This window comes from Oncorhynchus masou, chromosome 32 (genome assembly GCF_036934945.1).
Source record: "Oncorhynchus masou masou isolate Uvic2021 chromosome 32, UVic_Omas_1.1, whole genome shotgun sequence".
Classification (NCBI taxonomy): domain Eukaryota; kingdom Metazoa; phylum Chordata; class Actinopteri; order Salmoniformes; family Salmonidae; genus Oncorhynchus; species Oncorhynchus masou.
The window spans coordinates 46090942-46161751 of NC_088243.1; the positions used below are offsets into that span (position 1 = coordinate 46090942).

Here is a 70810-nt window from a genome sequence, read left to right on the forward strand (position 1 = left end):
CTCGTGGGGGAATGAATGATCATGAGGAAGGTGAGGGATCAGCCCAGCACTACACGGCAGGACCTGGTCAATGACCTGAAGAGAGCTGGGACCACAGTCTCAAAGAAAAACATTAACACACTACGCCGTCATGGATTTAAATCCTGCAGCGCACTCAAGGTCCCCCTGCTCAAGCCAGCGCATGTCCAGGCCCATCTGAAGTCTGCCAATGACCATCTGGATGATCCAGAGGAGGAATGGGAGAAGGTCATGTGGTCTGATGAGACGGCTCTGGCGGATCCTGGCTGACTGGCGGCTCTGGCGGCTCCATGCTGACAGGCTGCTGTGGCAGCTCTGGACAGACGGGAGACTCTAGCGGCTCTGGACAGACGGGAGACTCTAGCGGCTCTGGACAGACGGGAGACACTAGCGGCTCTGGACAGACGGGAGACTCTAGCGGCTCTGGACAGACGGGAGACTCTAGCAGCTCTGGACAGACGGGAGACTCTAGCAGCTCTGGACAGACGGGAGACTCTAGCAGCTCTGGACAGACGGGAGACTCTAGCAGCTCTGGACAGACGGGAGAGACTAGCAGCTCTGGACAGACGGGAGACTCTGATGGTGCTGGGCAGACAGGCAGCTCAGGCGGCGCTGGGCAGATGGGCAGCTCAGGTGGCTCTGGGCAGACGGGCAGCTCAGGCGACGCTGGGCAGACTGGAGACTCTGACAGCACTGGAGAGGAGGAAGGCTCTGGCAGCGCTGGACAGAGGAGCTCTGACGCCTCTGGACTGAGGGGCTCTGGCGCCTCTGGACTGAGGGGCGGAAGCTATGGCAGCGCCGGACAGGCGGGAGACTCCGGCAGCACTGGAGAGGAGAAAGGCTCTGGCAGCGCTGGACAGAGGGGCTCTGGCGCCTCTGGATTGAGGGGCTCTGACGCCTCTGGACTGAGGGGAGACTCCGGCAGCGCCAGACAGGCGGGAGACTCCGGCAGCTCTGGAGAGTATGAAGGCTCTAGCAGCGTTGGACAGGCGGGAGCACCTGTAGCCAAAGAACAGAGAGACAGCCTGGTGCGGGGTGCCGGCACTGGTGGTACCGGGCTTGGGACATGCACCTCAGGGCGAATGCCTTGCATCCTACGCCAAATCAACAGCTCTCTCTCTTCACTCTCCTCCAATTCTATTTACAACTCCTCGAGTGTCTCCTCATCTCCCATCCGTTCACTCTCCTCCAATCTGTCCAATAACTCCTCAACCCTCTCAGACTCAGCACTCAGCTTCGCCGACAGCTCTGATACCATCCATGGCTCCTTACGGTAAACAGGGGGAGTTGGCTCAAGTCTGACTCCTGACTCTGCCACACTCTCCCTGTGCCTTCCCTTCCCCCCAATACATTTTTGGGGCTGTCTCTCGGGCGTCCTACCACGCCGCCGTGCTCGTTTCGCCAACCTCATTCTCCTGTTACCCTCCTCACACTGCTTCAGCGACTCCCAGGCGGGCTCCGGCACTCTCCCTGGGTCGACCGGCCACCTGTCTATCTCTTCCCAAGTTGTATAGTCCAGATAATGCTGCCTCTCCTGCTGCTGCTGCTGATGCCTCTTCTGCTGCTGTTACTTCTCCTGCTGCTGCTTTTGCTGCTGCTCCCGCTTCCTCTGCTGCTTCTGTTGCTTCCCGTGCTGCTGCTTTTGCTGCTGCTGCGGTTGCTCCTGCTGCTGCTGCTGTCTGTTCCCACGCCACTTGGTCCTTGGTTGGTGGGTGATTCTGTAATGGTTTTCCTCCTCTTCGTCTGAAGAGGAGAGGCGAGAAGGATCGGAGGACCAAAATGCAGCGTAGTTAGTGTTAAACATCTTTAATATAGACGATAACCGAGAACACTACAAAAATACAAAACAATAAATGTGAAAACCGAAACAGTCCTGTGTGGTGAAACAGACACGGAAACAATCACCCACAAAACAACAGTGAAACCCAGGCTACCTAAGTGTGATTCTCAATCAGAGACAACTAACGACACCTGCCTCTGATTGAGAACCATACTAGGCCGAACACAGAAACACAACCTAGACACACAAAACATAGAATGCCCACCCAACTCACGTCCTGACCAACTAAAACAAACAATTAACACAATAACTAGGGTCAGAACGTGACAGATGAGTACATTACAAAAGACACCTTGAGTAATTTTCCTCAGTGGTCAGGTGAGAGAATGTCTGTTAGCTATATCTAAAGTCATGTCATGTGTAAAGTATATACAAACATTGTCTTTTGAATATGGGACGACAAGACATTATTGTGATCACTTGGGAACATAGAAATGTAATTTTGAAACTTGTTTATTTAAAGAGCAATCATCCATTATAGATGATCAAATTGTTTTAGTCTGTCACCTTAGTATGAAAAGGCATCCTGAAAAGTAGTATATTTTCCCCAAAGGCAGACTGAAAAGTAACTAAGTTGTTGGAGGTGTCTGAAACCAGAATCGTTAACGTTATAAAAGTATCTTGTAACGTGACTCTCCATCCCTAGTCTACAGCAAATCTCTAGGCCAGTTACCCGTACCTATCCATTAGCCGTAGATCATTTTGAGTTGACCCTTATATTCATTTATAAGGCAGATTGTGTATTTCAAGAATTTCACAACAGACAGCTAAATGCAAAGATAGAGCAGCATGTCAACAGAAAAACTATAACAGTTATTAGATTATTTTTACATAATTTTAAGCAAAACTGGAAAATGTAATAATATGAAACAATGTTTTGTAATTACTTAAAAGTAGCTTGTAGGATACAATACACAACAGTAATTGAAATATAAAATCACTTTAAAACCGGAGACAATAACTTCAATCAGTTAATGAATCCACAAAAACACGCAATGTGGATTTCACAGAGCCTAATTCCAATGCTAACGATTGTTTATTTGTTTAAATTAGCTGACTCAATAATCTATTGCTGTCATAGTCTATACTGCACAACCATTGTAGGCTTATATTTTTAATTTGTTTTATAAAACAAAAAGGCCTAAAGAGGAGCAATAAATCTAGCTAGTGGTCTCATTTTTGAATAAGCCCTTTTCAGAGAACGCTTATCAAATCAAACCTTATTTCACACATGGGCCGAATACAAGTGTAGACTTTACCGTGAAATGCTTACTAACAAGCCCTTAACCAACAGTGCAGTTGAAATTGGTAGTTGTCATGTTAATCGTCTGGCAGCTTGCTTGACCAGTTCAACAATATTTATATCGCTAAGCTCTGAAATATTGTGTAAATAAAATGTAAGATGAGTACAATATTGAAATCCATCACTTATAACATTGCACACTTAGTAGCCATGCTATTTTGATTTAAGCAGTTTGTACTGGTGGGGTACCGCAACCAGAGACGGAAGAGAAAAAGTCATTTCACTCCCTCGTTTATCATAATTTCAATTGAAATCAATGAATCTAACGGGTAAGAAGCATTACATTTTACTCACACTGTAAAAACACAGTGGGGTCAAATACTTAGTTGTAAGTCACTCTGGATAAGAGCGTCTGCTAAATGACTTAAATGTAAATGTAAATGTAAGATCTGGTTAACTATAGTGCAAACATAGTTAGGTTTTTGGGTCATTACATATTTATTAACATATTTCCGGCTATATTCCAAACTATCCACAATGTACAATGTACATCAACATCATAGGCTAGGGATCATCAACTAGATTCTGCCATGGGGCAATTTCCTCTTCAGTGATGGATGGTCAAAGGTCAGACCATAATGAAAAATAATTAGTAGACTGCAAATATAATGAAACAAGCACAAAGAGATAGAATCTCTCTCTATTATGCATGGGAATACAGATGTCCAAAATTAAAAACACTTGAAGCTGGTTTGCTAGTGTTTTTACAGCATTTTTTTCAGAGAACTTGGGAATCCAAATGACATCACCTGCGGGCTGCCAGATGGGGAAACCTAATATCTTTGCTACTGAGTTAATATGCTAGTTTAGAAGCTATCTGATGTTGGCTAATGTTTATATTGGATTTTCGTTGAATAATGGTTATTCAATCTTCAATAGGTTTTAAACAAAGAGTGCCATTCAGAATCGGGGGGAGGATAATAGTACCCGCAAAACACCAGTCTCAATGTCAACAGTGAAGAGGCGACTCCAGGATGCTGGCCTTCTAGGCAGAGTTGCAAAGAAAAAGCCATGTCTCAGGCTGGCCAAAAAAGAAAAGATTAAGATGGTCAAAAGTACACAGACACTGGACAGAGGAACCTAGAAGGCCAGCATCCCGGAGTTGCCTCTTCACTGTTGACTTTGAGACTGGTGTTTTGCGGGTACTATTAAATGAAGCTGGCAGTTGAGGACTTGTGAGGCGTCTGTTTCTCAAACTTGACACTCTAATGCACTTGTCCTCTTGCTCAGTTGTGCACCGGGGGCCCCACTCCTCTTTCCAGTTTGCGCTGTCCTGTGAAGGGAGGGAGGACGAGATCTTCAGTTTCTTGGCAATTTCTCGCATGGAATAGTCTTCATTTCTCAGAACAAGAATAGCGTTTCAGAAGAAAGTTCTTTGTTTCTGGACACTTTGAACCTGTAATCAAACCCACAAATGCTGATGCACCAGATACTCAACTGGTTTAAAGAAGGCCAGTTTTATTGCTTCTTTAATCAGGACAACAGTTTTCAGCTGTGCTAACATAATTGCAAAAGGGTTTTCTAATGATGAATTAGCCTTTTAAAATGACAAACTTGGATGAGCTAACACAACGGACCATTGGAACAGGAGTGATGGTTGCTGATAATGGGCCTCTGTATGCCGATGTAGATATTCCATTTAAAAAATCTGCCGTTACCAGCTACAATACTGATTTACAACATTAACAATGTCTACACTGTATTTCTGATCATGTATTTCTGGTTATTTTAATGGACAAAAAAATGTGCTTTTCTTTCAAAAACCAGGACATTCTAAGTGACGCCAAACTTTTGAATGGTAGTGCACATGTCAGCAGGGATGAAAATGAAGGTAGCCCGAGGCTACTACTTTTCAGACTGGACTAGTAGACAATGTGCCAAACTAGCCTGACACAGCAGTGAAATGGCTAGCAGAAAATGTGCCGAACTAGCCTGACACAGGAGTGAAATTTTGCCTTTATAAACATCGTATGCCACAGATTTAGGACCTAATGTTACCCGAGCTAGTAGAAATCGGGGTCTGCTGGCCAGTGCCCAAAATCCTTATATTCCATCCCTGCATGTCAGTCCCTTTCAGCCGAACCCCCCTTGTCAGTGTTGGTCCTCCTCAGTAACCTCACGGCTGAAGGTTTTAACTTTACTCTTGAGAATTAGAATCAGAAGTAAAGTAGTATAACTCATAGCAATACTCCACCTCTTTGGGCAAATAGTACACTAGACTGTCCTGATCATCTAGTTGAGCATTTCAGATGATTCCTCCATCCCAGTAGAAATGTCCAATTGACATATTAGGATTTTAGATGTGCAGATAAACCAAAGCCCAGTCTGTTACCGTTACTATAGACAAGTCTGTGAGTTATGGCATTTGAATATAGATGGTAACGTTTCAGTAATCAACTTAGCTAGCTAGTAAAAGTAACTTTTTTTTGTCTTTCAGACGGGTTGGCCCGGAAACCCAGTGACAACACTTGGGTCTGCAGCTGCTATTTTCTGGTGGGAAAGAGAAATGGCCCTGTATTTACCAGAAAAGGTAGCTCATCCACCATGGCAGAAGAGGAAGAAGAAGAAGGGGAAGAAGAAGAGGAAGAGGAAGAAACAGACTGTTGATTGGGAAACAAGAACAATCAATGAGGCATGAGGATTGGGTGTTGAGGGACCACTTGTCACATTCTCCAAGATGGGTTTGTGTTATGATTAACAATGCACTTACTGTCGGCAGATTGAGCCTTTGGACCGGCAGGTCAGTAACTCATCAAATGTGATACAACAATGAATTTGTTGATATCTGTGCAGTATGTTTGTCACGTTTGTGTATGGTTCTCATCACTTGTCACATTGTCCAAGGTGTGTTTGTGTTATGACAAACAAGGTGTTTTCTTCCAGATAAAGATGTTGATATGGCATTGAAAAAGACCCACCACTGACCAAATGTCTCTTTGTTTTCCAGTCCAACAGGAGTGCATCCCTCAGACCATCTGGTGCATGGACATCCTGTGCCAGTGTGATCCGAGAGCGAGCGTCCAGTTGTGGAGACTACAGCACATCGAGCCTGTGGGCGGACAGGTCAGTAACTCATCAAATATGATACAATATTGTGTAAAACATTAAATTGGTAGTTGCATCGAAATTCTGACTTCATGTCCCCTTTTCCTCATGTTTTAGATATGAGGCGTGACATTGGGAACGTCAGGCTCACCCCACGAGAAGCAGTGCTTGATCAACGCCACCCTCAGCAAGGAGATCTGCTGGAAGTGATGTACTCTCTCTTACACTCTGGGGTAAGACATAATTTTAACATCACAGATATAAATTCCTATTGTGCCCATGATAAACTGCAATGTGAACTCTGTTGTACTACTGAAAGAAACTATGTGGAGATTCACTCAGACCAGTTCTTGTGATTGAACTTGCGTTAACTACCGTACTGCTATTCTGAAAGCCTACTGTGTGTGTACTATGTGGAATATTTTTGGACCATTGGTTTCCCTGAACACAGGCACTGACAGCATGTTCAACAAGAGACCTGATCCAGTGCTCCCTATCCCCCAAAAAGATAAGAACAAAAACTGATTTGTGTGCGGATGTTCACTGTTGCAGTGCCAATTTTGGGAGCATGCGGTTTTTGAAAACTCCTCAAGTCCAGCAATATGAGTCTGCCAGAGGTCGTCACACTGGATGCGGATGGTGATGGAGGCTTTGGTGGTCCACACAACCAAGATGATGTCCCTTCCAGTGATGTGGAGTTGCCCTTTGACCTGATGCCAGTAAGGATGGCCTTCACAGAGGCGGTAAGACCCTCCCTCCTTGATATAGACATTTTTTGACTTCACTGCCTCAATGGTATGGTCCCTTTACCATAGGTATACTTGACCACCAGCACCACTGTGGTGCCCACCAGACCACCCAGTGAGGCACCCAGGATCCCAGACCCTGTGACCCGGGTACAGGTCCTCCACTGACTGCACCTGGTTGGTCACGGTTTGCTTCCTCCATTCACATCCCATATCTTTTACAGACGATATTGTGAACCGCAATAATAGCCCATGTAGCTGCATGGCTACATTTTTGAGCTCCACAAGACCATTCTCATGTGGTAGAGAGAATCCCCTGGTCACCTATAGAGACCTGGCCAAGAGGAAGGATGTTAATTGCCACATGCCTTTCAACGCACGACTTTGAACATCTTGAAATGCATTTGATGTACGAAATATGCTATATAAATAAAGTTTGATTTGGTTGATTTCATTACAGCTACAGATATTTAATCTACTGTAATTTTCACATGATAAGTGCAGTTTTTCTATAAATTATCAAGTTAACAGTGAAAAGTTTATCACTTGACATATTAATCATATGGTTGGAAGGATCCTATAAATAAAGACTGTGTGAATGCATGTACCACTCTGAATAAATACTGTAGATAATGTGCCTTTGATGATTTGTCTCTGGTCATGAAACTACAATACAGGCTGGATGTGTAAACAGAGTAAATTCTGAATGTCAATAGATTTTTTGATTCATTCTCATCAATGACAACATTCTAGAATTGAGTTATCACTCATCTAATTTTGGTATCCAGGGTAATCTGGTTAATGATTATTTTTACAATGGGTGGGTCTACTTCTGAATGCTTAATTCACGCCGGTGTCTATTCCACAATTTACCACCTGCTAAATCTATGACGTTAAAATGCCTATTTACTCTGTTCCATCTGACTGCAATCCACTGTCGCATCAGCCCAGCTAGGTCATTTATAAACTTCATCTCCACAATAAAAAGCATCGAGACATTATCTCACATTTCTTTTAGACTAACATTTTGTTTTCAACAGTGGAGATTTGTATAAACCTAACTGTTTGTCTCTCCGACATTTGCAACATTGTTTAAACATCCTCCAGCCGTCCCATAGTAATGAACGTGCCGGGACGAAACAGATAGGTAGGCAGCGTTTCTCAGCCAGTCTAAATTATGAATAAGCTGGCATGAATTAAATGTTATTTTTGAATGAATGCAATTTTTTTTTTGTCAATTCGCCAATTGGCAACCCATCCCTTATGGGATTATTAGACACATTTTTAAAAAATTACAATAACTCATGGAAATTAAATTATAGTTCTTCCAGTGTTCTCTGCATTGCGCATTGCATGAAGAGTGAAAAAATATATTAAAAATCTATACATAATAGTAAATAAGGTTATCCAAAAAAATACATCCCTAGAGCAGTAAAATAATATATATACACTGTGGCAGACCAGGGGGTTTGGTCAAGACGTTTACACAGATCAAACACGGACAGAGTTGGATTAGCTCGGTTTCAAGTGTGTTTATTTAATCAACAAAAGAAAAGAATAAGACTTCCAGGATACCGTCTTCTGGGGCTCCGGGGTCTTGCTGTATTCTGGGGGGAACAAAACGGAGCTTCCTCCGTTATCTCTGGGACTGAGCATGACTATATGGGAGTAACCTTTCTTCCCCCAGTCCCCTCCTCCGTGTGCTGCACTTCTGGCAGCTTTATGGGACTCGTCCAGCTGGTGAGCAATCAGCCCCTTGATTACTCACCAACCACAACCTGCCTCAATTACTCCTGGCTGGAGAGCCCGTCGAGACCTGGCACATCCAGCAAAGGGAGCCATCGCCTCGTAATGTAGACTCCGTCTGTCACCAGGCCTCGATGAGTCTCCCACTGGTGGCTGACCTACGCCACAATGGGATTGAGATCCGGGCTCTTCGCTGGCCATGGCAGAACACTGACATTCCTGTCTGGCAGGAAATCACGCACAGAACGAGCAGTATGGCTGGTGGCATTGTCATGCTGGAGGGTCATGTCAGGATGAGCCTGCAGGAAGGGTACCACATGAGGGAGGAGGATGTCTTCCCTGTAACGCACAGTGTTGAGATTGCCTCCAATGACAACAAGCTCAGTCCGATGATGCTGTGACACACCGCCCCAAACCATGACGGACCCTCAACCTCCAAATCGATCCCGCTCCAGAGTACAGGTCTCGGTGTAACGCTAATTCCTTCGACGATAAACGCAAATCCGACCATCACCCCTGGTGAGACAAAACCGCGACTGGTCAGTGTAGAGCACCTTTTGCCGGTCCAGCAACGGTGGGTTTGTGCCCATAGGCGACGCTGTTGCCGGTGATCTCTGGTGAGGACCTGCCTTACAACAGGCCTACAAGCCTTCAGTCCAGCCTCTCTCAGCCTATTGCAGACAGTCTGAGCACTGATGGAGGGATTGTGCGTTCCTGGTGTAACTCGGGCAGTTGTTACCATCCTGTACCTGTCCCGCAGGTGTGATGTTAGGATGTATCGATCTTGTGCAGGTGTTGTTACACGTGGTCTGCCACTGCGAGGCAGATCAGCTGTCCATCCTGTCTCCCTGTAGCGCTGTCTTAGGCGTCTCACAGTGTGGACATTGCAATTTATTGCACTGGCCACATCTGCAGTCCTCATGCCTCCTTGCCTAAGGCACGTTCCTCAGATGAGCAGTGACCCTGGGCATCTTTCTATTGGTGTTTTTCAGAGTCAGTAGAAAGGCCTCTTTAGTGTCCTATGTTTTCATAACTGTGACCTTAATTGCCTACTGTCTGTAAGCTATTAGTGTCTTAACGACCGTTCCACAGGTGCATGTTCATTAATTGTTTATGGTTCATTAAACAAGCATGGGAAACAGTGTTTAAACCCTTTACAATGAAGATCTGTGAAGTTATTTGGAATTTTACAAATTATCTTTGAAAGACAGGGTCCTGAAAAAGGGACGTTTACATACATGCATACATACGTACATACGTACATACGTACATACATACATACATACATACATACATACATACATACATACATACATACATACATACATACATACACACAGATAAATAAAAAAAGAAACAGAAGTCACTTGAACCCAGTCTGGCACAAAGAGAAGATTCAAATGGGAGACAAGCCTATACACAATCTATATACACACATGCCATTTACCACATAGAATGTAAATATTTTTACAATTTAATTATCGGTAGCTCCTTCTATTTTATTCCAGGCTTTATCAAAATTTTCCGCAAATGGAAATACACAATGGAGAAGAAAAAAAAAATCTAATTCTCCTCAGCCACATAATGCCAAGGTATATCTGGTGGACTTTCTGGAATAAGAGCAAGCGTATATCGTGGTAGAACGGGCAATAGAGGATAAAATTAGTTTAATTCTCTATTTCTTCATGGTGGTAACAATAATTACATAGTCTTTCCTCTTCTGTTTCAATACACAGAGGTAATATCCCTGATCTTACCTGTGCACATAGCGATCTCTTGCTTTTAGGTAGTGTCACGCCTTGGTCTTAGTATTTTGTGTTTTAGTTAATTAGTTGGTCAGGCCAGGGTGTGACATGGGTTTATTGTTTGTTGTAATTCTTAGTGGGTTTTTTTAGTTATTGGGATTGTAGCTGATTAGGGGTGTGTGTTACATAGGTTCGGCTGTCTGAGGCGGTTCTCAATCAGAGTCAGGTGATTCTCGTTGTCTCTGATTGGGAACCGTATTTAGGTAGCCTGGGTTTCACTTTGTATTTCGTGGGTGATTGTTCCTGTCTCTGTGTTAGTGTTCACCAGACAGGCTGTATAGGTTTTTCACGTTCCGTTTGTTGTTTTTTTGTTTTTTCATGTTTCGTCGTTTGTTCTATTAATAAACATGAGTAACCAACACGCTGCATTTCGGTCCGACTCTCTTTCGGCAAACGAAGAATGTCGTTACAGAATCACCCACCACACACGGACCGAGCAGCGTGTCAACAGGCAGGAGCAGCCCAAAAAGGAGCGGCGTATTAAGGATTTCTGGACATGGGAGGAAATCCTTGACGGGAGAGGACCCTGGGCTAAACCAGGGGAGTGTAGCCGCCCAAAGGTGCAGCAGGCGAAGAGGAAACAGGAGCAGCCCAAAGAGGAGTACAGTATGGATATTACGACATGGGAAGAAATAGACAGGTGGGCGGCCGACCCAGAGAGAGTGCCGGAGCCCGCCTGGGATTCGCTGGAGCAGTGCGAAGAGGGCTATAGGAGAATGGAGTCGAAAAAAAAGACACGGCGGCGCAGAGCGAAGCCCCAAACATTTCTTGGGGGGGGGGCTCAGAGGGGGAGTGGCTGAGTCAGGAGACAGACCTGAGCCAACTCTCCCTGTTTATCGTGAAGAGCCAAGGAGGAGACCAGAATCGGTGTTGGAGGTGAGCGAAGCAGAGACTGTGGAGGAGTTAATGGGGAAATTGGAGGAGAAAGTAATGAGGGAGTTGCTAGTTTGGTGCTTTAGGTACAATATTCGTCCGACGGAGCGTGTCGGGGATTTAATGGCACCTGGGTCAGCGCTCCATACTAGTCCTGAGGTGCGTGTTAGTCGGCTGGTGAAAAATGTGCCAGCCTCACGCACTAGGCCTCCTGTGTACCTACCTAGCCTTGCACGTCCTGTGCCAGTCCTGCTCTCAGGCTCTCCAGTACACCTTCACGGTCCAGTCCATCCTGTGCCACCTTCACACACCAGTCCTCCGATGGTAGCTCCCCGCACCAGGCTTCCGGTGCGTGTCCTCGGCCCAATACCACCAGTGCCAGCATCACGCATCAGGCCTTCAGTGCGCCTAGCCTGTTCAGCGCAGCCAGCGCTTTCTCCCTCTCCTGTGCTGTCAGAGTCTCCCGCCTTTTCAGCGTTTCTAGAGCCTTCCTCCTCTACAGCGCTGCCGGAGCCTCCTGCCTGTATGGAGCAGCTAGAGCTGCCAGTCTGCATGGGGCAGCCAGAGCTGTCAGTCTGCTTGGAGCAGCCAGAGTTGCCAGTCTGCATAGAGCAGCTAGAGCTGTCAGTCTGCATGGGGCAGCCAGAGCTGTCAGTCTGCTTGGAGCAGCCAGAGTTGCCAGTCTGCATGGAGTTGCCAGTCTGCATGGAGTTGCCAGTCTGCATGGAGTTGCCAGTCTGCAAGGAGCTGCCAGTCTGCAAGGAGCTGCCAGTCTGCAAGGAGCTGCCAAAGCTGTTAGTCTGCATGGAACAGTCAGAGCTGTCAGTCTGCAAGAAGCCACCAGAGCTGTCAATCTGCATGGAGCAGCCAGAGTCACCAGTCAGCATAGAGCAGCCAGAGCCGCCAGTCAGCATGGAGCAGCCAGAGCCGCCAGTCAGCATGGAGCAGCCAGAGCCGCCAGTCAGCATGAAGCAGCCAGAGCCGTCAGTCAGCCAGACTCTTCCAGAGCCGTCAGTCAGCCAGACTCTTCCAGATCTGCCAGTCAGCCAGACTTCCAGATCTGCCAGTCAGCCAGACTCTTCCAGATCTGCCAGTCAGCCAGACTCTTCCAGATCTGCCAGTCAGCCAGACTCTTCCAGATCTGCCAGTCAGCCAGACTCTTCCAGATCTGCCAGTCAGCCAGATTCTTCCAGATCTGCCAGTCAACAGGCTGCTCCATGCTGACTGGCGGCTCTGGCTGCTCCATGTTGACTGGCGGCTCTGGCTGCTCCATGCTGACTGGCGGCTCTGGCTGCTCCATGCAGTCTGGCAGCTCTGGCGGCTTCTTGCAGACTGGCAGCTCTGGCTGCTCCATGCAGACTAGCAGCTCTGGCAGCTCCCTGCAGACTGGCAGCTCCTTGCAGACTGACAGCTCCTTGCAGACTGGCAGCTCCTTGCAGACTGGCAGCTCCATGCAGACTGGCAGCTCTGGCTGCGCTAAAGTGGCAGGAGACTCCGGCAACGCTGTAGAGGCGGAAGACTCTGGCAGCGCTAAACAGGCGGGAGACTCCAACAGCGCAGGAGAGGAGGAAGGCTCTGGCTGTGCTGAACAGGCAGGAGACTCCAGCAGTGCAGGAGAGGAGGAAGGCTCTGGCTGCGCTGAACAGGCGGGAGACTCCGGCAGCGCAGGAGAGGAGGAAGGCTCTGGCAGCGCTGGAGAGGCGAGGCGCACAGTAGGTCTGATGCGTGGTGCTGGCACTGGTGGTACTGGGCCGAGGACACGCACAGGAAGCCTGGTGCGGGGAGCTGCCACCGGAGTGCTGGGGTGTGGAGGTGGTACTGGGTAGACCGGACCGTGCAGGCGCACTGGAGCTCTTGAGCACCGAGCCTGCCCAACCTTACCTGGTTGAATACTCCCGGTCGCTCTGCCAGTGCGGCAGGGTGGAATAGCCCGCACTGTGCTATGCAGGCGAACCGGGGACACCGAGCGTAAGGCTGGTGACATGTAAGCCGGCCCAAGAAGACGCACTGGGGACCAGATGCGTAGAGCCGGCTTCATGGCATTTGGCTCGACGCTCAATCTAGCCCGGCCGATACGCGGAGCTGGAATAGAACGCACCGGGCTATGCACCCGCACTGGAGACACCGTGCGCACCACAGCATAACACGGTGCCTGCCCGGTCTCTCTAGCCCCCCGGTAAGCACAGGAAGTTTGCGCAGGTCTCCTACCTGGCGTAGCCATACTCCCTGCGAGCCCCCTCCCCCCCCCCAAGCAATTTTTGGGGCTGACTCTCAGGCTTCCAACAGCGTCGCCGTGCTGCCTCTTCAAACCAGCGCCTCTCCGCTTTATCCGCCTCCAGTTCTTCCTTGGGACGGCGATATTCTCCAGGCTGTGCCCAGGGTCCTTTTCCGTCCAATATCTCCTCCCAAGTCCAGAAGTCCTGTGATCGCTGCTCCTGCTTGTCACCACGCCGCTTGGTCCTGTTGTGGTGGGTGATTCTTTAACGGGTTTCTTCTAACTCCTCCTCTGACGAAGAGGTGGAACAAGGATCGGACCAAAATGCAGCGTGGTTAGTTAGATACATCTTTAATGAAGATGAAACACGAACAATACAAAAACAACAAACGTGGAAAACCGAAACAGCCCTATCTGGTGCAACAAACACAGAGACAGGAACAATCACCCACAAACACACAGTGAAACCCAGGCTACCTAAATATGGTTCCCAATCAGAGACAATGACTAACACCTGCCTCTGATTGAGAACCATATCAGGCCAGATATAGAAATAGACAAACAAGACATCCAACATAGAATGCCCACTCAGATCACACCCTGACCAACCAAAACATAGAAACATGCAAATAAACTATGGCCAGGGTGTGACAAGACAGTTCAGTTGCCCAGTCTCCCCCTATGGAATGATCCCATTGATCATTTTTACTAGCTATTATGGCAGTTGGCATATCCAACAGCTTATTCTAACGTTTCACCATACATGCCTTCCAGCTGGCATTATTTGTATGGATATATACAAAGAAATATAAATTTAAAAAAGGTAGTGCAGCTAGCCTGCAGTCTTTCCAGCTTCAGTTTGAAATTATTGTGTTAACTGTGTTGTTGGCTAGCTCCTCTTCTTTTCTATGCCAGTGAAATCGCGCCTCATTAGCTCATTATTAGGGATGTATACAAATAAATGTCACTAAAAACAGCTCAAACGAAATGCAAATGCAGCTACTGTTGTTATTTTGGCTGCACTGTTTGACGTGACTGTAAGTTAAACTCGAACCGCTCCACTTCAGCCCCGCCTATGTCAATGGGGGGCTGTTCAGCCCTCCTTTTCCTATAGACCATGACCAGCTCCTTTGTCTTGCTCACATTGAGGGAGAGGTTGTTGTCCTGGCACCGCACTGCCAGTTCTCTGACCTCCTCCCTATAGCCTGTCTCATCGTTGTCAGTGATCAGGCCTACCACTTTTGTGTCATCAGCAAACTTAATGATGGTGTTGGATTCGTGCTTGGCCATGCAGTCGTGGGAGAACAGGGAGAAGCAGAGGGGACTAAGTACACACCCTTGAGGGGCCACAGTGTTGAGGATCAGAGTGGCAGATGTGTTCTTGCCTAACCTTACCACCTAGGGGCGGTCTGTCAGGAAGTCCAGGATCCAGTTGCCAAGGGAGATGTTTAGTCCCAAGGTCCTCAACTTGGTGATGAGCTTTGTGGGTACTATGATGTTGAATGCTGAGCTGAGCTTACATGTTCTATGTTTGAGCTGCTTTTGAAAGAAAAAGCCAAATTAAAAACATTGTCATTGTTGAATTTGATTTTCCTTATAGCAAGCTAGGACTGATGGTTTGGTTAGCTAAACTAGGAAGTATGTCTATTTTGCTACCAAGGCAACTACTGTAGCTGCAGTAGCTAAGTAAACTTTATAGCTACTTGTGTTGTGTTAGCTAATCCAAGTTTATAATTTCAAAAGGCTAATTGATCATTAGAAAACCCTTTTGCAATGATGTTAGCACAGCTGAAAACTTGTCCTGATTAAAGAAGCAATAAAACTGGCCTTTGGACTTGTTGAGTATCTGGAGCATCAGTATTTGTGGGTTCGATTACAGACTCAAAATGGCCAGAAACAAAGACCTTTCTTCTGAAACTCATTAGTCTATTCTTATTCTGGAAAATTAAGGCTATTCCAAGAAACTGACGATCTTGAAAAACGCTGTGTGCTACTCCCTTCACAGAACAGCTCAAACAGGCTCTAACCAGAATAGAAAGAGGAGTGAGAGGCCCCGGTGCACAACTGAGCAAGAGGACAAGTACATTAGAGTGTCTAGTTTGAAAAACAGACTCCTCATAAGTCCTCAACTCGCAGCTTCATGAAATAGTACCTGCAAAACACCATTCTCAACAGTGAAGAGGCGACTCCGGGATGCTAGCATTCTAGGCAGAGTTGCAAAGAAAAAACCATATCTCAGGCTGGCCAATAAAAAGAAAAGATTAACATGGGCAAAAGAACACAGTCACTGGACAGAGGAACTCTCCCTAGAAGGCCAGCATCCTGGAGTCGCCTCTTCACTGTTGACGTTGAGACGGTGTTTTGCGGGTACTATTTAATGAAGCTGCCAGTTGAGGACTTGTGAGGAGTCTGTTTCTCAAACTAGACACTCTAATATACTTGATCAATTAGCCTTTTAAAATGATAAACTTGGAATAGCTAACACACCGTGCCATTGGAACACAGGACTGATGGTTGCTGATAATGGGCCTTTGTACGCCTATGTAGAGATTCCATAAAAAATCTGCCTTTTCCAGCTACAATAGTAATTTACAACATTAACAATGTCTACACTGTATTTCTGATCAATTTGATGTTATTTTAATGTACAAAAAAATTATTTTCTTTCAAAAACAAGGACATTTTTACGTGACCCCAAACTTTTGATCGGGGTGTACATTTGCAATCAAAAATGTATCATTGAGTTAATAAAGCTGCATACAAACATGGTCTCTTTTTTGCTTTCTTGAATAAGGCAGCTACAAAATGCATCTGTTTCAGCCTAACTCAGTGCTTTCTGTGGTGGTGGGGCAGCCAGCGGAAAATACGGAGTGTAGGGGTTTGTAATGTTCTCTAGTTGAGCCGTGATTGGCTCAGTGTTCTGTCACTCATGGGGACACTTCGTCACTGCAAAATCTATGGGGAGAGCTCATGAATGCAAGCCCCTTGGGTGCTGCCATAGAGTTGCAGTGTCACTACAGCCTAGGGTTCGATCCCAGGCTGTTTCATAACCGGCTGAAATTACAGCGTGTAGGGGTTTGTAATGTTCTCTAGTTGTGCCGTGATTGGCTCAGTGTTCTTTCACTCATGGGGACATTTCGTCACTGCAAGTCTCCAGGGAGAGCTCGAAAATTCAAGCCCCTTGGGTTCGATCCCAGGCTGTGTCATAGCCGGCCGTGTCATAGCCGGGAGTCCCATAGGGCGGCGCGCAATTGGCCCAGCATCGTCCGGGTTAGGGGAGGGTTTGGCCGGTGGGGCTTTACTTGGCTTATCGCGCTCTAGCGACTCCTTGTGGTGGGCTGGACGCCTGCAGGCTGACTTTGATTGTCAGTTAAACAGTGTTTCCTCCGACACGTTGGTGCAGCTGGCTTCCGGGTTAAGCGAGCAGGTGTTAAGAAATGCGGCTTGGCGGGTCATGTTTTGGTGGATGCATGACTCGACCTTCCGCCTCTCCCGAGCCCGCTGGGGAGTGGCAGCGATGAGACAAGAAGGTAATTATGAAATTGGGGGGGGGGGGGTATAATTTACAACATTAACAATGTCTACACTGTATTTCTGATCAATTTAATGTTATTTTAACAGACAAAAAAATGTGTTTTTCTTTCAATAACAAGGACATTTCTAAGCGACCCCAAACTTTTGAACAGTAGTGTACATTTGCAAACAATGTAAAATACGGAGTGTAGGGGTTTGTAATGTTCTCTAGTTGAGCCGTGATTGGCTCAGTGTTCTGCCACTCATGGGGACATTTCGTCACTGCAAACTCTACAGGGAGAGCTCGCAAATTCCAGCCTCTTGGGTGCTGCCATAGAATTGCAGCGTCACTACAGCCTGTGGTTCGATTCCAGGCTGTGTCATAGCCGGCCGGGACCGGGAGTCCCATAGGGCGGCACACAATTGGCCATTGGACATAAACATTATACAACAATGAGTGGTTTGGAAAGAATCCGTTGCTAACTGCAAGCATAGCAAAACAATCACTAGCCTGCTATACAGTGGAGTGGATGTATGGTCCAAGTCAGGGTTGAAGGGTCTCTTTTCCAACCTTAAAATGATAAACATTTAAAGTTGGACATGCTGTCAATCCAGCATGACTTCTGCCGCATTCGAAACAACTGGAAACTCGGAACTGGGAAATCTCAGACTTCAGTGAGTTCAAGACAACTGGGAACTTTTAAAAAAATTAGCTCCACCTGGGAAAATAAGTTTCGAATGGTCATCCAACTGGAAATTCCAAGTTGGGATCTCGGGTCTCTTTCTAGATCTCCAAACTGAAGATCACGGAGTTCATGATTCAACCTTGTTTTTTTCAGAGTTCACAGTTGTCTTGAAAGCACCATAAATCCAGAGAATGCTAGACTTTGATGACAAAGTTTGATGATCAATTTTACCACGAAGGACCACCGCACCACCTCCCTGTTCAAGTGAGCACAGCACAACTAAGTGTCTTCTATACTGCTGCATAAATTATGTAATATGCCAGGGAGATATATACACTGTAGCGAAGAAAGTAATACTTTGTGTATGTTGTGTAGTAAGCTGTTAGTAGCCCATGTGCCTCACGCTAATAATTTGCTCCCTTTTCCCCTCATAATTTAAGCCTATTGTCCTGACTTGGTTGTTCTGGTTGAGGGAATGCCAAGAGTGTGCAAAGCTGTCATCAAGGCATTTGGGTGGCTATTTGAAGAATCTCAAAAATAAAATATATTTTGATTTGTTTAACACGTATTTGGTTAATAAATGATTCCATATGTGTTATTTCATAGTTTTGATGTCTTCACTATTATTCTACAATGTAGAAAATAGTACAAATAAATAAAAACACTTGAATGAGTAGGTGTTCTAAAACTTTTGATCGGTAGTGTAAGTATACAGACCCTTTACTCGGTACTTTGTTGAAGCACCTTTGGCAGCGATTACAGCATTGAGTCTTCTTGGGTATGACGCTACAAGCTTGGTAGACCTGTTTTGGGAGTGTGTCCCATTTTTCTCTGCAGACTCTCTCCAGCTCTGTCAGGTTAGATGGGGAGCGTTGCTGCACAGCTATTTTCAGGTCTCTCGAGAGATGTTCGATCGGGTTCAGTCCGGGCTCTGGCTGGGCCACTCAAGACTTGTCCCGAAGCCACTCCTGCGTTGTCTTGCTGTGTGCCTAGGGTCATTGTCCTGTTGGAATGTGAACCTTCGCTCCAGTCTGAGGTCCTGAGCGATTTGGAGCAGGTTTTCATCAAGTATCTGTCTGTACTTTGCTCTGTTCATGTTTCCCTCAAATCTGGCTAGTCGCCCAGTCCCTACCGCTGAAGAACATCCCAATAGCATGATGCTTTCACCACCATGCTTCACCGAGATGGTGCCAAGTTTCTTCCAGATGTGATGCTTGGCATTCAGGCCGAAGAGTTCCATCTTGGTTTCATTAGACCAGATAATCTTGTTTCTCATGGTCTGGGAGTCTTTAGGTGACTTTTGGCAAACTTCAAGCGGGCTGAAATGTGCCTTTTACTGAGGAGTGGCTTCCGTCTGGCCACTCTACCATAATGGCCTGATTGGTGGAGTGCTGCAGAGATGGTTGTCCTTCTGGAAGTTTCTCCCATCTCTACAGAGGAACTCTAGAACTCTGTCAGAGTGACCATCGAGTTCCTGGTCACCTCCCTGACCAAGGCACTTCTCCCCCGATTGCTTATTTTGGTCGGGTGGTCAGCTCTAGGAAGAGTCTTGGTGGTTCCTATCTTCTTCCGCTTAAGAATGATTTTTTGCAAATATTTCTAAAACCCTGTTTTCGCTTTGTCATTATGGGGTATTGTGAGTAGATTTCAGAGGATTTTTATTTATTTAATCCATTTTAGAATAAGGCTGTATGTGGAAAAAGTCAAGGTGTCTGAATACTTTCCGAAGGCACTGTATATAGAGAGTTGGGCCATTGCGGTTTCTGTCAGAACATTTAGAGAGCTCCACTTTCTCCTCCATAGCCGTTACTAATTGACCCTTTGTTGTACTGATTATTTCAGATAGGTTTTGAAATCTATGAAGATGTCCAGTGAAAGCAGATATGCAATTTGTTGACAACACCACATAGTACAGACTTGGATACACGTGATCCCAAATGCTAATCAATAAAAACATCTGTTAAATTTGCAACTCTTTGCTGCTTGTTTTCAGCGGTAATTTCATAGGGGAATTGTCAGAGGTGCTCTTGTACTGTTACATCACCAAAATGTTAAGAATAACGGTGCAAACATGGCAGCTATTCTAAAACCTGGCCCAACTACTTCAGAAAGTATTCACACCCCTTGACCTTTTCCACACTTTGTTGTGGAAAAGATTTGCTCAACAAGTCACATAAATCACAATGAATAATAGTGTTTAACATGATTTTTTAAATGGATATGTCACCTCTGTACCTCACACGTACAATTATCTGTAATGTCCCCCAGTTGAGCTGTGCATTTCAAACACAGATTCACCCACAAAGTCCAGGGAAGTTTTACAATGCCTCGCAAAGAGGGGCGTGCACCTTTTGGTTAAAAAAAATCAGACATTGAATATCCCTTTGAGCATTGTGAATTTCTTAATTTCAGTTTGGATGATGTATTAATACACCAAGTCAATACAAATATACAGGTGTCCTTCCTAACTCAGTTGCTGGAGAGGAAGGACACTGCTCAGGGTTTTCACCATGAGGTCAATGTTGACTTTAAAATAGTTAAAGAATTTAATGGCTGTGATAGGAGAAAACTGAGGATGGATCAATAACATTATAGTAGTTACTCCACAATACTAACCTAATTGACAGAGTGAAAAGAAGGAAGCCTGTACATAATACAAAATATTTAAAAAAAAATGCATCCTGTTTGCAACAAGGCACAAAAGTAATACTGCAAGAAATGTGGCAAAACTTTTTGTCCTGAAAACAAAGTGTTATGTTTGGGACAAATCCAATATAACACATTACTAAGTACCACTCTCCATATTTTCAAGCATAGTGGTGGCTGCATAATGTTATGGGGATACTTGTAATCGTTAAGGACTGGGGAGTTTTTCAGAATAAACCGAATGGAGCTAAGCACAGGCAAAATCTGCTTTCCACTAGACACCGGGAGATTAATTCACCTTCCAGCAGGACAATAAACTAAACACAAGCCAAATTTGCACTGGATTTGCTTACGAAGAAGACATTGAATGTTCCTGAGTGGCCAAGTTACAGTGTTGACTTAAATCTACTTGAAAATGTATGGCAAGACCTGAATATGGTGTCAAGCAATGATCAACAACGAATTTGACAGGGCTTGAAGAATTTTGAAAATAATAATGGGCAAATGTTGCACAAACCAGGTGTGGAAAACTCTTAGAGGCATACCCAAAAAGACGCCTGTAGTCACTGCCAAAGTTGCTTCTACAAATTATTAACTCATGGGTATCAATACTTATGTAAATGAGCTATTTCTGTATTTCCTTTTCAATACATTTGCAAAATTTTCTAAAAACATGTTTTTACTTTGTTATTATGGGTTATTGTGTGTAGATGGGTGAGAGGGGAAAAAAACAAGCTATTTAATCAATTTTGAATTCAGGCTATAACAACCAAAAGGTGGAATAAGTCAAGAGGCATGAATATTTTCTGAAGGCACTGTATACGGCTCTCGGTCTTGTCTACTTAGTTCTGAGTGGAGTGGGATGTTTCACTTCCTCTTCCGTCTCTGGCTCTAGCATCTCTGCCACGTCATATAGTAGTGATATCAGAAGGAGGAAGAAAAAAATCATCTGTTTCGATCAGTGATGTAAGCTAGTGATACTCTCGAAGAAGGAGATCGATCAAGTATTCATTCCGATATTTATTCATCTGTACGTGTCCTTACATTGATGTCACCGTAAGTACATTGACATATTTTCTTGATTTAGTTAGCTACATTAGCATAGCTGAAGAGCAATGTTGTGAAGTATAGCTAACGCCAGCTAGCCAGCAGATCTCTGATTAATTCTATAATTAGCTAGCTATAATTAACAGGTTAGCAAGTAGTTACTCTCTCTAGCTAGCTAGTTGTTGTAACGTTAGCTTGTCAGGGAAAACATTTGTCAGGAAAAAGATTGTGGTACTATGGAAACTCATGGCAAAGATATCTGTAACTAAACCATTGTTCCATCTGTGCTTGTGGCAACATAGTTACTGTGCCTTTTGGAAATAGTGAATATTTTATGACGGCTAGCAGTGGTGTAAAAAGTACCCATGGTCATACTTGAGTGAAAGTGAAGATACCTTAACAGAAAATGACTCACGTAAAAGTCACCCAGTAAAATACTACTTGAGTAAAAGTAAAATATTTGGTTTTAAATATACATAAGTATCAAAAGAACATGTAATTGCTCAAATATACTAAAGTATCAAAAATTATAAATAATTTCAAATCCCATATGTTAAGCAAACCAGAGGACACTATTTTCTTGTTGTTTTTATTTACAGATGGTCAGGGGCACACTTCAACACTCAGACATAATTTACAAATGAAGTATTTGTGCTTCGTGAGTCCACCAGGTCGGAGGCAGTAGGGATGGCCAGGGATGTTCTCTTGATAAGTGCTTGCATTCAAAATGTACTTTTGGGTGTCAGGAAAAATGGATGGAGTACAAAGTCCATTATTTTCTTTACGAATGTAGTGAAGTAAAAAATATGACTTAGGTAGTACTTTAATGTATTTTTTACTTAAGTATGTTTTACCAAAGACCGCTAGCAATGAACTAACCTTGCTCTTCTAGATTCATCAAGGGAAAAAATATAAACACTTCCATAACTAGACCAGTCCTTCGCTGTTTATGAAACAATTCTAGGCAAGACAATTGACTTTGACCACCATCAGTCAGTTCTTTTACTTGGCAAAAGGTGGACTGTAGGCCTAAATTCTTGTTCTATGGCTGCACCCAAATGTGTCCACATAGTGGGGAAGGTCCAACTCCTGTTACACTTCCTGGATAGGAGGAGAGTATTGGAGGACATATTCTGAACACAATACAGTTGTAATTCAATCCCAGTAAATGTGAGATAAGAAGTTATTTCACCTGACAAAGCCAAGAGGACAGAATAGTGTCATTAAATGATTTATACAATTTCCTCAAGTTGAATGTTAGTCACTCACTGACATTGTCTACCATTTTGGAAACTGCCCTGAGTGTCTTTCAACCCAAATTTAGACTTGTTTTGTTCCTCAGTACTATTTTATACCGTATTTGCTCGGTCAAAGTCCACTGTCTGTACATCAGAACTGAATTCGTCATTTCAAAAGTAAACATATTAAGCTAATCTTGGAGAAAGGATTTACACACTACATACAGTCAGTATTTGATTAGTACACACATCCTATTCCCACACCTTTAGGTCACAATTTTGCTAACATTAAACGTGTGTGTGTGTGTACAGAGCCTGTGGGATGCTGCTGGATGAGATGCCACTATTCGAGCCAGCTCTGCTCCAGGAGCTGGACTGGAGTAGCAAGACCGTGTCCTTCTCTCCCCCAATCTCCCCCTCCCAGCCTGGGGAAGGTCTGGTCCTCAGGCCCCTCTGCACAGCTGACTTCAACAGGGGTAAGGAAGGGCGGGCCACTACAACACACTGCTTTATCTGGGTTGTGTGCATTCGGCACCAACCGGGGAAAAAAACGGACTGAAGCAGGAACCGTCATTTGAGTTTTCCGTTGCAAAACCTTTTGCTACAGTGTTCCCTTATGAGCACGACCCTGACTGACATATTCCAAATAATAAGACTGACTTAGCTGAACAACAATAAGAGACTGACTGACTTGTCCCTTACAATAGTGGCATTCCTGAAAGTCAGTGCTTTCACAATAAGAGACTGACATGTCTGGCTCAACAGTCGTGCATTCTATGTCTAAAATAAAATGAATGTAAGTTTCCTAATAGTTCCAATGTTGTTTTTGCTACACAGGATTCTACAAGGTGTTATCCCAACTCACAACGGCAGGGGATGTTACGCCAGAGCAGTTTATTAGTAAGTTCCAATCAAAGCCTAGGTATGGCAATACACATTGACTGTTTAATATTGACATTTTTTTTATTTTTCAAAGGCATGGTATGTAAATCCTAAAACAACCATTAAAAAAATATTGATATGCTTAAGAGCCATACTATCGTGTACTGCTAAGAACTGGTTATTTTATTTGACATTTTATTTTGATTAGGGAGTCATGCCGAGACCAAGGTCTCTTTTACAGATGAGCCTTGTATACACAATCATAGAAAACAAACACATTCTCCAGTAAAAAGGTCCTCAATAAGCATTTTGCCATATGATATCCTGTCCATCAGATGTAGATGCACACACTACCCAAAATGATCCTGTATATTCTCTCGTAGAGAATTTTGAGCACATGAAAAAGACTGGGGACTACTATGTCATCGTGGTGGAGGACACAAACCTGGGACAGATTGTTGCCACGGCCACATTGATCACAGAGCACAAATTCATTCATTCCTGTGCAAAGGTAGGGTTTACCAACAAGCAATATACATTAAACCCTCCCTGGATCTATGTCAACTCCTTTTTGATTGATGTATTTGGTCAAATCTTATCGGGCCGAATCGTGACAGACACGCATAACATTGCATTGATGACAATGGGATATTTTGCTCAAAACCACACGTTTGTCACCTAGTTATTCAGCCCATTGAAGACTTCTGAATGTCTGACATTTTGTCTCATTCACAGAGAGGAAGGGTGGAGGAGGTGGTTGTCAGTGACGTGTGCCGGGGAAAACAGCTGGGGAAACTGTGAGTAGTTTCCACTGAGCTTAAAGGAAAAATCCACAAAAAAAACAATGCCACTGTTAAGTCTCAAAATGTTTTGCATGTCAGCAGTCAGTTTGCTTCTTGAAAATCCTATTGACAAGAAGCAGTGTCACTTGCCACATTTTTTAAAATTTAACTAGGCAAGTCAGTTAAGAACAAATTCTTATTTACAATGACGGCCTAGGAACAGTAGGTTAACTGCCTTGTTCAGGGGCAGAATTATATATTTTTACCTTGTCAGCTCGGGGATTCTATCTAGCAACCTTTCGGTTACTGGCCCAACTCTCTAACCACGAGGCTACCTGCCACTCCATCATGATGACTTGACTGTGGACATGCAAAATATTTTGGGACTGTATGAACAGTAAACTAATGGAAAAAAATTGTTTGACTTAATTGGTAGTCCTTGCCTCTCTTCCAACCCGTTCTGTAATAGTATCTGGTAAACATGGGTGTTACATTTCACAGTGAGGTTGTTGTAGCTTTAGCCTACTTGTCTCGCAAAACAAGGTGGGCTATTGTCCTTTAACAATTCTTGTTTTCTCACCAATTTCAGGTTAGTGTCGACCCTCACTCTCCTCAGCAAAAAACTAGATTGCTATAAAATAACATTGGAATGTGCACCCAAGAACGTGGCCTTCTACACAAAGTTTAGCTACTCTGCATCAGACGAGACTTACATGCAGTGTCGGTTCTTTGATTGAGCGTCGTTCTCCCTCCCTGGGATTTGACTTGAAGAAATTGATTCCAGGACATTGTCATATTGGTTCAACATCCTAGGATCCCCTAATGTTCAAGTCATCTCCGCACCGTCAGAGTCACCGTCCCTCTGGTCACAAAGCTACCTCACCTGGGGGAGATTTGGCATTGTGTCCCTGGCTTCTTAACAAAGGAATGTCAATCCAGTCTGGAATTTGGGACTTCTGCACATGCAATAAAGTGCTCTCTGCGCTTTATAGGAAACACATTGAATGATTTCCTATTTTTCTGTTTTTTGATTCAAATGTATGTGTTAAAGAGGGTTTAGTTCATATTTACGTATGTTAATTGCAACTTAAGATTTGCAGACTGGTCCACATGTGAGAAGTCCCACGTACTACAAAGACCATTTGGTACCTTAATGTAGGGCAGAAAACTTGGGACATTCATTATGCTAAGGTACTGCATATTTATTTTGGGAAATTTGACAATTACCCGCTGAAATTGTATTGTCTGTTCATTGGCAAAAAGACTTTGATCTCGGTGCCCTTTAGACTGAACTGTGCTGGCAAACTATTGGCCTATGGGGAAGCACAGAATGACTCAAGTTTGATATATGCTTTCACTAGTGATCAATGGTACATGGGTTATTTCAGACCTCAGGAAGTTCAAGTTGTACACAAGTAAAATCATGTATAGGTTTGAGGGAATTCTGTTCTAGAAAAGACATAGCTACATTTGGTTTGAAGATATGGGGTAAATTAAATGGAATTGTAGTGAAAGCTTATTTATTCAACCTTTTAGGTTTTTCAGTTTAGTTTCATAATTATGCTGTTAGTCTTGGCAACTGGGGACATTTGTATTCTATGTAAAAATGCTAATAAATTATTTTTACACTGGTTGTTACTTTGTTGGTCAAAATACAAAAACCTAACGTATAATATTTGGGAGCAGTGTTAAAGAATGCTAGAAACAGGCAAAAAATAACAGTACAAAAGACAAGTTAGATGTTTGTTTATTGAACAGTGGTTCGTTAATTATCTGGCAAGCTGTTTCTCAATTGTAAACCTGATCTGTCCAATATTCCCAATTCCCTAACGTGTGGCTCAGCATTGGGCATTTACTTATTACTGTACCTTACACCAATTGCCCCCTTCTGGCAAAAAATAATTCAAGTATCAAAAGTGCATTATTGCAATACTGTCCCGCTGCAAATGCAAAATGCTTTAAATACTATAAAACCTTCAGTGCATACAGCTCAAGAAAAACAAGTCACTTAAGAAATTGTATCCCCTCTCCCTTTGGTCTCAGACGTCAGGAAGTGGACCCAATGCTCTCTGACCCCCTTTAGAAAAATTTTAATATATACATTTATTATATCAATACAAATGTAAAAAAAAAAAAAAAGTGCACTGTATGTGATGACAGCTATCTGCATAATAAGCCTATCCGTTCTGCTCAGCAGTGACCTGCATTCCCCCAAAATCCTCGTCTTCTTCCAGGCTTCGTTTCAGACTGCCTGTGAGGTAGAGTCAAAAATCCATAAAGGAAGACTGGTGACGAGGTTAAATAAACTGTAAAAATCAACTTCATGGGATGAAAACCAGTTGTAATTGGGCATATGGGTGCATACATTCTGTTCAGTCACTGATCAATAATAATCGGCTACTTTCAATGTGTTGCATTATAGGAATTATCTGACTTGCACCCATTGACTGTACTAGGATGATAGAGTAATTTATTTTGACATTAATGAAAAACATATGAACAATGTTAGCTATGACGACACAGCCATGTTGAAATGAGCCTTGCTGTTGGAAAACCACAGAAAGTGTTGGTACATAAGCACCTCCATCAACTGCAATGGACTTCTTTCTAGGCAGTTTAAGTCATCTCAAATGCACCCACGGTGACACAATAAGCCCAGGTTCTTGGAACTGTCACCCGAATGCAAGTTGCACACACTGACCTGGCATTCCAGCATGCAGGGAGAATGATCTGCCCAGCTGTATTGGTGACATCTTGATGGTGAGTTTAGCTGAGTAGATCGCTTCATATTCCTAGAAAACCCAGAGATGGAGGGAGCAATGTCACAAACATTCAGACAGAAATGGTCTTGTTTTGAGCAGACATTTATCTGCCAAATTTGTAATGTTGAAATCCACTAAATATCCCTCAAGCCATTTTGGTATATCAGTGGTCAGAGCTGTTTGGAAGGTTGAATCAACAACTTGATACAGAGGACCCTACCTGTAATTGATGCACAAAGCCCACGTTAGGGTTGATGCAGAATCTCCTCTCCTGAACGTGGCTGAAAGCATCCCTGCAGAAGAACCAGCCAAATACAGCAGGACATGTGACTAGATCTTTGGTCACTATGCATCTGGACAGCAGCAATACATGGAGTGAACTCATTATAAAATGTCTATGAACTAGAGCGATATGGACAAAAAAAAAATCCATATTGCGATAAATTTACATTTTGTTTGCAATAATCAGCGATAAATTACAGTAAATACTTTTTGGGAGAGAAGCTTGGCGATATGGGAAAAAGTAATATTGCAATAAATGTAACTACACTGAACAAAAATATAAACTCAAAGATTTGAGCTCTGGGGAATCCTGTGGTGAATTCAATTTATTGTACTTGATTTGGAAAGGCACACCTGTCTATATAAGATTCCACAGTTGACAGTGCATGTCAGAACAAAAAACCAATGCATGAGGTCAAAGGAATTGTCCATAGAGCTCCAAGACAGGATTGCGTCGAGACACAGATCTGGGGGAGGGTACCAAAAAATGCCTGCAGCATTGAAGGTCCCCAAGAACACAGTGGCCTCCATCATTCTTAAACGGAAGAAGTTTGGAACCACCAAGACTCTTCCTAGAGCTGGCTGCCCGGACAAACTGAACAATCGGGGGAGAAGTGCCTTGGTCAGGGAGGTGATGGTCACTGACAGAGCGCCAGGGTTCCTCTGAAGATGGGAGAACCTTGCAGAAGGACAGCACTCCACCAATCAGGCCTTTATGGTAGAGTGGCCAGATGGAAACCACTCCTCAGTAAAAGGCACATGCCAGCCTGCTTGGAGTTTGCCAAAAGGCACCTAAAGGACTCTCAGACCATGAGAAACAAGATTCTCTGATCTGATGAAACCAATATTTAACTTTTTTGCCTAAAAGCCAAGCGTCACATCTGGAAGAAACCTGGCACCATCCCTACGGTGAAGGATAGTGATGGCAACATGTTGTGGCGATGTTTTTCAGCGGCAGGGACTGGGAGACTAGTCAGGATCAAGGGAAAGATAAACGGAGCAAAGTAGAGATCCTTGATGAAAACCTGCTCCGGACCTCAGACTGGAACGAAGGTTCACCTTCCAACAGGATAATGACTCTTAGCACACAGCCAAGGCAATATACACGAGTGGCTTCGGGACAAGTCTCTGAATGTCCTTGAGTGGCTCAGCCAGAGCCCGAACATCTCTGGAGACCTGACAATAGCTTGGCAGCGACACTCTCCAACCAACCTGACAGCGCTTGAGAGGATCTGCAGAGAAGAATGGGAGAAACTCCCCAAATACAGATGTGTCAAGCTTGTAGTCATACCCTAGAAGACTTGAGGCTGTAATCACTGCCAAAGGTGCTTCAACAAAGTACTGAGTAAAGGGTCTGAATACTTATGTAAATGTGATAGGGTTTTTATTTCTAAATACATTTGAAAAACTTTTTTTTTGCTGTTTTTGCTTTGTCATAATGGGGTATTGTGTGTAGACTGATGAGGGGAAATCAATTTAAGAATAAGGCTGTAGAAACAATGTAGAAAAAGTCAAGGGGGCCGAATACTTTCCGAACGAACTGTATATACTCACAGAAAGCTGTGAGTCTCCTCTCTGTGACTAGAACAATAGCTGCATTGAAAAATATTTTTCCCGCAATAGCATTTTGAACAACGTTCACATGCTTGTGCTACTCAGAATGCATCACTCTCTCCTCCGCATGGACCGTGGGGAGAGGGAGTGAGTCAGCAGCCAACAGCGAAACAGGGACAGGCAGACACTTTCATAGCAGGACTCAACACAATGCATAGGATTTTACTGTTGAACAAATTATGGTTTTATAACCAACTACACAAATGTTGTGTAGCAAAATCACCAACATTTGCTTTGGTAAGAGGAAGTCAATATCCGTGTTGGCCATTTTCGGTTTATCATTCCAGCTCTACTCTGAACTAGCTAGCAATAAATGAAGCCTGCTTGGTTTGAACGGTCTTACCTGTATTTTACACCAAATGTCTCCATAAGGTATGCAATAACCAAGGCAGCACTGAAAGAAGAGATAATTATTTAGATTAAGATTGATACTAATCTTCATCTTTGAGTATCAATCAAGATCAATAGACAAGCAGGCAATTTTTAAACACATTGGAACTGTTCAAATATTTTACACGAGGTAACCAACCTTCTTGATATCCCTGCGTTTCCATGAACTAGTACCTTTCCTATGTGAACAAGACAAGGAAAGAGTCAAGATCGATTTCTACGGGGAAATAATAAGAATTCAAAAGCACTGTTTTGCACAACCCAACAATTATCCAGGTGCAGAGTACATTAAGTTACATACAGTGCCTTCAGAAAAACTTTTAGCACATTTTCTTGTGTTACAAAGTGGGATTGAAATGGATTTAATTGTAATTTTTGATCAATGATCTACACAAAATACAAAATGTCAAAATAAAACACTATCTACACTTATATCAACGCAACATGTAAAGTGCTGGTCCCATGTTTCATGAGATGAAGTCAAATAAAAATAATTTTCCATATGCACAAAAAGCTTATTTCTGTCAAATGTTGTGCACAAATTTGTTTACATCCCTGTTAGTGAGCATTTAATCATTTGGCATGATAATAAATCCACCTGGCAGATGTGGCATAGCAAAAGGCTATTAAACAGCACTATCATTACACAGGTGCACCTTATTCTGGGAACAATAAAAGGCCACTCTAAAACGTGCAGTTGTCCCAACACAATGCCACAGCTGTCAAATTGGGGAAGCGTGCAATTGTCATGCTGACGGCAGGAATGTCCACCAGAGCTGTTGCCAGAGAATTTCATGTTAATTTCTCTACCATAAGCAGCCTCCAACGCCGTTTTAGAGAATTTGGCAGTACGTCCAACCTGCCTCACAACCACAGACCACCTGTAACCACGCCAGCCCAGGACCTCCACACGCAGCTTCTTCACCTGCATGATCGTCAAAGGGAGGGGAAGTAGTTGTCTGTAATAAAGCCCTTTTGTGGGGAAAAACGAGTTCTGATTGGCTGGGCTCCCAAGTGGGTGAGCTTACGTCCCCCCTGGCCCACCCATGGCCACAGCCCTGCCCAGTCATGTAAAATTCATAGATGAAATTCATAGATTAGGGACAAATTTAAAGTTTGAAATTAATTTGACTAATTTCCTCATATGAACTGTAACTCAGCAAAATCTTTAAAATTGTTGCATGTTGAGTTAATATTTCTGTTCAGTGTAGATTATTATTCAACCCAATTGCGATCTTACTGGCTAAGTCTCTAAGAGCATTCCACACCTGGATTGTGTAACATTATTCCTTTCAAAATACTTCAAGCTCTGTCAACTTGGTTGTTGATCATTGCTAGACAACCACTTTCAAGCAGATTTAGGTCAAAACTGTAATTCGGCTAGTCAGGAACAGTCAGTGTCTTCTTGGTAAGCGACTCCAGCTTAGATTTGGCCTTGTGTTTTAGGTGATTTCATCTCCCAGTGTCTGGTGGAAAGCAGACAGGACCAGGTTTTCCTCTAGGATTCTGCCTGTGCTTCACTGTTTCCTTTTAATACTGAAAAACTTGAGTCCTTAACGATTACAAGCATACCCATAACGTGATGCAGCCACCACTATGGGGCGGCAGCATAGCCTAGTGGTTAGACTTGTAACCGGAAGGTTGCAAGTTCAAACCCCTGAGCTGACAAGGTAAAAATCTGTCGTTCTGCCCCTGAACAGGCAGTTAACCCACTGTTCCTAGGCCGTCATTGAAAATAAGAATTTGTTCTTAACTGACTTGCCTAGTTAAATAAAGGTAAAATTAAAAATGCTTGAAAATATGGGAGAGTTGTAATCAGTAATGTGTTGTATTTGTCCCAAACAACTGTATTCAGGACAAAAAGCTAATTGATTTGACACATTTTTGCAGTATTACTTTAGTGCCTTGTTGCAAAAAGGGTGCATGTTTTGGAATATATACAGTACCAGCCTACTCATTCCAGGGTTTTCATTTGGACTATTTTCTACATTGTAGAAATAAAACACATGGAGTGTAATCAAACAACTGTTAAATCTAAATATATATTACATTGGATATTCTTCAAACTAGCCCCCCATTGGCTTGATGGCAGCTTTGCACACGCTTGGCATTCTCTCAACCAGCGTCATGAGCTTGTCACCTGGAATGCATTTCAATTAACAGGTGTGCCTTGTTAAAAGTTCATTTGTGGAATATCTTAATGCATTTGAGCCAATCAGTTGAAGACCGCCACAGGAAAGGAAGACCCTGAGTTACCTCTGCTGCAGAGGATAAGTTCATTCGTTACCAGCCTCTGAAATTGCAGACCAAATAAATGCTTCAAAGTGCAAGTGACAGACATCTCAACATCAAAGTTCAGAGACTGCATGAAATCAGGCCTTCATGGTCAAATTGTTGCAAAGAAACCACTACTAAAAGGACACAAACAAAAATAAGAAACTTGATTGGGCCAAGAAACACGAGCAATGGACATTAGAACCCTGGAAATCTGTCCTTTGGTCTGATGAGTCCAAATTTGAGATTTTTGGTTCCAACCACACTTTGAGATGCAGAGGAGGAGAATGGATGATCTCCGCATGTGTGGTTCCCACCGTGAAGCATGGAGGTGGTGTGATGGTGCTTTGGTGCCCACACTATCAGTGATTTATTTAGAATTCAAGGCACACTTAACCAGCATGGCTACCACAGCATTCTGCAGTGATACGTCACCCCATCTGGTTTGCATTTAGTGGGACTTACAACACACCCCCAGGCTGTGTAAGGGCTACTTTACCGAGGAGGAGAGGGATGGAGTGCTGCTTCAGATGACCTGGTCTCCACAAATCACCTGACCTCAACCCAATTGAGATGAGTTGGACTGCAGAGTGAAGGAAAAGTAGCGAACAAATGCTCAGCATATGTGGGAACGCCTTTAACCTCTTGAAACTCTGGGGGCGCCATTTCATTTTTGGATGAAAAACGTTCCTGTTTTAAACAAGATATTTTGTCACAAAAAGATGCTCGACTATGCATATAATTGATAGCTTTGGAAAGAAAACACTGAATTTTCCAGAACTGCAAAGATATTGTCTGTGGGTGCCCTAGAACGGGAGCAACAGGCAAAACCAAGATGAAATGGCAACCAGGAAATCAGCAGGATTTTTGAGGCTCTGTTTTCCATTGTCTCCTTATATGGTTGTGAATGCGAGAGGAATGAGCCTGCCCTATCTATCGTTTCCCCAAGGTGTCTGCAGCATTGTGACGTATTTGTAGGCATATCATTGGAAGATTGACCATAAGAGACTACATTTTCCAGGTGTCCGCCCGGTGTCCTCCGTCGAAATTGGTGCGTCATTTTCAGCTGCTGGTATTTTTCCATGCGATTCTGAGGGGAAAGCAGGCTTCCACGAACTGCATATCAATGAAGAGATATGTGAAAAAACACCTTGAGGATTGATTCTAAACAACGTTTGCCATGTTTCGGTCGATATTATGGAGTTAATTCGGAAAAAGTTTGACGTTTTGGTGACTGAATTTTCGGTTCGTTTCGGTAGCCAAATGTGATGTACAAAACGGAGCGATTTCTCCTACACAAAGATTCTTTCAGGAAAAACTGAACATTTGCTATGTAACTGAGAGTCTCCTCATTGAAAACATCCGAAGCTCTTCAAAGGTAAATGATTTTATTTATTTGGTTATCTGGTTTTTGTGAAAATGTTGCGTGCTAAATGCTACGCTAGCTTGCAATACTCTTACACAAATGATTGATTTGCTATGGTTCAAAAGCATATTTTGAAAATCTGAGATGACAGTGTTGTTAAGAAAAGGCTAAGCTTGAGAGCAGGCGCAATTATTTTCATTTTATTTGCGATTTTCAGAAATCGTTAACGTTGCGTTATGCTAATGAGCCTGAGGCTTTATTCACGATCCCGGATCCGGGATGGGGAGTATCAAGACTGTTGGAAATGCATTCCAGGTGATAACCTCATGAAGCTGCTTGAGAGAATGCCAAGAGTGTGCAAAGCTGTCATCAAGGCAAAGGGTGGCTATTTGAAGAATCTCAAATATTAAATATATTTTTATATGATTAACACTTTTTTTGGTTGCTACATGATTCCATATATGTTATTTCATAGTTTTGATATCTTCACTATTATTCTACAATGTAAAAAAAAATATAAAGAAAAACCCTTGAATGAGTAGGTGTCCAAACTGTTTTACTGGTACCGTAAATATTATATGCAGGCTTCCTTCTTTTCAATCTGTCAATTAAATTAGTATTGTGGTGATCCATCCTCAGGTTTCTCCTATCGCAGCCATTAAACTCTAACTGTTTTAAAGTCAACATTGGCCTCATGGTGAAATCCCTGAGCAGTGTCCTTCCTCTCCGGCAACGGAGTTATGAAGGACGGCTGTATCTTTGTAATGACTGGGTGTATTGATACACCATCCAAAGTGTAATTAATGAAATCAAAGAGATATTCAATGTCTGCTCTTTTTTTATTCAAGACAATTTTTACTCCTTAACTTTAGGCTTGCCATAACAAAGGGGTTGAATACTTATTGACAAGACATTTTGGGGGAAAAAAAATCCGCTGACATTCTGGGATATTGTGTGTAGGCCAGTGACAAAACATGAATGTAAATCAATAAAAAATTCAGACTAACAAAATCTGAAAAAAGTTGAGGGGTGTGAATACTTTCTGAAGGCACTGTAGAAGGAAAATAAGTACCTGCACATTGTTGTATGCATTTTTTGGAATGAAATTCTAAAGATAATATTCAATCCAATTAAATACATTTTTATTACCTCCGCTTGCTAAACAGCCATCAATAAATTCTTTAGTCTGTGGATAGAGGAGAAAATACATTTAGGCCTACTAGCAATAACATGGCAGGTCAGGCTGCAGTACATTGTAACATTATCCACCACATTTAGCTCATGCTGAAACTCACCATAGGGAAATATCTAATTATGTTTTCCACAGGATTGTCGGCAATATCTAAAACGAGGTATCTGAAAACAGAAGAAAGCAGGCCACATGAATTAGCTGATCGATTGAGTGAGAGATGTCATTTAACTGAGTTTTAAAACACGTACCCATTCTCAGTTGGATTCTTACCGAAATTTATGTGGGAAGTTGGGCTTTATAAAATTTGCTTCAATATCTTGGCGAACACACACTAAGTGTGTTATCTCCTGTCTTTCAAGGATGGAAAGCTAAAAGAGGACAAAAAGGTTCAGTTTAACAGCACATTGTACAAACTCAAAAAATTTATAATTTTATGGTCCAGGACCTTCAACATTTCGATAACTAATTTTAAAGGGCCATCCACCCCAAAGACACTAACTATAACTATGAGAATAAACTACACAACTAGAAAATGTTGGCGAACATCCACACTGGAGGCAAGGTCATCGTTCTACATTACACCTGTCAATCAACTGATCAACACATCCTACTGCACGCTGTAGGCCTAATAATAAAATCTGGGAAACTCAAATTAGTATGTTATGTTTGGTATGGTTACATAAGACAGGTTACTTAAAGAGTAACTTGTGAAAAAAAACATTTAAATCCAGATGTTTTAGGTTTAGTTAGCAGGTGACAGTGCACCTTATTTGGCAATGTGAAAAACCGATGTCAAAGCTGACGTGCATACCTATGTAACGTAGGTAAATGAGGCAATGACGCCACGTAAAATGTTGTGCTACATAGCATTCCTAACGTAGCCCAGTGTCTGCTGTATGGATCAAGCAGTAATTTGAAAGAGTAAGAAAATTTAAGCGAGACAACTCCAAGGCGAAATCCATTAACGTCAAGATAATGGAATTCATTGCCATTGACAATCAGTCGTTCTGCCGTGGGATGTTGGCTTTCACGACTGGTCGAGCACCCAGTACACACTAACGTTACCAAGTGCGCCATTTTTCAAATGTTTCCCTACAGGAGTTACACAGTAATAGCGTCACTGCTATTTGCTTCACGAAATACTATGGAACGCCATTTGGGTCTTTGCGTGTCAAGAAAGATACACGTCAAATAACAGTTATATTGTAGAATGTAGTGTTCAGAATATATGTGCAAACCAAGCGCCACCACTACCATCAGTAGCACTGTCAAAGCCGTACAAAAAAAGTCTGCAAACACAGGCCACGAACGATGCGTTTACAATACCGCGTTGGTTATAAAGCATTATTTGTTTGACCGCAACTTCTGGGGTAGCTTGCAAGCTTTAGCTTGGTACCTAGCTAGCACCAATACAACCAGCCTGAAAATAATGACCAGTAGAAACGGCATTTTCACTATTCTTAGCAATGATTTGGAATCCTTGTGAGTAAGTATTAGCTAGGTTGCCACTTGTTGTTCGTCTATTGAAATTCAGTTCATGAACATAAATAGCTAGGCAGCTACTTAACCCTGTTGCCCAAAGCTAACATTATAAGCAGCCAGCTAGCTTCATCTGGCTAGTGAGGCTCGAAATGACCGGGTTATGTGTTGTGAAGCTAGCCACAATAAGGATTAGGCACAAGTGGAATTTGCGGTTTGCCTTCAAAATAAAAGTACCCCTTTGAAAGTGTTGCAGAAGGTTACAATTGGTGGAATCATGCCATATTTAGACTACATAATGTTAAACAAAGTTGGAATGTGAAGCAATGAAATGGGGTATGAGTCTACTCGGTGACACACAGAACCGAACTGTGAAGAGTTTACACAAATATTAGCGTTGTAGCTCTAATCGCAGGACCGTGACTATGTCAAATCATCTCCCCAGTCAGCCTATTGTGTGTATTGACATTCATATTGCACTGTACAGCCTTACCCCCATTTCATTGATCCCCAATCCTTAGGTATCAGTCTACTCAATACCCAATATATTTTTCCCCAATGTCCTCCTCAGAGGTATCAGACTCCAAAACATCCACGCAGTATTGTTTTTCCTTGGGCATGGTGTTCAATACACATAGGTTGACAAATGTGTCTCAATTCAATTGAATCCCGCAATAAGAGCTACAATGCTAATGTTCTCTGGGTGTCACTGAGTAGACTGATACCCCATGTCATTGATCCACAATCCATAGGTAAGGCTGTACAGTGAAATAAGCATGAAATAAGCAAACGTGTTCTCAGTCAACTTACCTGGTAAAATAACGGATAAATAAAAAATTACGGCACAATTCTACTATTTGTATTCATTTGCATCGCTGTCAATGACACTTATTTTCAAGGCTGACCGCAAAGTCCACTGTTGTGGCTAGCTTCACATAGATGAGCCATGGATTAGTGATGGGGGGCGGGTCGAGATCAGGTCTGGTCACGTAAAGGGAGAAATAAAAGTTTATGGCCCATATCACTTCGTATCCTGCTTAGCAGTAAAGACAATGTTTGTACAGATGTGAAGGAGGAAACTCAGCCTAGGAAGAAGGGTTAAATACCAGTGCTTGTGTGAAAATGTTTGTCAAATGCAGCTGTATTAATCCTCTGGGGAAAGCTTTCATAGTGTCCATTGAGTTTTCACCTCTGAGAATTAGAACCTAACACCTAGCTATATTGTTAGCTAGCTAACTATAGCTACTAAAACAGATTGTCGTTTTGCTGTTTTTGAGGAAGAACATTGTTTGCATCCATGAGCTAGCTAGCTTTTTTTATGACCAGCACTGTAGGTGAGTGAGACAACTTTACCAGCATCATAGCATTGTGACATATGACTGATAGTGTAATAACTACGTTAAAAAATGAACAAACGAGGTAACTTATGTGACGTGCAGTCATATTCAGGTTCTAATTGGTCAACAAGCTTATTTGACATGCAAAGACCCAAACGGCATTCAATAGAAATCCTGGTTGAGAATGAAACTGAACAAATGAACAATGAAACAGCAAATAATTGAAAGAAATAGGTTTTGATTCTGTTTTACTGGTAATGGGGACATACATAAATGCCAACAAAACCTTTTGGTCAGTGGTGTGTGTGTGTGTAACCTTTTTTTAACTAGGCAAGTCAGTTAAGAACAAATTCTTATTTACAATGACGGCCTACCTCGGCCAAACCGGAATGATGCTGGGCCACACATTGGATGCTACTGTAGGCTGAATGATAGAACAGCTAGTTCCATGTTAAAATGTTATGGGATGCACTTTCTCCATAGTTTTTTATGGTAGGCCACTCTGGTAGGCTGGAAGTTGCAGAATATTCACAGGGTTCTAGTCTGAGCTCAGCAGACCTGAAATCTGCTCAGTGCCTAATTTATTTGGAGGGAACATTGGTCTTGGGTACTGTATAAAAACCAACAACTACTACCAGGGTGATCCCTGTCAAAGGTATGTTTTCATTTTTCAGAAATAGATTGATGTATATTGTACAGGATGAATATTGTAAATTAAGGATTTGGAAGGGGGGGGGACATCTGACTCGGGTGGGATTAGAACTCACAGCCATTGAACTATGAGACAACTTTCTTTGTGGATGCGCCACCAATTGCTTGAAAACGACTTTTTTTTCTAAATCTTGGATACAAAATGACGTTTAGAGATGGGTCTATAATTACTCTGTAGGGAGGGGGTCTAGATTAGGCTTTAAGTAAATTGTAATTCGTAACATATACGAAAAGGATGACGGACAACCACAAATTATGTCCCAGATTTACATTTACCATGTTACTTCTACTCAGAGTCCAGCTTGATTAATAAGGTAACAGTCCATTCAGTTCATGTTCATTGAAAGTGACAACTGCAAATAATACTTAAGTGTACATGTAAAGGGAAAATTATATAGAAACTCATATTTCAATGTAGCAATTCAACCAACGCCATTTAGCATGTGCATCTTTTACAGCATGTTACCGTTTGCCTTGTTGCTCAAGTGATTTGGTTAGCAAGTGATTCGCATTTTTCTAATGGTTGTTTATTAAGTTTGGATATTTTTCACTGTGCTGATCTGTCTGTTCTGTGCAACCATTTGGTCTTGAACCCAATCAAACAATTTTCTCAGTGCCGAAATTTGGTCTGAAATGTATTTTTTGTTATGCGCTGGACACCAGTAAGCCTAGCTGTCGGCTAATGTGACCCTAATAAATCAACAACATCAGTGGTGCATTTGATACTATTGATCATAACATCCTTGTTGACAATCTGGAAAGGTTGGTGGGAATCTCCTGCTTTGCCCTCGACTGATTTTGGTCATATCTATGTGGCAGAGATTTCTCAGTGAGCATGGGTGGTTCAGTCTTGTCACCAGCATCTATTCAATTTCCTCAGTTTATACACTGCCCCCCCATCCTCCAATACACAAGTAAATATTGGACTAAAAATTATGCCTTCCTTGATTATACCTATGCTTGATTAATGTTAATGCATTGTCGAGAAGGAACCTACACGTAAGAATTTCTTTGGACGACGAATACCATGCATATCAGACCCAGTGACCAAGCTACCGTAGCCACCGTTCACAATGGTCTTGCTGACATCAAATGTTGGATGCCTGACAATTTTCTCCAGCTCAATTATAAGAAATCAGATGTTTTATTTGGCCACCACCTTGCTAGAACCCAGATTTGAAATAGCTTTGGTCATTTGTCCACCAATAAAAAGACTACGGCTAGAAACATTGGTGTCATCTTTGATCTTGACCTAAACCTCAGCCTGCATATAAAAGGCTGTCCAGTCCTTATTTTATCATCTTAACATAGATGCAGTAATGATTATATTTTAGTCACCAATCTGGATAAAGTAATACATGATTTTATTTCCTCATGCCTAGATTACTGTAACTCTTTGTATACGCCGCAGTCAAATCACTCCAACGTCCGCAGTTTGTTCAATATTCTGCACCTCTGCTTTAACAGGCAGCAGAAAATGTAACCATAACACACCTATTTTCAAATCAAAATGTATGTCGCATGCGCCAAATACAACAGGTATTGACCATAACGTGAAATTCTTAAGAGGATTACTTTATCCTATCCAAGGAATACCTAGGATAGGATAAAGTAATCCTTCTCACCCCCCCCCCCCCCCTTAAATGATTTAGATGCACTATTGTAAAGTGGCTGTTCCACTGGATGTCATAAGGTGAATTCACCAATTTGTAAGTCGCTCTGGATAAGAGCGTCTGCCAAATGACTTAAATGTAATGTAAATGTAACTAACAATGCTGAGTTTTTTCAAAGTTACATTTTTTGTGTGACAAATAACTAAAAGGAAAAATTGTAAGAATAAAATAACAATAACAAGGGGTACCGAGTCAATGTGCAGGGGTACGAGTTAGTCAAGGTAATATGTACATGTAGGTAGGGGTAAAGTGACTATGCATAGATAAACAGAGTAGCAGCAGCATATGTGAAGGGTGTGAATGTATACGTGTGGCGTTAATATACATGTCTGTGTGTGGTTAGGGTCCAGTGAGTGTACATCGAGCCTGAACAAAACATTTTATAACAACTAATAAAATAAAGGGTCAAGGCAAATAATCCAGGAAACCATTTGATTAAATGTTCAGCAGTCTTGTGGCTTGCGTGTAGAAGCTGTTAAGGAGCCTTTTTGTCTAAGACTTGGCGCTCCGGTACCACTTGTCGTGCTGTAGCGGAGAGTCCCTTTCAGAATACATTTTAGAATTGCATTAATCAAGTTTAAGGCTTGGTTTAGCCCCATCCTATATCTTTGATATTTGAATCTCCTTACGAGCCAGGTCGCAACCAGAGCTTCTTTGGCAGGGCACTGTTGACCATTCCAAAGTCTAGGTTGAAAATAAAAGGATACTGGGCAATTGCCATTAGGGCCCCTAAAACTTTGGAATGATCTGCCAGAGGAGATCAGGCATGCAAATTCAGTGCCTCTTTAAATCACTGCTGAAGACACTATAATAAAGATGATTTATTATAGACTATTATAAAGATGATTTCAAAGTATGATTTTAATAAGCCATCTTTTTTTCATTCTCCAGTCTTTGTTTCTTCAGTACTTTTATTTTATTAAGCCTTATATAACTGAAGTTAATATTATTTCGGCCTATGCTTGAAGGCCTATTTTACATTCAGCAATAACAAGCCTGCTTCTCTCCTTGAACTGGCCTAGTATTAAAAAAGAGTTACCATTTTGAAATGGCTGCGCTCTGCAGACCAAAGTTGCCCTATTGATTAGGCCAACTTTTTTAAACAAAATTACTCTACCTAGGCTAACAGTAAAATTAGAAATTCTATTATTGTTATCAAGTAAGTAGGCTATACAATTATTGTCTGGACTGTAAACTGCAGTGATGTAGGCTAATTTTAATAACAAATTAAAAACAAATGTCATATTTTGAATGCATGCTTCATGCTGAAATAACTGCATAGGCAAGGCCTGATTATGCAACCATTTGGATCAGTTATGGGTCTATTTGACAGTTTACAACAGGGCTATCAAACACATTCCACAGAGGGCCTAGTGTCTGCAGGTTTTAGTTTTTTCCTTTGAATTAAGCCCTTGACTACCAGGTGTGGAGAGTTCCTTACAAATATTAAATCATCTATCAAGTACACGGGAAGAGCAAAAACCCACATATACTCAGCCCTCCATAGAGTTTGACACCAGTGGTTTACAAGGTTCAGAAAGGTACATTAGCAGGCCCCTCATATGGTGTATTTTGGAAGAAATTGGCTTCTGACACAGGTGTGCTGTCTGTCGTGGATAATCAGTCTCCCAAGTCATCCTATAATTAATGTGGCCCACAACATACTCACACAACCAGTTATTCAGGAAAGCTCACAATGCGCTCTGCCTCCTGTCCTCTCCCAACGGCTATTCCTAGTTAGAACTCTTCAATAGAAGACGTTTTTGATTGATTGTTGACGTTGTATCGTTGGGCACTCTGAAAGTGACCCTAATGATGGAAATAGTTTCCCACCGTTTTTGTAGTTATCGTGTGGCTGCTGTTCACTTGAATTAGAACTACTTAAATGTTTATCGTCCTTGGTGTGGATGGCCCTTCACACTTAGAGGGTCGATGTGAGTGCAGGCTTTTGTTCCAGCCAAGCAGAAACACACCTGATTCTACCAATCAATTATCCACCATGGTCAGTCGAGACTGACTTATTGAATGAGGTGTCACCCTTGACTGGTCTGGAACAAAGGTCTGCACCCACAACTGCCCCTCCCCCACAGACCAGAATAACCACCCTTGTTTTAATTATGGTATACCAACTTACCTTGCTTTTCATAGCAGCTGAGTAGGGACCTAAAAACAGGCCTGGTAGAATTTCCTAACACAATGGAGAAACATGTTTTGGCATCATTATGAGATGACTCAGCACTTCTGTTGCCTGTTTCAAGAATTCCACTTTGGGGAGAAAAGGGCATAGCTACCTGCATTTCTCGTCTCATTGGATACGCCCAGTCCTGTGGAAGATATCAGAAAGAAATCAAGGGATGTTAGCTGGCACGCTAACTAGCGACTTAACGGTATATTTAAGCAATAATGCACGAGGGGGTGTGGTATATGGCCAATATACCACGGCTAAGGGCTGTTCTTACACACGACGCATCGCGGCATGCCTGCCCTTAACCGTGGTATATTGGCCATATACCACAAACCATATTGCTATTAAACTGTTTACCAACGTAATTAGAGTTGTAAAAATAAATGTTTTGTTATACCCGTGGTATGTTGATTGGCTGAAAGCCGTGTTATGAGACCATATAACATACATATGAAAACGTTGTTTAAATTACGTTTGTAACCAGTTTATAATAGCAATTAGGCCTTTCGCCGTGGTTTATTGGCCATATACAAACTAACTAGATAGTTAGTTGACGTTAGGTAGCTAGTTCGCGGAACACATCTAATTTGAGCATAAATATAATTAACGGTCATTTAAAAATACTTCAGACAAGATTACATTTAACTAACATTTGTCGCGTGAGAGATGACATGTTAGACTAACGTTACGTTCATCATACAAGGGCTGTTTTTGAGTATGCTAGCTGAGTTAGCTTTGCATGCTAAAACTTACCAATAGGTCCTCCTTACACAGAGGAAGGGACGGGAACTGAAGCTTATTCTCCTCGTCCATCTTGCAGTGTACTTGGGCGCCGGTACCCCGGCCTGTCGCTCGGTTTCGGTGGTTTGCTAGCTAAAACTGTACAATTGCAGGAGTTTGTTTTGAGGTTGCACATGCGTTTCCGCCATGCTGCTACCTTTCGGATGAGTCACGTGACCAGAAACAAAACGTCACCACGTAACGTTCTTCTTCGATGACGTTTAACGGCGGCTGGAATCCAATAAATGTTGCATTACCGCCACCTACTAGACAACTCCCTTATTCTTCTCTTGAAAAAATATAACTTCTTCTTCGATAACCACGGAGACGTATTACCGCCACCTACTAGACAACTCCCTTATTCTTCGCTTGAAAATATATAACTTATTCTTCGATAACCACGGAGACGTATTACCGCCACCTACTAGACAACTCCCTTATTCTTCGCTTGAAAATATATAACTTATTCTTCGATAACCACGGAGACGTGCTCTTAGCTGCTCTCTGTAAATAAATGGGAATTTCAATGCGGGATCCTTGGGACGTCACTATCCAATTGAAGTTAACATTGAAAATAAATACCCTTTTCTGTGTTTGCAAATGTTGCCACACGAGGGCGATCTACCCAAGTTGGTAGTAGAACAAGGGGGAGATCTTATAGAACGCCGTCTAGAGGAAATGAGGTCGGTCTAGAGGAAATGGCGAGTGTGCTTGAATCCGAAAGTGTGGCAAGTGAAGGGGGCTGTGCTTTGGCAAAGTGGGTGGGGTTATATCCTGCCTTGTTGGCCCTGTCTGGGGCTATCGTCAGACGGGGCCAGTGTCTCCCGACCACTCCTGTCTCAGCCTCCAGTATTTATGCTGCAATAGTTTGTGTCGGGGGCCTAGGGTCAGTCTGTTATATCTGGAGTTTTTCTCCTGTCTTATCCGGTGTCCTGTGTGAATTTAAGTTTGCCCCCTCTAATTCTCTCTTTCGGAGGACCAGATCCCTATGAACATGCCTTAGGCTGATGACTCCTTTCTGTCCCCAGTCCACCTGGTCGTGCTGCCGCTCCAGTTTAAACTATTCTGCCTGCGGCTATGGAACCCTGACCTCTTCACCGGACATGCTGTTTTCGACTCTCTCTCTCTACCTCACCAGCTGTCCCGGATGACTGTGTGATCACACTCTCCGTAGCCGAAGTGAGCAATTCCTTTAAACAGGTCAATATTTACAAGGCCGCAGGGCCAGATGGATTACCAGGATGTGTACTCAGAGCATACGAGGACCAACTACCAAGTGTCCTGCCAGGGTCCTGAGTTTAGTGATGAACTTGAAAGGCACTCTGGTGTTGAACGCTGAGCTATAGTCAATGAACAGCATTCTCACGTAGGTGTTCCTCTTGTCCAGGTGGGAGAGGGCAGTGTAGAGTGCAATAGAGATTCGGTCACCTGTGGATCTGTTGGGGTGGTATGCAAATTGGAGTGGGTCCAGGGTGTCTGGGATGATGGTGTTGATGTGGGCCATTTCATGGTTACGAAATGTGAGTGCTACGGGGCGATAGTAATTTAGACAGGTTAGCTTGGCATTCTCGGGCACAGGGATTATGGTGGTCTGCTTGAAACATGTAGGTATTACGAACTCAGGGAGAGGTTAAAAATGGCAGTGAAGATGCCAGCTGGTCAGCGCATGCTCTGAGTACGCGTCATGGTAATCCATCTGTCCCTGCGGCCTTGTGAATGTTAACCTGTTTAAATGTCTTACTCACATCGGCTACGTAGAGCGAGAACACACAATCGTCTGGAACAGCTGGTGCTCTCATGCACGGTTCAGTGGTGCTTGCCTCGACGCGAGCATTGAAGGAATTTAGGTCTTCGGGTAAACTCGTGTGACTGGGCAGCTTACGGCCAGGTTTCCCTTTGAAAGCCTTCCCTACAAAACAAGAGTAAATACCCATGTATATATTTTTTGTGCAGTGGGTGACATTTAACACTACTAATTTTACTCTCTACAGGACTCTATGGGATAAAGGTATGAAATGTAACAATTTTTAAATTTTTTATTTCACCTTTATTTAACCAGGTAGGCTAGTTGAGAACAAGTTCTCATTTACAACTGCGACCTGGCCAAGATAAAGCATAGCAGTGTGAACAGACAACACAGAGTTACACATGGAGTAAACAATTAACAAGTCAATAACACAGTAGAAAAAAAGGAAAAAAAAGAGAGTCTATATACGTTGTGTGCAAAAGGCATGAGGAGGTAGGCGAATAATTACAATTTTGCAGATTAACACTGGAGTGATAAATGATCAGATGGTCATGTACAGGTAGAGATACTGGTGTGCAAAAGAGCAGAAAAGTAAATAAATATAAACAGTATGGGGATGAGGTAGGTAAATTGGGTGGGCTATTTACCAATAGACTATGTACAGCTGCAGGGATCGGTTAGCTGCTTAGATAGCAGATGTTTGAAGTTGGTGAGGGAGATAAAAGTCTCCAACTTCAGCGATTTTTGCAATTCGTTCCAGTCACAGGCAGCAGAGAACTGGAACGAAAGGCGGCCAAATGAGGTGTTGGCTTTAGGGATGATCAGTGAGATACACCTGCTGGAGCACGTGCTACGGGTGGGTGTTGCCATCGTGACCAGTGAACTGAGATAAGGCGGAGCTTTATACCTAGCATGGACTTGTAGATGACCTGGAGCCAGTGGGTCTGGCGACGAATATGTAGCGAGGGCCAGCCGACTAGAGCATACAGGTCGCAGTGGTGGGTAGTATAAGGTGCTTTAGTAACAGAACGGATGGCACTGTGATAAACTGCATCCAGTTTGCTGAGTAGAGTATTGGAAGCTATTTTGTAGATGACATCGCCGAAGTCGAGGATCGGTAGGATAGTCAGTTTTACTGGGGTAAGTTTGGCGGCGTGAGTGAAGGAGGCTTTTTGCGGAATAGAAAGCCGACTCTAGATTTGATTTTAGATTGGAGATGTTTGATATGAGTCTGGAAGGAGAGTTTACAGTCTAGCCAGACACCTAGGTACTTATAGATGTCCACATATTCTAGGTCGGAACCATCCAGGGTGGTGATGCTAATCGTGCGTGCGGTTGCAGGCAGCGAACGGTTGAAAAGCATGCATTTGGTTTTACTAGCGTTTAAGAGCAGTTGGAGGCTACGGAAGGAGTGTTGTATGGCGTTGAAGCTCGTTTGGAGGTTAGATAGCACAGTGTCCAAGGAAGGGCCGGAAGTATACAGAATGGTGTCGTCTGCGTAGAGGTGGATCAGGGAATCGCCTGCAGCAAGAGCAACATCATTGATATATACAGAGAAAAGAGTCGGCCCGAGAATTGAACCCTGTGGCACCCCCATAGAGACTGCCAGAGGACCGGACAACATGCCCTCCGATTTGACACACTGAACTCTGTCTGCAAAGTAGTTGGTGAACCAGGAAAGGCAGTCATTAGAAAAACCGAGGCTACTGAGTCTGCCGATAAGAATATGGTGATTGACAGAGTCGAAAGCCTTGGCCAGGTCAATGAAGACGGCTGCACAGTACTGTCTTTTATCGATGGCAGTTATGATATCGTTTAGTACCTTGAGCGTGGCTGAGATGCACCCGTGGCCGGCTCGGAAACCAGATAGCACAGCGGAGGAGGTACGGTGGGATTTGAGATGGTCAGTGACCTGTTTGCTGACTTGGCTTTCGAAGAACTTAGATAGGCAGGGCAGGATGGATATAGGTCTGTAACAGTTTGGGTCCAGGGTGTCTCCCCCTTTGAAGAGTAACTGCGGGGGGGGGGAGCTGTTGGAGTACCCAGGAGGAAGGCATGGCCAGCCGTTGAGAAATGCTTGTTGAAGTTTTCGATAATCATGGATTTATCGGTGGTGACTGTATTACCTAGCTCCAGTGCAGTGGGCAGCTGGGAGGAGGTGCTCTTGTTCTCCATGGACTTTACAGTGTCCCAGAACTTTTTGGTGTTAGAGCAACAGGATGCACATTTCTGCCTGAAGAAGCTGGCCTTGGCTTTCCTGACTGACTGTGTGTATTGGTTCCTGACTTCCCTGAACACTTCCCTGAACAATGTTATTAGCTACATTTGAAATGACACATACATGACACATACAAGTCAAAACACTGTCAGATGGAAAATACACTATTAAAAAATCTGGAAGAGAGTGACTTGGCATAACCAAAAAGGCATAATATTATTTCTGTTTAGGTATTGACATTTCAATTTAAGTTTCAATTTAAATTTTGTCACAAGATTATCCACATGAACTTTAAAGGACAATTTGTCATCCAACCAAATACCTAGGCATTTGTAGGATGACACTTTTTCAGTGGATAAGCCACCATATGTGACAATGCTAACATTCTCTGGCAGACTTCTAGCTCTGGTAAAGGTCATGAATTTAGTTTTTTGTACATTCAATACCAGTTTGAGACCATAAAGGGAGGCCTGCAAGTGACTGAAAAGCAGTCTGGAGCTCAACAGCCTGAATCAGAGAAGGAGCACATGAATATATGACTGTATCATCTGCATATAGATGTAACTTTGCTGGTTGCATCCCATTTCCCAAATCATTAATAAAAATTGAGAACAACACAGGAGCTAAAATGGAACCCTGGGGCACACCTCTATTAATCTCAAGAAAGCTAGACTTGTGATTGTCAGCACATACTGTACAGTTTGTGTTCTGTCAGAAAGATAGTCCCGAAACCAATTTACTGCCCCTTCACTGAGACCAATGTCTAGCTAGCAACAATTCATGGTCAGCTGAATCAAAGGCCTTTGATAAATCCACAAACTGAGCAGCACAATGTTGCTTTTTATCAAGTGCATTAATGTCTTCTGCCACCCACTGCCATAGCTGCAGTTGTGGTGCTGTGCCCTGATCTAAAGCCAGACTGAACCCTACTCAGTAGGTTATTTTCAATGAAGACATTTTTTAAACTTTGAGTTCACTAGGGATTCATAGACTTTGGCCAGGATGGGGAGTTTAGAGATAGAACGAGAGTTATTAGCATCTGAGGGATCTCCACCCTTTAGCATTGGGAGTAAATAAGCTGATTTCAAAACGCTGGGTAGGGAATTGGTCAAGAGACTCAAGTTGAAAATGTGAGCCACAGGTTCAATAATAATACCAGCTGCTATCTTTAAGAGGTAAGGGGGTCCAGGTTGTCTGGACCTGAAGACTTTTTACTGTCTATTGCCTTTAGTGCTTTATAGACGACCTCTGTATAAGAAACAGACTCAAAGTTAAAATGGTTCACATGAGGGCCCATACATACACTACGACTCTGTTGCAGGTAGGGGTATCTGGGCTGGCTGGTCCTTCTACAGCGTCTCCACTGGCACACGTGTACACATTTTGGCTCCACATTCACTGAGCCTCTCTACTAAGGGTTTAGGGTTGATAAAGTCATTGACTCTTTTTCATGATTGAATTATATTCAAAGAATCTCAAACATACCCTGTGATGTTAGATTTACATATGTTCTCTATGTCTCACTTTAACCACTAGAAATAAGTATAAACTGTGAAATGGAGAAAAAAAAACGTTTGAAACGAGAAGGATAATGACACCTATCAGTTACTTGTAAATGTTTAATTGGCCATTCAGGCATATGGTCAAAAAGTGGAGTTGCTTTTATGGTTGTCACTGTAGATAGGTTCTGACAAACTGACCACTGAATGACCAACCAAAAAGTCTGCATATATAATAAAGATATTTCCCACGCTGTCAATTATTGCATTTTTTTAAGGCAGTGTTATATCGTATTGTTGCATGAGATATAACATAACGGGTGGTTTAGTCTATCTACCCCACTAAGTAGTTTAGGGGTACGTTGCCTTTAAAATAAAATGTGCCTAATATTCAGTGCGACAAATGTAAGGACACTGTATCACTCATGGGACACAGTTTGTGAACACAAAGACGAACAGGCCAACACAACAACATTCAAGAATTCTTTGTTGAAAATGCTTTTTTATTATAATTATTTATTTAAATTACGAAATGAACAAACACTGCTATACATATTGCTGTTTTTGTTTGTTTTCAATCATTTTAAACAGTTAAAGCATTTGAGAAAAGAAGAAATAGATGTCAGAAACAGAAGACATACAGTAGATGACACATACAGTAGAAGATCTAAAGTCAATGGCTTTCCTACGTGTTTCTAAGGGGTTCAACAGACTAAGAACACACTCTCTCCCACAATGGTTTTTGGTATCTTTTTTTCAGTCTGCAATTTGCCGCAATGCATGATGGGTGTTGTTGTTCAAACGCTATCATGTGATACCGTAACTATCCAGTGAAGTTTACCTCAAGACCATCCACACAAAGATAAATAAGTGATGTGTTCTCCTTCAAGACTGGTCAGTCCACAACAACAGCAGCAGCAATGATTTTTTTGCACAGTCTTATTTGCTGCACCCAGCACAACTAAAAATTGTTCAGGAAGTCTTCTGTCCTGTGATCACAGCAAGGCCATGACACTCACTGACCCTGTAAGGAATGTTTGAAGTAAACAACAGGTCTTAAATATTGCAATTCAATCAACCCCCCCCTCACCAAAAAAAAAATAAGATTTTCAATGAAGCTCTAGAGTGTCTGCTTGAACCTTCACTTCCACTAGTATTGGGGGTATAAGGAGTTGGTCATAATACCCTCGTTGGTCGAACTGTCTTGGTGAATGACATAATTTCAGAAGTAGAAGGGTCCACGGTTTGAATTTCTCCTCATATATCACTCAAGCATTTGAGCCCCGATGCCTCCCATGCTGCTCCTTAAAATAGTTATCAACAACCACACAGAAGAGAAATCCCTGACATCAATGTAAATCACACAAACATGTATTAAACACATAATAAAGTTCAGGTACATTACCGAGAAAAGCACACAATACGATGGCCATCGATACTTTGACCAATATTCGGAGTAGAGTGTTGAGGATCTAGGCAATGAATAAAAATTGGCTATTTTCATTTGAGACACTGAGGCTTTGAGGCTCACCCAGTGAACCATCAGGAGACAACAACACCAGAACGCAAGGTCACACAGCACAGGTCATAAATACAAGTAGAGATGAAAATAAAGTCATATGTTTATTAGCGTATCAGCGCATCCACACACTCTCTGTAGTCTCCCAAACAGGTCCTGGTTTCTGGGAGAGGGAGGATAAAGGAAAAAGATGAGCCTGCTTTTAAAATCTCTCCATAGTTTCTATATACCTCCCATGGTCTCTCATTTAGTCATTAACTGGTAGATTGATCATAGCAGAGTGCAACTTTTGCCCGATGGCTTTACTTAATGTTGATCAAAAAATACGTCTTGCATTCACCAGTTTTCTCCTCTTATGACTGCCTCTGCTGTCACTTCTAACCTCCATGTCATATGTTCATTGTTCAAAAAACAAATTGTGCTGGAGTTGAAATGGAGAAGGGATGACACTGGCTGGTACAGGTGCACACACTTTGGGTATAAAAAAAATCACACTGAAGCGTACAAGAAAAACAAGCGGCTTAGCCCTTGAGGGTTCCTGGTGTCAATGAAACAGTTACTGGTTGGCTTGGTCCAGGCTTGAGTGTGCTCTTTGTCTTCCAAGTCGGTAAGGGGGCGCTGCTCGCCCTTCCGCACAACATCACCTTACTGCTCCTGCTCAGAGGGCCAGGAGGGTAGGTGAGTTGAGGGAGTCTGAAGACTGATCCCCGCTGCTGCTGCTGCGCCGGTGGGCTTTGGAGCAGGACTCTGAGGACGGCGAGGGGCTCTCGGACTCCAGCATGCTGGGGTAGGTGAAGATGAGGCTAGGGGCGCTGGGTGTGGAGGCCGGGGTGGAGGCGGCCACCACCGGGGTGTTGAGGCTGTCGCTATCACAGTAAATCCCACCACCTCCACCAAGACAGATGGGCTTGATGACGGATCGCTGGGACTTGCCGTCCTCATCGTCCTCTTGTGGTTCTTGCTTCACCACAACGGGGTTGACGAGGCCTCGGGGACCCAGATTGTTGCGCATGGTCAGCGGAAGAGGAGCGCACTGCTGCTGGTGGTGGTGGCCCCCCTGGTGGCGATCGTCGGGGGGCAGTTTGCACAAGGGGTTGTGGGCCACCAGCATGAACTCCAACTTGTCCTTCTCCTTCTGCAGTGTCTCGATCTCTTTCTGTAGATCAGCCTTCTCGTCCTCCAGCTCCTCAGTCTCCTGGAAAACACAAACAAACAAAACAGACGATCAGGACAAGTTTTAATCTTCAGTATCTGGAGGGTTAATATTCAGCTCAATTACAATTATGGTGTTTGGAGTAGACAGAAAAAGTGTTAATCTTCATGTTACAGCCCCAATCACTGTTTAAGGTACACATTGGTGAGTTTCTGCACCACCTAAAGCTACCACAAGAGTGTACTGTTTTACAAAAAGAGCACACTGCACATTATATTTGAGTGTAAGTTTGCTCAGGAAAAGAGTAGGGATAAAGCGAAAGGGCAGTCTTGGCTATGCTGTACCTGAATGACCTGAACGTAAACCTACACTTTACCTGACATTTAGGTTTGACCCTTATCCTAATTCAAAAAAATATTGCAAGTACAACTTTGTCCAAACAAAAAAGGTATGAGGAAGTAGGAAACAAACGAGCAAAGCATAGACACACCCCAAAAATTGTAGAAATAGTGCAACAAGGAAAGAAAGAGACGGTTGTTGTAAAAATAGGAGAAATAGTGCAACAAGGAAAGAAAGAGACGGTTGTAGTAAAAATAGGAGAAATAGTGCAACAAGGAAAGAGACGGTTGCACTATTTCTCCTATTTTTGGGGTGTGTCCGTGCTTTACTTGTTTGTTTCCTACTTCCTCATACCATTTTTGTTTGGACAAAGTTGTACTCGCAATATTTTTTTGGAATTAGGATAAGGGTCAAACCTGAATGTCAGGTAATGTCAGGTAAAGTGTAGGTTTAAGTTCAGGTTGCCCTTCATGATTGAAATATGACACTTCCTTATTTGGTCATTCAACAAAGAGTGGCGTGTGGTGGAGAAAGGGAAGGGCATTTTTGCTGAAAGCAGTTTGAGGGAGGGAAAAGTGTAGTCATCAAGTTGAGATTAGATGGGACTATTCTAGCCAATGAGAAGGCAGATACGTGTCTGAACAACAGGCACAACTCCTTTTTATCAAACTTGCCGAAATGCCACTTGTGTCCACTTATATCAGTGCATTCGTAACAACCTAACCATTACAAAACTTTGTCTCTTCTTCTCGGTTAGGGTGTGTGTGTGCCGTGTAACTCACTCCTTGGAGCGTCTCAGTGAGTTCTCGTCTGCGGTTGCGGCACTTGGCGGCAGCCAACTTGTTCCTTTCGCGTCTCACCCTCCTCTTCTCCTCTTCTTCAGGGGTAAGCTAAGGAAATAAACAACACACCTTGTGAGTTGTCGTTCACACATAAGCTGAACAGGGTAAACAAGAAGAGAAGCCTTGGGTTAAGACATATAAGCCATTATATCCAAATTCCTCACAACTTGGGACTTTGATATTAAAACTCACTCTACTGTCTCACAATGTTAGAAGACATTCACCAATAGTGCTTGCCGGCACATGGTGAATTCCACACATCCAGACAAAATGAACTTTTAAACACCCACATCATCTGTACACTTGTGGTCCTCACCTGCTCATCTCTCCTGCGGCGTCCGCGGGTGTCCCCGATGGAGCGGATGACACCCGGACGGGCCAGGGTGGTGTGTCCCAGGAGCCCAGGGCCGTTGGAGAGGTGGTGGCCATAGGGGTGGGAGCGTGAATACGGGTTGGACATAGAGGTGATCACTGTGGGCTGCACCATCCACTGCAGGTCCTGGCTGGTCGTGATGGCGTTTATCGTAGGGATGAAGGCACTGCTAGAGCCAGGCATGTCGACCCGGTATTTCTAGATACAGGAAAGGTAGCCAAGAGAGAGGGAGGTGGGCAGAGCGAGCAAAAAAAGAGGGCAGAGCGGGAGGAAAATGGTGAGTGGATATTTTCAAGATGATAATAGATGTTTTCAAGATGACAAAGAACACAGGTTGTGTGTCTTCAACTCAGGGGACAAACACATTGTGAATGGAGTAACATCAAAATATATATTTCCATGCATTTATTTTTTTGCTGAAATTGAATGTTGTTAATTTATTTTACTGGTTACAACTGGGGGAAAAACTTAACTTGACATGTCTTTGACCCTGTTACCTCAATTTCCATTTCTGCCACAGAGTACTGTAGCGTAACCCCCCCCCCCCCCGTTTACACACCAGCCACACACCCTTCATCATACTCACACATCCTCTTCATTACAGCCTAGTAGTGAATCACTGACTCCACACACAAACACTGTCTAGATTCACCCGTTTAACCCCTGGAGTGGCACAGTCAGTGACACGTTCAGTGAATCACGGCGGGAAAGCCCGTAGTGTTGCTGCCTCCATCATCACACTACAGCTAGGAGAGGAGCTTGCATCAAGCTGCAAGTCATCTGGAGAGCAACATGGTATGGAATGGTACACCTCTCTGAAGAAGGAAAAACATCCACCAGGGAAGGTGTGATGACTTGTTTATTCCAGCCAGAATAAGGTGATCATGATGGTTTGCAGTGGCACTGATACAGGCCTCTCTCTTTCCATAGACATGTGTAAGCATATCTATTTTTTTCTAATAAAATAGATGACATAAAACCACAAGTTTAATTTATCTGAGGACTCTTATCATGCTCATCAGTGATCAACACTAAACTGCTGTGAGAGAGAACACAGAAGTGACCATCTTTAAAGCACAATACAGTATCCTTATTTCAGTTTATATAGCTTGAGCCCTCATGAGGCACCTTTGGGGTGACAAGACAATATCTGATGCCACACTGATATTGCCCCTAAAAGCAAGGATAGGACGCAAGTCAGTATGTCTCAACAAGTCCACGCCAGACACTTGAGTGACTAGAGGGCAAAGGTGAGTGATGCATGTCATCAGCCGACCCGATATGGGCTGGATTTGCTCGTTCATTAAACATAGAACATGAAGAGACGAGTAATGCTTCTGGGCTGCCATCCAGGGGTCAATTCCTCCATTATTGTCTTTTGATGAGTCATGTTGGGGATATGTAAAGCCAGTGCGTAAAACGGTCAGTTCCAGTAAGGCGGAAAGAGGCATTATATTTAGGCTAGAGAAAAGTGAGGTCCCCAGACAGTTACATTCCAGAAGTGAGGCAACAGGGAAAATTCCACTGCAGTCATAAATCCCAGGGACTAATAACTAACGAGAAGGTAAAGTCCTAAATGGGGTAATGGTTGGATATGGTAATTGGGGTGACTGGTTGCCACACAGAAGTAACAGACATTTCTGGTAAGAACCGGGGATATGAAAATGGGTAAAGGAAGGCTGTTGTGCAAATTTGATTTGTGAGCCAATAGGCGAATCGACTGTGAGTAGACTCCAAATGGGAAACGCTGTCCACAATTCCAGGTGCAGGGTACAAATACAACATGTTACGCGTTTCTCGGCCCAGTAATTTGTGAGTTGTCTCGCATAGGCTATCAAGTCAGTATGCTAATGCCGGTGTTGTGCCGAGAATTCTCCCTCCCCTTTGCGTTCTTCATTGCTGCGACTTGCTTGCTAGTTGAGATTTCTGCTCTCCACTCCGTTGTCATTTTAGCTTACATTTCACTGATCTAGTAGCAGAAAAAAAACATTTTTGTCTGCAGTTTTCGGTTTGGCTATTTGTTTCAAGTGTATGTGGCGGTTCTAGCTTTATGGCGTTCTGGGCGAACCCGCCCCAGGGGGCGGCGGCGGCTGCCCATGTCGCCCGTACCTAAATCCGCTACTGATTTTGTATTAGTCTATAAATAAATCTCTTTGCCAAAATTCGTCATCTCTCCCATGTCTTATTCGACTGGTATTTCTGAAAGTGTAAGGATAACAATTCAGCCATAGTTGTTCTGAAATGTTTATTGCTTGCCAACATTTGACTCCCTCCTCTATGTTTAATAAAACACACATACATTAATTATTAATTTCGGTTGCCGCTCCTGACGAAGTTTGTTCTATAGAAAGTATTTGACTCTGATGTGTGTCAGAAAGTATTTGAATCAGGCCACAAAATTAAGGAAATTAGATGGGGGGGGGGGGGGCGATTCTGGCAGGGGGGAGATTTTCGACACAACACCGGTAAACAGCTTCCCACACGTTACCCCCTTTCCCAGAGTCTTACTCTTATGCGCTGGGATTTCGCCATTGCTGCAGAAGAAAATAACACCCCTCTTAAACAAATAGAATAGTTGTCCTCCGCCCCCGAGAAACTAAAGGATGACGTAAACATCCAGGAACTTTCGGCTCAATAATACTGTAAACATGTCCAGGGCAGAGAGAGCACCTATGGCACTGCGTCAAACCGGGAACAAATAAGGAAGTGGTTATGATGATCTCGAAATGTATGTAACCAAGTCAATTCAAAAGACGGATTCAGACAAACGATTGAAGGAACAAAGTAAAATGCGTGGGAGTTCTGGTCTGGAGTGGACGATCAATATTATTTAACGCTACGACCAGTCCAGCTGTTATATGTGCGCCCACGGGAGCAAAACAACAGTTGCCATTTGGCAGACGGGTCCTTTCACCTACAAAAACGAGACACTTCTTTTAGCCCCCAGTTTTCCGGTACGTGCCTGAGAGGACATCTGAACAGTTGCAATGTTCATTATACGAAATTAACTTAGAACACTGGTCGAGATCTATGAAAGGACAAGCTGTTAAATGTAGCGCAGAGATCCTCCTTCATTTGCCTTAGTAGGCCTACTGCGGGTTGTGAATTGGACACGGACAACCTAACACCAGACGACTGAAAACACAAGACACATTGTCTCTCTGTCACTTTCATAAAACATAAAGATACATTTCAACCTTAAAAGCTCATATTTTGTCGAGAAAAGCATTTACAGTGGACATGTGGTGTGAAATGCTGATTATGGTTGTTCCTCAATGATAGCTACTGGGCATCATATCTCTAGAACGAGAGGACGAGAGAGCAGGTAGAAAAAACCCTGTAGGCCTAATCATTGTATGGGATCTGGGGGAAAATCCTGCCTCGAAGTCTCCAACATAAACGAAGGCGCATTGGGAGACGCATCGTGAGCGTCTTAACCTGCCGTTTCCATGTCACGACAAAATCTGCCAGTGCGTGATACATGGGCCCCATCTGCAACACACACACACACATACACACACACACGCACACACACACACAACCTCGAAGCTATGGGTGGATGTCCTATATTGTGCAATGTGCAGCGTACCACCACTGAATGACGCTATAGACCTTGTTGCAGAACTTCTATCCAATGTGGAGTCCTTGTCAATATTCGTTATTACTCTGTTCGCTTTACAGTGATGATCACTGATCATCAGCAGGTCAGAGACATACAGTAGGCTATCATAACCAAGAAGGCACTGAGAAGGATTGGTAGAATCGAATCAGTGCATGTTTTTTGTTCCCCTTGACCAAGTTATGCGCATGAATAAAGTCGCTATCCCATGTGCAAGGGAAAAAGTAGCCCTTTGGTTTACACATTCCAACTTGTATTTAAATCCATATCTTGGAGGAGAAATGTTGAGAGCAATCAGAATGGCAAAATATGCTGTAGCAACCTATACGCAGTTTGGTGTATGTTATAACTCATGATAACTTGCCTCCTGTGTTCATAGAAGTGTATACTCATTCAACAGGTCTTATAGTGTGCGTATACCTAAATTATTTGTGAACTCCACAGTATGAACACTTTCTAAAGTATATTCTTCCGTCTACAAAATATGTATTTTATAATAAAAACGTCCCCTCAACTTCAAATGACCAGTTCTATAGTGCAACACGTGGGTGTTAAATTATAGGCTACAGCGATTGAGCAATACCTGATTGCATATTGCAATTCAGATTACGCATACACATGTGTGTCAATAAGTACATTTTCTGCAGTCGTTCATAACACAGGTTTCATAACACAGGTTTCTGACATTCAACATAAATCCGGCATTGAGTCGGTTTGTTCCTTTTTTACGCACTTCGCTCCCGCATCGGTGTCTTGGCCAGAACCACATATATAATCTATTAAATTTCACTTTGTTGCAGAGCAGGTCTGGAAAATATTGGGAGAATATCACAATATAACGCGCGCAGATTCTGATAATATCACAGGCGATACCGCGGGCGCGCTTTCTCCAAATGTGAAGACAAAGTCACTACAGCACTAGGCTATAGTTTGGAGTAATATATTTAATATCAATATAATATTCTTAATGGCCCTTGAATAAAACATGTACATAGCAGTGTATTAGAAAGATAATATGCACCTCTATTGCATTGCACAGCACCTTTAATTACGAACAGCGCTATAGCCTCTCCGGGTTACCCATCTAAAAGTGTGTCATAGACAACTGCACAGTGACGAAATGTCGATACAATGAAACTCAATTTACAGTTGTGAATACCAATATTTTAATTTGAGAAAAGAGAATATTATATTATGTTGTATTGCGTTACCTGGTAGCTTGAGGTAGAGATCGGACTGCCGATCGTGCTGCTGCCGCTTGTGAATGACTCTGGCTGGACCGGCGAAGTGCTGCTGCCGCAGGACGAGGTGTCGTAGTTCACGGAGTAGTCCTGGTACATGATCCAGGAAAGAGGAAGATTTCAGTAGTTGATATGAGCTCCCAACTCTCAAAAAATCCTCTGACAGTGGAATCCCTTTTGGGAGTTGAAAGTGGACCAGATTGGAAAGTGACCAACTTGAAAGCAATAGTCGTTAAAACACGTGGAAATCCAGAAAAAAAGTGTTTTCAAATAGGTTATTGGTACAATAAATCCAGGCTCGTCGAAATTAAATATTTTAAGGTAATTAACTAGAAGTAAAACTGAAAATATTTATATTTTTTGTCCATTCCAAATAATTATATCCTGCTTCTTTCCCTTGTCACTGCTGTAGCCTATTCAGGTGTGCTACAAGAGCCAACTTCAAGAACAAAAGTCACCTACTTTCGCAGTCAATCCAGAGTTGGCGGTGAATAGACTTGCGTTGCGAGTGAGTCACATACAGAGGCTTTAAAATTGCTTTCCACCCCAGCCTACTCTACAGAATCTCTTCCCCGCGACACACTTTAGGCCTACTTCAGCAATCCGCTGTTCCCCTGGAACAGTTCTATCTTTCTTTTTCTATTCCTTCACCACACTAGGATGACTCACTTCAATGGCACGACGGAGAACTGCGGCGGCTTATCAACACAAGCAGGCTCATTCACGTCACTGTCTGGGCGTAGACACTTCACTTGAGGGGTTATCATAGCTAAGATTGTAAAAATCAGCACAAGGTATCGTAAATCAGCTTTATTGTTATACATAACATCGTTAGAGTCGATGTACTATGCTTGTGATAAGCCTACATGTTTACGCACTTGTATTTTATCATCGGGTTGGAAGTTATAAAGTTTCTCTATATTCACCGTTTGACTGATTTGGTACAGTCCTTTGACGCATGTTTCCTAAAATGGGCAGTTGCGAGAGGACAAGGTTTCCTTGGTAAAGGCACGTCAGAGACTGGAGGGATTCCCTACCCTCCCTCACCGCATTTTCTCCTCAAGCTCAGAAGGATAGGGTCTCTGTGCCACATAGAGTAGGTTGGGTATATGCAATTATTAACAAAGACGTGTGCTGTTATATCTTGCCACCCGTGTGGATCTTCATCTCATGACCATTCAACGTTTTTGTAACCTTTGGCTTTCACACGAAGATACAGAACGCGAGAGAATTAAATCCCTTTGAAGTTTTTCACAGCTCTAGAATTTAAAGCCTGCCCTGATGTGTAGCCCGAGCAACAGCTAGATGTGGCTAGCAGCAGTAAGGGAAGATTATGGAAGGAAATGCTACCATATTCTCCACCGCTAGTCAAATAAAATAAAATTGTATTGGTCGCCTACACATATTTTGCCGGTGTTGCGAAATGCTCATGTTCTTAGCTCTAGCAGCGCAGTAATACCTAACAAAACACGCAAATACCAAAAATAAAGTAATTAAGATATATAGAAATGTTTGAATGAATGTCAGAGCCCAGAATATAAATATGTATATAACGTGTGTATAGACATCATGGACAGAATATGAATATAAAAGGTGTGTACAGCAGTAGTTATATAGGATGAGCCTTGACTAGAGTACAGTACACTGAATGAACAAAACATTAAGAACACCTGCTCTTTCCATGACAGGCTGACCAGGTGAATCCAGGTGAAAGTTATGATCCCTTACTGACGTCACTTGTTAAATCCACTTCAGTCATGAAGGGGAGGAGACGGGTTAAAGAAGGATTTTTAAGCATTGAGACTATTGAGACGGATTGTGCACGTGTGCCATTCAGAGGGTGAAAGGGCAAGACAAAATATTGAAATGCCTGTGAATAGGGTATGGCAGTAGGTGCCAGGCACACTGGTTTGAGTGTGTCAATAACTGCAACACTCAGTGGCGACCAGTCATTCCTTTCCCCATTTTTCCATGTTATTTTGGCATTAATACGAGTCACATATCAGTTTGCAAACAATGTAAAAAAGAATCATAATTGAGTTAATAAAGCTGCATACAAACATGGTCTCTTTTTTTGCTTTCTTGAGGAAGGCAGCTACAAAATGCATCTGTTTCAGCCTAGCTCAGTGCTTTTTGTGTTGGTGGGGCAGCCAGAGGAAAATACGGAGCGTAGGGGTTGGTAATGTTCTCTAGGCGTGCCCTGATTGGCTCAGTGTTCCATCACTCATGGGGACACTACGTCACCGCCAAATCTACAGGGAGAGCTTGAAATTTCAAGCCCCTTGGGTGCTGCCATAGAGTTACATTAGAAGTGCCCATTCAAGAAGGCTCAAGGTCATTGGCCACAGATAAAAGGAAGTCAAATCTCGTTATATCTACAGTAGCTTTGAATGGACTGATCATGTCAACATCATACTTTCAAAATCTTAGCTAGCAAGCTAGACAAGCAGTCATCATCATGAATCAAGTCAACAATCTGCTGGCAAATCCGTTTCAATCCATGTCATATGAAGAGAAATTATAGATATAAAGTATCGGTGCTCATTGCCCAGCAGAAGTCTGGACTCGAGTCACATGACTTGGACTCTAGTCAGACTCGAGTCATTAATATGATGACTTGCAACTTGACTTTGACTTTAATACCAATGACTCGTGACTTGACTTGGACTTGAGCCTTTTGACTCGACCTGACTTGATGCCCTCCAATATTTGGGACTTGATGCCCAAATATTAAAACTGGTGCTATTAGAATGAATAAGTGTGCAGCGCATCAACTCTTCATTTAACGGATTACAGTTTGAATCGGACAGCAGTCAATAAAATTGTGCCAACTGAGAAAAAGTTGTGCGTGGCAGTTCAGAAGAACTTCGCAGGGTGAATTCAGATGGAGCCCTTGGAAAGATGATACCCAAAATTATTATTTTCGTATATAAAGACGACGCTGTATCAACAAAAAACGTATTGCAACTTGCAAAACATGCGGGAAGAAAATTACAGAATGAGGCGCAACAATTTACAATTCTGTTCGCCATTTCAAGCTGCACAAAGAACGGTAAATCGTGGCTAATATAGCCGACAGCTATATAATTTATAACTTTAACTTACTGGTGTAGGATGTAGGCTAACGTAATGTTAAATCAATGAGCATCCACACAGTCAGTCGGTCCGGGAACGTGATTATTGCACCCAAGATTGAGCTACAATTGGCTAGGCATTTGGTAGCCTAAATCCTGCCTGATGTTACTGCTGTTCCTTGACCATTGACATACGTTAGCCCACTGTAACCACACAGAGTGAGTGTGTGTGTGTGTGTTAAGGTTGGACGATTGTGTACAAGCCTACATCGCCCGATTGCACCCCATAGCGATCCTCGGTAGTCGATCACCATTGGGGGGGGGCCATGCTGTCAATCCAGCATGATTTCTGCCGCATTCAACAACAAAAAAAACGAGCTCCGACTGGGAATACACGTTTTGAATGGTCATCCAACCCGGGAACTCCTCTTTCTAGAGTTTTGACCTGAAGATCACTAACGTCATAATTAAACCTTGTTTCCCCCCAGACTTCCCAGTTGTCTTGAAAGCACCATAAATCCAGAGAATGCCACATAAATTATGTAATATGCCAGCATCCCTATGAAAATCTTTCGACACCTTGTAGAGTCACATGCCCGCCCCCCCCCACCACCACCAATTAAGGCTGTTCTGAGGGGAAAAGGGTGTACAACTCAATATTAGGAAGATGTTCCTAATATTTTGTATACTCAGTGTAAATGGATATTTCTATAAATAATGGGGCCAATGTGTGACATTGGGATAAACATTTCTAAATGGTTAAAAAAAAGAAAAAAATAGGATTTTCATGCAGTTTCATGCATACATCCTTTAAGCAGTGTTCATACAGACATTGGCAAGTCAAATTCAAGGACTTTCTTTAACTTTTTCAAGGACTTAATTGTAATTGTCAAGGACCTCAATGTTAAACAGTTGTATAATTTATATAATTGTACATACAGAGCCTAATTTAACCCCCCCTCCCATTTATTACTTTATGAAGGTTTTTTGGGGGGGCCTTGCCAATGCATTGATATTCTAATTATTATTACATTCTGAAATATGTGAGAATAATGTGGACATTGCCAGACTAAATAGATTGGACGCATGCATGGCAATTTTTCTGTAGCCTATGTGGCCGACACAGGCACACATAGGCCTAATAAAGCCATGAATAGTGGTAGCATTAATATCCCGATTTGAATCTCACCATCTCTGTTTTTTTTAATGAGAAAGTGACCAAAAACCAGGTATCTTTTTTATTAACGAAGGATTTTATGGAAAGCCAAGATGAAGCCAGCATTAGATGTCGTCCTCATAATAACCACATGTGGTTTTACCGCAACAGAGTAGCGCAACACCCTTCAATTGAAGCGGCGGGAAACAAACGAAAGTGGCCACATCTCTGGCAAAAACTGATAACAAATCAAATCACGGATAAATTATAAGGGAGCAGGAGAACTTAGAAATGGGCAACAATAACTTTTCAAACACCAGGAAGCCTAGCTGTTAAGAGCGTTGGGACAGTAACCGAAAGGTCGGAGGTTCGAATCCCAGAGCCGGGAAGGTAGAAAAATCTTCTGTTCTGCCCTTGAGCAAGGCATTTAACCCCAACAACAACTTCTCCTCGGGCGCCGATGACGTGGATATCGATTAAGGCAACCCCCTGCACCTCTCGGATTCAGAGGGGTTGTGCAAAATGTGGAAGACACATTTTGGTTGAATCCATTTAGTTATGCAACTGACTTGGTATCCCCCTTTCCCAAATTGAGGAAATGTCAGATTTTCAAGGTAGGCCTATTACAGTACTTTAATGTATGAGTTCCAAATTCAAGTAGGCTACTTCAAGTCCCTTGTATTGATAGCCATGGGAAGTAGGGGTGCTGATGGTCCTATAGCACTCCCTGAAGAAACATATTCAAAACACAATATTAATACATAAATATATATATATATATATATATATATTATTTTATTTTTTTTCCACAAAAATACTGCACTGGAACTTTACTAGTCCTGCGCTAGTGGACTGATATAGCCGTCTGTATTGCGGGCAAAACTATTTGTATATCTTTTATCCAACGTGGATCCAGGCACAACTATCTTCTCCAGTTTCAGGAATGAGACACCGAAATATTCTGGACATTCCTTGTGAACATCTTTTTTCCAGCACTTGGGATGTTCTTGCATCACATGCACTATCATAACAACTGTTCATCACTTGACCGTCATTCGGAAAATTCCTTCCAGGATCAGATGATGGTGTGTGAAAATATCATGGCATAACTGATCAGCTGGACAGTGGACACCAAATGCACATCCAACAAGTGTTATGCGTTATTATTGAATAACCACATTAATGACAACATCGATTTAGGTTTTAAGTATCAAGGAAAGGTGCTCCTTTCGGTAAGAAGCATTCGATTTTGCAATTCATACATCATTTTGGATTTGTGTGCCCATGACAACCTTTCACCCCGTAACATAAGGAGACACAGTGTTATATAGTTACACTGCATTTCTGAGATCACTATACAAAAAACCTGTCCAACAGCTAGATCCAATGTAATAATGACATGAAAAAAAAGCCAGATTATTATCAGTGATTTATCAACAGCTGTAATAAATTGTCCAGTGCAGTTAATCCTCACTGGTACCCTCGTTTATAGAAAGACCTATGCACCACTGGTCTCCTGCATAAAATATGCTACTGCCTGGGAGCAGTGGATTTATAGACTATCAGCGGGTTGTGCGTGAGAGAGGGGCTACCTGGCTTGGTGGTCGATCGGGGTAGGATGACTCTCGAACGTCTTTGAAGCGTCTGTCCGAGTCATGACCTCTCCTCAAGTGAGGAAGCATAGGCTAATCATCAGGCGAATTATCCGCCATGACAACAATCGATCGGAGCCAGACATAGCAGAGTGGAAAAGTATATCTCTTGATCATCAGAATATTATGTATAGGCTATTCCTCGGTTCACACGTGAAGCTTTTTTCATTCATAAGTAGGCTTATACAATCCCCCCCCACATAGCCCATGCTGCAGGTGCATTTGTGACGTCAGGCCGACGGGATAGAGGATTATGAAACCATTTAGATAAAACAAAGATGCCAATTAACCCACCTGTCCATTACCATTAAAATAAATACATTTACACAGGAGGAATTTAAAGAATGTTACTTTTCATATTAAACCAGTTCACATATAGGCATAGTTATGACCAGTTTGTTTGGGAAACAGGCAAACACCATGTATGTAAATATCATTCTTTGCCTATAGATACAACATAATTCAAGTTTCAGTATCATGTTTGTTTATACTTTATAAAAACGAAATAGGCTACTTAAAAATGTTTGAACAACTGTGTTATTTTCTTATGAATTGCATTTAATTTGAATGCTTATAGGCCTACATTCTTATGAAAGTTATGACATAGTTGATTAACAATATGTACGGTACACTATTTATATAGTTTATGACTGTTTGTTAATTAAAGTAATTCTAAATTGTTACCTAATTGTTTTACACAGGCTCTACCCAAGTATCAGCATTGTAGGACAAGGGCATTTAACAAATATGTAATTTCCTGCACCATGAGAACAAGATGGTCAAGCTCTTTTGATAGACTCACTGCCTCCAATGGCTAAACCCAGTTCCTATTATTTCTGTCTCCACCAACTGCCGGGAAGCACACAACACAACTCAGACACCTGTGTAAATCAAGATCAGTGTTTGACCATCCACCTCCATATGACCATATGAGAAAAAAAACACCATTCTGTTAGCTGGTCACAGTCTCAATGGTCTTGCAATATCCATCCATATCACGTGTGGTTGGTTTTGCTACAGAGCTTATGTTCATTTCAGCATGACATCAGTGCAAATATCACAATAACAATACATCCGGTACAGATACCGTATATGGGGCTAATATGGGAGAGTGCGAGGTAGTTAGGTATTTTACCTGACAAAGTGATTATGTGATTAACCAGGGTGTAAACTGAAGTGGGCTCAGTTCCCTTCATTTAACACTAAGCCAAGGAAATTAACTTTGTAGTACAAGTTTAAGTCAATGTGTAAATTAACACACAAATATTTGGTACTGAACCCCCCCCCCCCCCCCCCCCAGTATCACTTTCCTCCTTCCATGGCAGTATTATTTTCACAGGTTTAATTTACACCCTAATCTGGATAATAGCTCATGTGACCAGACTAGCTAATCTGATAACTCCAAATGCTGTCTATGTACGCACGCGCTAAAGTGCTGACTCGGAGGGCAATGGGGTAAAGGATCAGACATGGTAATAGGCAGTGAGCTGTATTGCAAACATATGCACGTGGCATATAGGTTAACCGTTTATGATGTCAGCATGACATTCTGATATACATCATTTTACTTATCACCAGCCTAGTTGTGCTGTTATTGTACCATTATTATCATACTATAGATTAGTTGACATGTTATCCAGATAACTGAAAGTACAGTGGGCTGTCTATTTAATAAGCACCACCTGAATTTGAGCAAGTAAATAACATTTTATACAACTTATTTGAAATGAAGACACTTATCAAAAATCAAATCAAATTTTATTTGACACATGTGCCGAACACAACACGCCCTTAACCAACAATGCAGTTTTAAGAAAATACTTTTTTTTTAAGTAAGAGATAAGAAAAACAAATGATTAAAGAGCAGCAGTAAATAACAATACCAATACCGTGTGGTAGCAGAGAGAACAGTCTATGACTAGGGTGTCTTTGACAATTATGCACCACTTTGTTGACGTCTACCATTGAAAACTTTTCAGATGTCTTCATAAAATGTTATTACATTTCATAGAACAAGTGATGCACAGATTCCTATTGGATTCCAAATCAGATTGGTAGACACAGCTGATCCAAATTAGCAACATAAATTCCTGCAATTTTATTTGCAGGTTACCTTGGCGACTAATGTAAAGCAGTAAGAAATAGAGGAGCACAGCAGCACAATAGCCTTCCTGACCTTAAGAGAATGTGCAATACAGAGGAGAAGAAAATATATTCATTCCGATGTGCATTTCTTCCCATAAGACCAATCACATTAAAGTAAGCAGAAAACAGAAGGAATGTGGCTGTCAAACAATACCCTTCCAGTTTTTGCAACAACTTAGTAACAACTGCAGGTTTGACAAGTTCAAGATAGACATCCAATTGCAGTTTTTGCCCTGTGGTCTCTATCCAACAGAAAATCAGAAAGCCTATATGGGGTCTTGACATATCCAAGCCGAGAGTTTCCAGTGTTTTACACACGTCAGAGCTTGACAGTGATTGATAACCCCCGCCCCCATTATCCATTTCCTCCATCCTATAATTCTTCCCACCTTCCTTATCAGATCCATGATCTATTCAAGGAGGGATGTGCAGACTTTGATACATTTAGTGATCTCAGGGATCCACCCTCAAAGGAAAGTTTAAAAGTTGCTTATGGATGAGGCGCTAGCCTCTTTGCATATCTCAAGTAGTATTCGAGCAGTAGTCAACAAACACTGCATTCATAATGCCTCACTCTCCCTATAAATTCAGTATGTAATAATGTCTCCAATTGGACACCAGTGCTATAGAGAAAAGAAGAGCCTTATGCAAAAACCTCTGGAGAGGAGGAATAGCACTGACTAAAATGCCAAATTGCCATCGCGTAGCAACCACCAAATGTTTCTTTGTTTGTTTGTTGATGCTGGAAAATCGACCTGAAAGGTGACTCAATGTTGTTAAGGAGCACTAGTGTTCAACACTTGTCCTTTGTATGTTGGCAACTCGCAGTCCATTGCCTAGTAGACAAAAGGTAATTCTCTGTACTCGTTGTTAATTGCTATACAATTCTGTAATGGAAGCATAACCTTTACCCTAGCCAACCTAGTGGCAAATACAAGCTGCAACAACACCATGTGCAACAGGACACGACTATGTGGGTGAAGGTAAGATATAGTCAATATCCCCTATCACATTACACATGAACACACTTAACAGTAATAAGTGTGGTCTTTTGACTGTAAACCCAGCCCCCCCCCCCCCCCCAAAAAACCCCCAGAGGGTATCAGTTCTTCCTGCTACAATGGAAGGAAGTGCGTCACAAACACAGCGTACCTCGAAACAAAGAAGAATGGAACGCTGCTCAGGCGAAGCGAAAAACAGAAGAAGGGAAATGTTGGAGTGTGTGGTGGAAGAAGTGAACAAATAGCCGGGGCTTGGAGAATAAAATAACTCAAGTGGCCAGGGGACTTCTGAGCAGGCAGCGGAGGAGTCAACCCCACCATCTGCAGCTATGGATAAACAGGACCTCCGCACGTCTCTCACCTCAATGGACGTTTCGTCGACATGTTTTGTTGTCTGGAAAAAGGTCCAATCAAAACAACAGCACTCTTTACTAGAAACCGACAAAGGAACGTGTTAGTTGGCCACCTGACAAGAAGCGCTTCAGGTCAGGTTTTTATTTAGGTGGTTCTCTGCCTCAGCTTGTTTTCCCCATCACTGCTCCAAAACAGGTCAAACAGAATCATGTTTTCAGTGGCGCTTTTCAACGGAGCCACAACACACAATGGGGAAATGTATCTCTGTCCGTCAACAAGGTCGTCCAGTGCAATTTACGAGAATTTCGTCTGGAGCAGGGAGGCCAGGCAGCTTGGAATGTTAATGGCTTCCGGTTGGAGCACAAGTCGAACTCACGTAGTTTGACTAACTGATAGCCTTTCTTATGATGTTGTCTGCATTCCTGTCCCTTGGTGACTCCTACACACAAAGTGATTAAGTGTAATGACTTAACTCAAGGATGACCTAGATAGTGTTGTCACGATACCATAATGTTGAATTCGATACCAAGTTTAGTATCGCAATACCCAATATCATCAAGATCCTCGATACCAAAACGATACCACGGCAAAGAAACAAGGCATATTAGCCAAATCCACAGAATGGCACTTGATCTAGACAGATAAACTCAGCTACTGCTCTGTTCAATCATTGGCCATCATCAGTTCAATAACATTACATTTTTTTTTTAAATGTTTACATTTTCTTTTAAATCAAGAGACAGCCATGTATGCATTTATGAATCAATTATACAAATCGTACAATCAATTTGACTTTATTTTGACCAATATAACTGCGTAATGGTAATCATTTATTTGAATAGTAGCATGGTTTATCTCTATTGACAAACTGGGTAAATCAAGATGTAGTCCAGGCCTATCCACAATACAGCTGAATGCATATTTAACAGGAGTGTGTGTGTGTGCGTTGGCAAACACAGGATTAGGAGATCTTACACGTTTTGTTTTATGAGATAATCTTCATCAGCTGACATCACCTTTTGTGAATGTTGAAGAATGTATGTAATATAAACAGCACATAAATGCTTAATAATTCATAAAGGTTGTGTTAACTGGCTGCTATCATCTTATAGAACAAAAACGTTTTCCTAAACCTATGTTAAGCTCAGACCTTATTTTTTTCTAATTTATTCCAAAACCCTATTCTTTCCCCATTAAATTTGCCCACAGGGACAGCTGAGCGAAACAGAGGTAAGGCATTTCCGGATCTTAGGACTACAAGCTGGCGAGCTCTATATATAATCTTTGGAAAAGACAGAGAGAGACCGAATAAGTGAATGAATAACATTTTTGGTGGCAATCAGCTTTGAAATCAGCATATTTTGCATTTTATTTGGAATAAATCACAAACAAAGTACGAGGGTAGTGAATTGGTGTTATCTTTAGCTGTCAGCTAGTAAGGAAAGTTTGCCAGCAAAGCTGGAAGTTACCGGTACCTTCTTCCATTGTAAAGTCATCTAGCCTGTATGGACATTGTTTTGTGAACAGTAGTTAAACAGTTTCAACATTTCTACATGCCGTGTCGCATTTTTCAAGTGTGTTAACTTCTGTGCATCATGAGTGGGGAGATAACATGACGCAGCCCAGACTCCCAGTGCAGGCAAGTAATGAGTAAGTGGTGAAGGCACAATGTGTGCTATAATAAGGGGTCAGTTGAGCTGACAGACCGGCTTGATCAGTGAGACACATTTGACAGAAGTACCTAACGTAACACAAATCCTAAACCGAACCGTTTTTCATGTTCTAGTATCGAAAAAGTACAGCGGTTTCGGTATACCGTGCAACACTAGATCTAGAGCAGGAGCAGCCACATCAGCATTTCAGGACTTAGGGGAGGAGCCACACAGATTTCTTTGGGGACTGATTTGTTTGTCAAAAGCAATTTGCAGGACATATACAGTGGGGCAAAAAAGTATTTAGTCAGCCACCAATTGTGCAAGTTCTCCAACTTAAAAAGATGAGAGAGGCCTGTAATTTTCATCATAAGTACAATTCAACTATGACAGACAAAATGAGAAAAAAAATCCAGAAAATCACATTGTAGGACTTTTTAACGAATTTATTTGCAAATGATGGTGGAAAATAAGTATTTGGTCAATAACAAGTTTATCTCAATACTTTGTTATATACCCTTTGTTGGCAAAGACAGAGGTCAAACATTTTCTGTAAGTCTTCACAAGGTTTTCACACACTGTTGCTGGTATTTTGGCCCATTCCTCCATGCAGATCTCCTCTAGAGCAGTGATGTTTTGGGGCTGTTGCTGGGCAACATGGACTTTCAACTCCCTCCAAAGATTTTCTATGGGGTTGAGATCTGGAGACCGGCTAGGCCACCCCAGGACCTTGAAATGCTTCTTACGAAGCCACTCCTTCGTTGCCCGGGTGGTGTGTTTGGGATCATTGTCATGCTGAAAGACCCAGCCACGTTTCATCTTCAATGCCCTTGCTGATGGAAGGAGGTTTTCACTCAAAATCTCACGATACAAGGCCCCATTCATTCTTTCCTTTACACGGATCAGTCGTCCTGGTCCCTTTGCGGAAAAACAGCCCCAAAGCATGATGTTTCCACCCCCATACTTCACAGTAGGTATGTTGTTCTTTGGATGCCACTCAGCATTCTTTGTCCTCCAAACATGACGAGTTGAGTTTTTACCAAAAAGTTATATTTTGGTTTCATCTGACCATATGACATTCTCCCAATCTTCTTCTGGATCATCCAAATGCTCTCTAGCAAACTTCAGACGGGCCTGGACATGTACTGGCCTAAGCAGGGGGACAGGTCTGGCACTGCATGATTTGAGTCCCTGGCGGCGTAGTGTGTTACTGATGGTAGGCTTTGTTACTTTGGTCCCAGCTCTCTGCAGGTCATTCACTAGGTCCCCCCGTGTGGTTCTGAGATTTTTGCTCACCGTTCTTGTGATCATTTTGACCCCACAGGGTGAGATCTTGCGTGGAGCCCCAGATCGATGGAGATTATCAGTGGTCTTGTATGTCTTCCATTTCCTAATAATTGCTCCCACAGTTGATTTCTTCAAACCAAGCTGCTTCCCTATTACAGATTCAGTCTTCCCAGCCTGGTGCAGGTCTACAATTTTGTTTCTGGTGTCCTTTGACAGCTCTTTGGTCTTGGCCATAGTGTGACTGTTTGAGGTTGAGGACAGGTGTCTTTTATACTGATAACAAGTTCAAACAGGTGCCATTAATATAGGTAACGATTGGAGGACAGAGGAGCCTCTTAAATAAGAAGTTACAGGTCCGCGAGAGCCAGAAATCTTGCTTGTTTGTAGGTGACCAAATACTTGTTTTCCACCATAATTTGCAAATAAATTCATTAAAAATCCTACAATGTGATCTTCTGGATTGTTTTCTTCTCATTTTGTCTGTCATAGTTGAAGTGTACCAATGATGAAAATTACAGGCCTCTCTCATCTTTTTAAGTGGGAGAACTTGCACAATTGGTGGCTGACTAAATACTTTTTTGCCCCACTGTACATCTAGTTTTAAACATTCAAGAGTGGCCTGACGTGTTTTTTAACCCAAAATAATAAAACATTATCAAACAGTCCACAGGCCGTATGTTGCCCACCCTTAAGTTGGAGGATCTGAGAAGAAATGTAGCTTGTCAGGCTCGATCCGAGAAGAATGTGAGATTGTCAACAATGGCCATCTAGAAATCAGGTGCACCACAGCACAGCAAAACTTGAGAAGTGGATAAAGAGGTAGCGAGACAGAGAGAACGAGAGCCTCACGGGGAAGGAATAGAAAGCGACACAGAAAGAACATCTCTTATGCCACTGAATATGTTCACACTCAAATGGCCACCGTCCTGTCGGCATACTCTCTCTACAGTCACATTAAAGGAGGAATATCAAGAATCCAGAAAATGTGCTTATATCGCTGGATTCCCATGGAATGCTTTATTGAGATAACCACACAATCTATTTGAGCTTGTATTTCTTCATCTGGAAGAAAATAATTAATGGTGCTGTGGTTTGTGTGCCAATGCCTCAAGTTCAGTGTGCTGCTTCTAATCTGCAATAATATTCCCCATTGTTTTCTTGTGTTGTAGCTATGCTTTTAATCGTGTTCCCTCATGTAAACTTGAAATGGAAGCAAATTAAAGGGCATTTCTATAATGACTGATGAGTATTCCCACTAGGGCTTCTTTTAGGCGCTAAGGGACAGGCAGCTAGTGAAGATGAAGACACTGACTTCTCCTGACTGCTCCTGTCTCCTGCATAACAGACTCTCTTTCCCCTTTGCCATAAGCACACTACTACAGCATAAATGTAAAGGAAGGGAAGAGAGGAGAAGATAGGAACGAAAGAGAAGGAAGGAGGGGTGGGGGGCAGAGTCCTTTCCTGAGGTCTACTGCTCCGGTGCGTCCATTCCTTCCGGCTGGATGGAGG

The 70810-nt window shown here is 42.6% G+C and overlaps 3 protein-coding genes across 4 annotated transcripts; 1 reads left to right on the forward strand and 2 right to left on the reverse strand.

Annotated features, from left to right (window-relative positions):
- Window positions 1–21308: 21308 nt before the first annotated feature.
- On the forward strand, window positions 21309–26018 carry gnpnat1 (glucosamine-phosphate N-acetyltransferase 1). Its single transcript, XM_064954257.1, has 6 exons — window positions 21309–21492; window positions 23034–23197; window positions 23559–23621; window positions 23987–24114; window positions 24339–24400; window positions 24975–26018. Exons 1-6 carry the CDS (start codon window positions 21485–21487, stop codon window positions 25120–25122), a joined length of 573 nt encoding a protein of 190 aa, XP_064810329.1. The 5' UTR covers window positions 21309–21484; the 3' UTR covers window positions 25123–26018.
- Window positions 26019–26116: 98 nt separating this feature from the next.
- Window positions 26117–42621, reverse strand: LOC135526135 (serine/threonine/tyrosine-interacting protein A-like). Its single transcript, XM_064954256.1, has 11 exons — window positions 42404–42621; window positions 41757–41789; window positions 41600–41653; window positions 34536–34633; window positions 34369–34429; window positions 34223–34259; window positions 29573–29612; window positions 29387–29437; window positions 27368–27440; window positions 27087–27177; window positions 26117–26636 (listed from the first exon to the last, which is right to left on the reverse strand). The coding sequence occupies exons 1-11, from the start codon at window positions 42461–42463 to the stop codon at window positions 26563–26565; spliced, it is 672 nt and encodes a 223-aa protein (XP_064810328.1). The 5' UTR covers window positions 42464–42621; the 3' UTR covers window positions 26117–26562.
- Window positions 42622–48376: 5755 nt separating this feature from the next.
- Window positions 48377–57661, reverse strand: fosl2 (FOS like 2, AP-1 transcription factor subunit). Of its 2 annotated transcripts, XM_064954259.1 has the most exons (5): window positions 57443–57661; window positions 56951–57070; window positions 52064–52318; window positions 51688–51795; window positions 48377–50608 (listed from the first exon to the last, which is right to left on the reverse strand). In XM_064954259.1, exons 3-5 carry the CDS (start codon window positions 52301–52303, stop codon window positions 50072–50074), a joined length of 885 nt encoding a protein of 294 aa, XP_064810331.1. In that variant the 5' UTR covers window positions 52304–52318; window positions 56951–57070; window positions 57443–57661; the 3' UTR covers window positions 48377–50071. The 2 variants fall into 2 exon arrangements, with proteins under 2 accessions (XP_064810331.1, XP_064810330.1); XM_064954258.1 differs by having other exon boundaries at window positions 56951–57661.
- Window positions 57662–70810: the final 13149 nt, after the last annotated feature.

Excerpts from the sequence above, each read along its gene's own strand:
- LOC135526135 (XM_064954256.1), bottom strand. The coding sequence starts at position 42,463 with ATGGACGAGGAGAATAAGCTTCAGTTCCCGTCCCTTCCTCTGTGTAAG. Across the intron at positions 34,260-34,368 it reads TAATTAGATATTTCCCTATG|ACTAAAGAATTTATTGATGG; the intron begins GTGAGTTTCAGC and ends CTCTATCCACAG. Across the intron at positions 27,441-29,386 it reads ACATTTGGTGTAAAATACAG|GGATGCTTTCAGCCACGTTC; the intron begins GTAAGACCGTTC and ends GTTCTTCTGCAG.
- fosl2 (XM_064954258.1), bottom strand. The coding sequence starts at position 57,079 with ATGTACCAGGACTACTCCGTGAACTACGACACCTCGTCCTGCGGCAGC. Across the intron at positions 52,319-56,950 it reads TCTCTACCTCAAGCTACCAG|AAATACCGGGTCGACATGCC; the intron begins GTAACGCAATAC and ends TCCTGTATCTAG. Across the intron at positions 51,796-52,063 it reads GCCGCAGGAGAGATGAGCAG|CTTACCCCTGAAGAAGAGGA; the intron begins GTGAGGACCACA and ends TTATTTCCTTAG.
- gnpnat1 (XM_064954257.1), top strand. Across the intron at positions 24,115-24,338 it reads TCATTCATTCCTGTGCAAAG|AGAGGAAGGGTGGAGGAGGT; the intron begins GTAGGGTTTACC and ends TCTCATTCACAG. Across the intron at positions 24,401-24,974 it reads GGAAAACAGCTGGGGAAACT|GTTAGTGTCGACCCTCACTC; the intron begins GTGAGTAGTTTC and ends CACCAATTTCAG.